General features: G+C 52.8%; 1 protein-coding gene and 2 long non-coding RNA genes across 4 annotated transcripts; all 3 read right to left on the bottom strand.

Annotated features, from left to right (window-relative positions):
* Positions 1–24,690: 24,690 nt before the first annotated feature.
* Positions 24,691–40,110, bottom strand: VEGFA (vascular endothelial growth factor A; the record flags this gene model as incomplete). Of its 2 annotated transcripts, XM_012100430.4 has the most annotated exons (8): positions 24,691–26,662; positions 28,816–28,947; positions 30,035–30,106; positions 32,004–32,033; positions 32,357–32,433; positions 33,208–33,404; positions 36,561–36,609; positions 39,427–40,110. In XM_012100430.4, coding segments are annotated over 8 exons (1,263 nt in total), but the record flags the coding sequence as incomplete, so codon positions are not given.
* Positions 40,111–40,337: 227 nt separating this feature from the next.
* Positions 40,338–41,933, bottom strand: LOC121817412 (uncharacterized). Its single transcript, XR_006057304.2, has 2 exons — positions 41,681–41,933; positions 40,338–40,872 (listed from the first exon to the last, which is right to left on the bottom strand). It is a non-coding gene; the product is annotated as an uncharacterized LOC121817412 (long non-coding RNA).
* Positions 41,934–42,725: 792 nt separating this feature from the next.
* LOC121817411 (uncharacterized) lies at positions 42,726–70,237 on the bottom strand. Its single transcript, XR_006057303.2, has 4 exons — positions 70,054–70,237; positions 56,520–56,598; positions 52,295–52,380; positions 42,726–42,918 (listed from the first exon to the last, which is right to left on the bottom strand). It is a non-coding gene; the product is annotated as an uncharacterized LOC121817411 (long non-coding RNA).
* Between the last annotated feature and the right edge of the window lie 396 nt (positions 70,238–70,633).

The raw sequence follows: 70,633 nt of genomic DNA, 5'->3' as shown, positions 1-70,633 counted from the left end.
CGATGGGAACATCTGGGGTGTGAACCCGGGTTCCACACCCCTTCCACACCCCACATACCCAGTGCCCATGACCTGCCCTCTCTCCTCCTTGCTGCCTGAAAGTTGTGACTCATGGCTCTTACACACAGAGCCACCCATGCAGGGCCCATGCCAGCCTCCAAGCCTCCCCATCACCCACTGGCACCTGACCCACCAGCCACTCTGCCTACGAGCATCAGAGGAAAGACCAAAGTCTTCAGGAACAAGGTTCCTCCCGAGTGGGGAGGGGCGAGTCACAGGATCCGAGTGACGTCAGGGGACTCGGGACCTCAGGAGCCCAGGGAGTGCTGACCCCTGGGCAGAGGGCACAGCTGACTGCCCAGGTCCACGTGGGCCTGGCACCCTGGGGCTCAGCTGACTGTGGCAGCAGGGCCCAGTGAATGGAGGGCAGTGGGGCAGCCCGCAGAGAAGTCTGTCCCGCTGTCACCACACCTGGGGAAGCATCAAGGCTGTCCCTCCACCCTCACTCTAGGGCTTGGCTCCCAGCTGCCTCCGGAAGTAACAACAGTGCCAAGAGGATGATCCAAAGAATCATCCTGGGCTTCTCTGGTGGCTCAGTGGTGAAGAATCTGCCTGCCAGTGCAGGAGACATGGGCTGGATCCCAGATCTGGGAAGATCCTGGATCTTGCCGTGGAGCAGCTAAGTCCATGCACCACAACTACTGAGCCCGTGCTCTAGAGCCAGGGAGCCGCAACTACCAAGCCCACACATCCAGAGCCCAAGCTCTGCAGTAAGAGAGGAGCCCCTGCTCAGCGCAGCTACCGAGCCCACACACCCAGAGCCCAAGCTCCACAGTAAGAGAGGAGCCCCTGCTCGCCGAAACTATGGAGCCCACACACCCAGAGCCCAGGCTCCGCAATGAGAGAGGAGCCCCTGCTCAGCGCAGCTACCGAGCCCGCACACCCAGAGCCCAAGCTCCGCAATGAGAGAGGAGCCCCTGCTCGCCGAAACTATGGAGCCCACACACCCAGGGCCCAAGCTCCGCAGGAAGAGAGGAGCCCCTGCTCGCGGCAATTAGAGAAAAGCTGGCACAGCAACAAAGACCCAGTGCAGCCAAAAATAAACAAGTCCATAATATATTTAAAGAGTCACATCCTAGAACCTCTAGGAGGAGACAAGACGTCTTTCAGAACATCTCTTCTCTCTGATTCCCTAGTTCCAAGAGAGAAACAAGGCAGCTGGCAAGCCACACAGAGAACAGGCATGGAGTGGTTCAGGCCTCTCCATGGGGATAGAACAGCCCTGAGATTCTGTGACTCTAGGACCTGGGGCAGGGATACAGAGGACAAATGGAGAGAGGCGGCCCTCTGCCAGCCTCCATTCTCGTGACTGATCACCCAGCCCACCCGGCCCCAGGCTCCCTCCATGAAGGACTGAGAACCAGTTTTCCTTCCTAGAGGTCCTTTCCAGGGTGAAACAAGACCAAGACTAAGCTGAGCAGCAGGACCATGAATAACAGGACTAAGAGTGTCAGGAAGACAGCAGGAGAAACTAAGGTCGCAGTAAAGAAGGACTGCCTGGTGGACAAAAGACAGTTTAATTCAGTTAATAAATACACCGCGAGCACCAGCTTTGCGTCCGGCGCTGTTCGAGGTGCTGGGGCCACAGCGAGGTGGGGAGCGTGTTCTCTGCCCTCAAACTGCTGAGACTGTGGTGGAGTAATAATAACATCCAGCGCCTGTATAATGTTTATGATATGCTGAGCGCTATTCTCTGGGTTTTACAAGCCATTTGATTCTCATAACCAATCTTCTAAACTAGATACTATTTTTACTCCCATTTCAAAGACGGCCAAGAGATTGAGGCCTAGAAGGGTTAAGTTACTCACTCAAGGCTGTGCAACCAATAAGAGAGGATTCGAACTGGGCACTCAACTCCAAAGTCCGTGCTCCTCGCCGTCTTGCTCTCCTCCTTCTGTTGGCAGCAGCAGGCTGTCTCGTGCCTATTTCTTTTTTTTTTTTTTTTTTAATTTCTATTTATTTATTTATTTTTATTTTTGGCTGCGCTGGGCCTTCATGGCTTTAGGCCGACCTCCCTGCTCTGGGGCGAGCTGAGGCCACTCTTCCTTGTGGTATGCGGTTTCTCATCGCAGTGGCCGCTCCTGTTGTGGGGCACAGGCTCTAGGGACACGAGCCTCAGTCGTTGGAGGACACGGGCTCTGTAACTGTGTCTCACGGACTCTAGAGCAAGGGCTCAGTAGTTGTGGAGCACGGGCTCAGCGGCTCCACAGCATGCAGAATCTTCCCGGACCAGGGATTGAACCCGTGTCCCCTGCACTGGCAGGCGGATGCTCACCCACTGTGCCACCAGGGAAATCCTCTTGTACCCATCTCTCCATAATGCTGGGGCCCCTCATCTCTCCTGCCCGCCCCCCCCCCACCGCCAACCCCAGCCTGAGTGATCTGTCATCACACGTAGGTCATTTTCACCCATTCACCAAACATACACTGGGCATCTGTTCCGTGCCAGGCCCTGTGCTGATGCTTCAAATGCATACCTCAATCAGGTTGGAGCTCGGCCCCAGGGAGCTCCCTGTCCATGAGAGGTCAGCAGGTAAACAGGCCATCAACTCAGGGAGACAGGTCTAGGGGAAGCTTGGATATGGGCTACTCTGGAATGCCATATGAAGGAGCCCACCAACAGCACCAAGAACTACTGGAATTCATGGAGTTTTAAAATACTTTGTGTATCAAAAGATACTATCAACAGAGTAAAAGGGTAACCCATAGAATGAGAGAACATATCTGCAAGTTATATATCTGAGAAGCGATTAATATACAGAATATATATAGAGAAAAAACAGAGTATATATATATATACAGAACTCCCCAAACTCAACAACAACAACAAAATCAAACAACCCATTTCAAAAATGGGCAAGGAGGAACTTCCCTGGTGATCCAGTGGCTAAGACTCTTTGCTTCCTACTCCAGGGGGGTGCAGGTTTGATCCCTGGTTGGGGAACTAAGATCCTATATGCCATGTGGTGTGGCCAAAAAAGAAAAGGAGTTTTAATGGGCAAAGGACTTGAAGAGATATATCTCTAAAGAAGATGTACAAAGGGCCAATAAGCACACGAGAAAGAGCTCAATGTCACAGTTTGTTAGGGAAACACAAGTTAAAACTACAATAAGATACCACCTCACACCCGTGAGAATGGCTGCTATCCAAAACACCCCAAATGACATATTTTGGGAGGATGTAGAGAAATTGGAAATTTTGTGCTCCACTGGGAAGAATGTAAAATGGTGTAGCCACTATGGAAGATACTACATAGAGAATTGCCATATGATCTGGCAATCACATTTCTGGGTATATACCCAAAAGCATCGAAAGCAGGGTCTGCAAGAGATATTTGTACACCCATGCAACCCACAGCAACATTGTTCAGAACAGCTAAAATATGGAAGCAACCCAGGTGCACACGGATGGATGAACAGATAAACAAAGTATGGTCTATGCATACAAAGGAATATTATTCAGCCTTAAAAGGAAAGGGATTTCTAACATAGGTGACAACAGGGGAACACCTGGAGGATATTTTATTAAGTACTGTTCCATTCATGCAAGGTATTTAGAGTAGTAAAGATCAGAGAGACACAACGTGGAATGGTGTTTTCAGGGGCCAAGCAAGAGAGAACAGAAAGTTGTGTAGTGGGTCCTGAGTTTTAGTCAGAAAAGATAAAAGTTCCAGAGACTGTGTTGACCATCGCACAACGAGATGAACGTTCTTAATACCACTGAACTGGACTGTATCTTACATGGTAAAGACAGTAAAAGTTATGCTATGTGTGCCTTAGCACAGTAAAATAAGTCGAAGAGCCGGAGGCAAAACAGAACTGCTCAGCCAGCCAGAATGTGATGGGAAATTTCCCCGAGGCAGGGACACAACCGAGGCCACGATGGAAGCAGCAGGAGGGTCAGCTGAGCGGAGGTGAGGGCAGAGCTGACCTCTGCCACCAAACCGTGTGTGTCCAGTTACTTCCTCGTGCAAAGGTTCAGTTTCCTCTCTGTCTTGTGGGATTGAAAAAAACCCTGCTCTGCCAAACCCATAGGAAATTGCCTGTGCAAAGGGCTTGGGAAAGGATAAACCAGCAGCTTGTATTTGAGTCAGGTGTTCAGCTCAGTTCAGTTCAGTCGCTCAGTCGTGTCCGACTCTTTGTGACCCCATGGACTACAGCATGCCAGGCCTCCCTGTCCATCACCAGCTCCTGGAGTTTACTCAAACACAGGTGAGAACTGTTGAAGGCCACAACTGGGTGTGGAAGGCGTTAGGTTTACACACCTGGAGAAAGCTTTCCTGAAGAGCCTCCGTGAACCAGAGGTAGGACAGGAGTGCGAGTTTGAGGCCGCACCTTCCCAGAGGTAGGGACAGGCCTTTCCGCAGGGGGCTTTCCTGAGAGGGTCATCTTGTCCATCCCTCTGCCTCCTCCAGGCCTGTCCTACTTGACAAGCTCCTCAGAGCCTCTGTCCCTGGCGAGCCCCCAGAGCAGCAGGGAGGCCACAATCACTTGCAGCCATGGATCTCAAGGCAGTGATGAGCGGATCCAGCCCAGCTGAGCACAGAGCACCTAGGTTCTCACCCGGGGAGGACAAGGAGGAGAGACAGAGACTAGATGGATAAATCTCGAAAGCTCTCCAGAGGCCTGGTTGAGCCAGACCAGCAAGGAAACAGCAGGCCGCAGCCCATCACCCACAGTGGCGAAAAGCTCTGAACTTTGACACAACCCAGGCCAGGGGTCAAGTCCTGCGCTGCTCCTTGCTCTCTGTGTGATCCTGAGCAGTTACATAAGCTCTCCGGGCTTCATTCTTCACATGGGTAGAAATGAGGGTGATGTTTGTACCCTTCTTACAAACGGAGGGTTGTTTTAAGGAGTACAGGTGGCGCTATATAGTGTCCCCAGGGTCCCATGAAGTTATTATTATTACTTGCGCTCTGCTTCCCAAGGCTGGGGTGGTAGTGTCTGGGGCACCTTCCAGTGTCTGAGGGTGAGGGGCCTTCCCAGCCAAGTTCTGACCCCCTGAAGTCCCAGACGTGCCCCTTCTTTCACTGTGGCTAGGAGCCCCTCCCACCTATGGGAATCCCAAGCCTGAAATGTTTTTTCCTCTCCCCGAAAATTGCTCTCCTGTCAGTGTGGGGTGGGGGGGCAGCACCCTGGACTTTACCCTCCCTTTGGGGCTCACAAGTTCCATGGGCTGTTTGCCCTTAAAGACCCAGGTCCCCCTTACGGCCCATGCATGGAGAGGAGCCAGGCCCAAGAGGAGGCATTCAAATGAGCCATCGTCCTCCTTTTTGGGCTGCCCTGCCCTGTCCTGGGCCACCCCTCCATTCCCACCTTCCAGCTATTCTTACACACATTGACATCTGGGGCTGTTGGTGACCCAATAGGTAATCATTAGCCCCAGGGAAGCGCTGGCCCTTTAAGGCTGCCCTGGGAAGAGATGACAAAATCACCCCACTGGACTTTGTGCCCCGAGGCAGCTATGGAAAACAAGGTCTGGGAGCTACGTGCAGCCTGCCCAGGCAGGCCCACAGCCGGAGTCCAGCCTGGAGTACGGCTTCTCCTGGCCCCTTTCCCTTTCCCTCTCTCTCCCTCTGATAAACTTGCTCTGCCCATGAAAAACGGAGCCAGGCTGAGCACTCAGGTCTCCAGGAGTTGTATTCTCGAAGATGGGCATCCTACCTTAATTGTGAGGCTCGGCTCATACCCGCCTCCTTCCAACAGGTGTCTCAGCCTGGACCACACTTTTGGTGTCCATCTTTCTCTGTGCAAGAAGGGGAGCCCTGGAGGGTCCGCCCATCTGTGCCCAGCACCCAGCCCAGAGCTCAAGGGGCTGACTGAGCGAAAGCACTGGCCTAGTGAAGACAAGGGCAGGTGGGCATCTAGCGGGTGGGAGTCAGGACACTTGGGTTCTGAACCCAGCTCGACCTGGAGTCATCCGGGGCCTCAGGAGTGTCTCTGCCCATCTCTGAACCCAGCGTGTCTGACTGTTGGCAATGGGTCTTCTCTTTGCCAGCCAGTGTCTGTGGCTCTCATCCCTCAGCCTGCAGTGATTGGGTAGGGGGTGCTGATGCGGGGCATGGCCTCCCCCTTCCTCCTCTTCCCTGTGAACCAGGATCACAGATGGGTTACAAGCATCTCTTGGGCTGACCAAGATAGGCAAAAGCTTTCTTAAACTGCTTACACCAGGTGAATGGCTGAGTAAGAGTCTTTGAGACGTCCTCAGGGAAGACTTCGCTGACAGCCCCAGCATTCGGCCGCAAAGCTGAGGCACTGTGCTGGTAAATATCTCTCACCTCTCTGAATGCTTTGTACTCCTGGGGACTGGGAACTGAATCACCTCCGACTCAGTCAGAGCAAGCCCAGTGCCTGGCACATGCAAGGCCCCAGGCAAATGTTTTTTGAGTGAATAAATGTCAATGGTTTTAAAACAGCACTGTACATAGAAGGGAATCCCAGATCTGAGTGATGATGTGCAGGTTGGGCCAGGACAAGACCAGGTTCTTTCATCAAAAAGATAGATGAGAACTTCCATAGTAGACCAGTGGTTAAGAACCCGCCTGCCAATGCAGGGGACACGAATTCAATCCCTAATCCAGGAAAATTCCACATGCCACAGAGCAACCGAGCCCGCCTGCCACAACTACCCATGTGCTCTAGAGCCTGTGCTATGCAACAAGGGAAACCACACAGCGAGAAACCCAAGTGCCACAATTAGAGAGTAGCCCCCACTCACTGCAGCTACAGAAAGCCCACACAGCAGCATCAGAGACCAAGCACAGTCCAAAAAAAAGGATAGGTGAACTTGATTAATCTGACCTTTCTGGTCCCACTTTGGCCCATACCCCACAGGCCAGTTAGTTGGTGAGCATCCATTAGGGGCAAGATGGGAGAATCAGAAGACATAGTCTCTGCCTTTGCAGAGCTCACCGGCAGTCAAACGCCCTCTGAAATAATATGAGAGCAACTGCAAGGAGAAATCAGGATGGGGTAGACAGACCAAAGTTAGGAATGGGAGGGTAATAGACCAGGATGGAAGTAATCCCAGGAGGCTGCCCAGAGGAGGTGAGGTTTACACTACTGTGTAGACCCATAACATTAGTCTCATTCATCCAACTGTTGAGAAAGATATTGTTAAAAGCCAGGCTCTGGGGGTACAGTGGCAAATGAGCACGGTCCTTACCTCAAGGATCTTACAGCCTTACTGAGAAGCCAGCATCTAAACCCAGATAACCACATGGTCTGAGATGTGACCTGAGATATATACACTATGTACCAGAAACTGGAGAAATGGGGAGCCTCTTGGGAAGATCAGTTATGAAGAAATCCCCACCAAAATCTGCCCAGTGGATCTGAACTTCTAAAGGAGCAGGAGACACGGGTAATGAGAAGGGGCAGGAAGAACCTTGTAAGGCCACAGGTACCTGGCAGGTAAACAAGGTTAATGAGGACCTGCTGTTTCTCTAGGTCCTTGGTGACCTCACCTTTGACCAACAATTTCCTGGCACTGGCTCAGGCTGCCAAGGGGGACAGAGGGGGAGGAAGAGGATGGTAAACAGCAGGTAAGGCCAAAGGTGGCTCTGGAAGGCAAGGGGCACATTCCTAAAAGTCTCCCCAGCCTGAGGCCTACAGGAGAGCCCGAAGTCCGAGAGCAAACCCACACCTGCATTCCGACCAGCCGAAGAGGTCATAAATACCTAAGAACCCACCAAAAGGGGTGCTTTTGGCTGCCTTGGCATTCCTCCCCTTCCCCACTCCACAGCTCAGTTCCTCCTCCAGGAGGCCTTCTGGGTTCAATTCAGGTCCGAAGGTTCCCACCAGGCCTGACCACCTCCACCTCTTCTCCCTTCTCTTCACTCTCCTCACCTGGACTGGCCAGTGGGAACCCCAGAGGTCTTAATGTGTGCAACCCTTGTAAAATGTGAGACCATCTGTACAAACCTCTTTATCTTTCCAGGTGAGGAATGGAGACAACAAAACATACTGACTCCCTTGAAATCACCCAGATAATCAGTACAGGGGCCAGGCATTAACCAACTCAATCCCACAAGCAGGCGCCAAGGACCTACTGTGGGTTCTGTGTCCTGCTGGCATGGGTGGGGCCGCCAAGAATTGATGAGCTGTAATTTGATTGGCCAAGCAGGCCTAAAATCCTTGGAATGAGAGTGCAAACAGGTTACCAACTTTCTGATTGTGTAAGAGAGCTTGCAAAATCACTAGAAGTTCAGCAAAGGCAGAATTGGAGCCTTCATCCATTCGACAAATATGTGTTGAACCCCAAACACTGGACATGGCATACAGTGATAACTCACTGGACAAGTTCCCTGCTTTCCTGGACTCCGAGAGAGAGAGAGAGAGAGAGAGAGAGAGAGAGAGAGAGAAAGACAATAAACAAGTAAACATATCAGATTAATTAAACTAGGGATAAATGCTATAAAGAAAGTCAGTAGGGTAATCATTGAACAGCTCAGTGATCTAATTTACATTGTGGTGGGGGATGGTCTTCAAGGAAGGCCTCTTGGAGGAGGTGACATTGATCTGAGTCCTGAAAGGTGAGGAGAAGACATCCATGCAAAGGTGTGGAGCCAGAGTGTTCCTTCCAGGAGGAAGGAGAGCAAAGTCCCTAAGGCAGACATGAAACTGATATGTCCAGGAATGGGGAGGTCAGTGTGTGCAGGGGGTGAGGGCCCCCCTCGGGGAGATAGAAGGGGTTGCCAGGAGGCAGATGAGGAAGGCCGGCTTTACAGTACACAGGGAGGGTTTAAGCAGACGGCAGGATGCTGTGTGTGTGCTGTCAAAGCTCATTCTGGCTGCTGGGAGGGGCAAGAATTGGCGGGGCTGGAGGGGACAACCAAGAAAGCCACAGAGCCCAGGCCAGAGAGTGGGAAAGGGGGAGCAAGGGATGGAAATATTTTTGAGACAGAACAGGCCCCAGGGTTGCTGATAGAGTTGGATGTGGGAGATAAAGCAAAGCGCTGATCAAATATGAACGCCAGGCTTCAGGCCCGAGCCACGGTGGTGATGGAGACACCATTCACAGGCTGAGGAGAGTAAGCGGTTCCTAGGGAACCAAGGGTTACGAGTTGTAGATCAGGGGAAAAGCTCAACGTTCTTTGCTCACAAAACCTGTCCCGTTTGAATGTGCTATATAATAGTGCATCCATATGACAACAAAAGATAGAGCCTTTTAAAGAATTCAAAGGAGGTTGTGACAGATGGGGGAAGCAGAGGCCAGGCTCTGACAATGGCCAAAAATGTCCAGAAAGGTATCAGTCATGAGTAGAATTTCAAAACCGCTTTCCTTCTGGGTTTTCCACACCGTAAGGCAGGCAGCCAGGCCTCTACCCTGGGTCCAAAGGAGAGCGGTCAGGGACAGTGGGCTGGCAGGGAGACCTCGTGCCTACTGTGTGTGGTTCTTTAACTCTTGCTCACTCTCTCATTCCATCTCTGTGTTATGGGAATGGTAATTATTAGATTTTGATTTTTTAAAAATAAGAGTTCCTTCCTACTGGAAAAAAAAAAAAAATATATATATATATATATATAGGAAAAGGAAATGGCAACACACTCCAGTACTCTTGCCTAGAAAATTCTATGGATGGAGGAGTCTGGTGGGCTACAGTCACAAAGAGTCAGACACAACTGAGCGACTTCACTTACTCATATCAGCTGGAATCAAATACGAAACCAGCACTCTGGGACTTCCCTGGTGGTCCACTGGTTAATAATCCACCTTACAATGCAGGGGATGTGGGTTTGATCCCTAGTCAGGGAACTAAGATCCCACATGCCTCAGGGCAACTAGGCCCACATGCCCCAACTAAAGAATCCATGCCCCAAAACAAAAGATTCCGCATGATGCAACGAACATCCCAGGTGCTGCAACTAAGACCTAACACAGCCAAATAAATAAATATATGTATTTTTTTAAACTTAAAAAATCACACTCTAGGTGCCATGTTCTGCAGGAAATATGGGCATGGATCCTGCAGCAAGAGCTCCCACTGGAAGCCTTCTGGATTACAGGGTGACACCACCCCTGTGCCTGTCACTGCAAACCCCAAAGGAAGACCCAGCAAATTCCTTCCTCCAGGGATTCTAGTTGAGAAACTCAGCCTCCTCCTCCAAATGTGTATCCTGCAAGGCCCCTGTGCCTCAAACCCACAATCTTAACCAGCCACGGCCTCAGGCCCAGGCTCAGCCTGGTGTCTCTCCTGGGCTTCTGCTGACTTAAGCCACATCCTTCCTCTTTCTCCCCCATGCCAGCACCCCGCCGACACGTGGTCTTTTCCTTCTGACTGGAAGCATCAGATGTTTTCCCTCCAGGCTGGTCTATAACCAGGCCACCTCCTCCAGAAAGCCCCAGGGGTTAAGTCTGATACCACCAACATCCAGCTAGATGTAGGGCCCAGCTCCCGTGAAACTGGCATTCTGGGTGGGGAGTCAGATTATTAAAAAGGAGGTGGATAGGGGAGTGGAGAGAAGGTAAGAGTAGAGACGGAGAGAGTCAAGATCTCTCTAACAGGGATGCAGTCCGTTCACTCACTCGACACAGTGAATACCTATGATGTGTTGGGTGCTGTTCCAGGGACTTAAGATACAGCAGCAATCAGACAAAGAGAGGGATCTCACTGGTGGTCCAGTGGTTAAGATTCAATTCTTTTGTTGCAGGGGGACAGGCATTTGATCCCTGGTTGTAGATCCTACATATTGTGTGGTATAGCCACAAAACAAAACAAAGAGAGAATTCCTTGGCAGCCCAGTGGTTAGGATTCCATACTCTAACTGCCAAGGGCCCAGGTTCAACCCCTGGTCAGAGAACTAAAATCCCACAGGCCGCAAGGCACAGCCAGACAAAACAAAGATACCTGGCCTTATGGAACTTAAGTCCTAGCTGGGCAGAGAGACAGTGCACAACACACGTAACAAATAACTGCATTTTATAATACAAGACTGTTAGCGGTCAGTGCTTAGAAAAAACAGTCAAGTAAGAGAGACAGGGTGTGGGAAGCACGTTGCCATTTTGAACAGGACACTCAGGGGAGGGGCTTCCCTGGTGGCTCAGATGGTAAAGCGTCTGCCTGCAATGCGGGAGACCTGGGTTCAATTCCTGGGTCGGGAATTTCCCCTGGAGAAGGAAATGGCAATCCACTCCAGCACTCTTGCCTGGAAAATCCCATGGACAGAGAAGCCTGATAGGCTACAGTCTATGGGGTGATGTCAGGAAGGTTTCTCCGAGGAGGCACGTCTTAGCTAGGGACTGAGGGATAGAGTAGGGACACACCCACCCTTGCATCCCTCCTCTTCCTCAGGCTGTCAACCAGGGAAAAGCCTTCTGCTGTCCAGCTCCCCTCTCTTTCCTTCCCACCCCCTCATCCTCTTTCCCTCCCTCCCTCTCCTCTCCCACCCCTTTGCTGACCCTCCCTCTCTCCCCATCTCCCTCCTCCCCCTCACCTATTTTTCTTTTTAGCTTCACCCCATAGAGATAAGGGCCTCTCCCTTCCCAGGATTCTTAGAAAACAGTTGTAAAAAGCAGAAAGAAACCCTGCAGCAGGCCCTTGGCAGGAGGGAGGGCAGCAGATTACAGTGTCTGGTGCTGGTCGCTCACCCTGTAATCATCAGTGTGTCTTGGGTGGACAGAGACCCTGGGGCACGGGCCTGCTGGGCCAGGACTCCCCTGCCACAGCCAGCCCTTCCCCAAGCCCCCACCTCAAGCACAGGGGAGGTGGGAGGGGGCATCTTTTGAGTCCTGGCCTCAGCCCAGCCTTCAAGCCCTGACAAGGGATAAGCTAAGATGAACAGCCAAGCTTTCAAACACAGCCCCTCATAGTACAGAGGGTGGGGCAGAAGCCTCAAGAAAAAAACTGTGCAGCTCCAGGTCACGTGATCAGAGTCGACCCCAGGATGCTGTCCACAGCCCAGACTGTCTCATCCTGTGGCCCAGGCTTTGGTCTCAAGGAGCCGGTCGAGGCTTTGGCATTCCTAGTCTCAGACAAAGAAGGCAGGCCTATCGTGGGCAGACAGTGGGCTCTAAGGGAGGGGAAGGGGGGCGCGCTGCAGGACACCAGTTCCACACGGCCAGGAAAACTCTTTCCCTTGGTGACTGGCCCTAACCCCACAGCTCTGGGAGGTCAGCAAAGGCCCGTCCCAGCCTGCTTTCACCCCATCAGCCAGCCAGTGGGTTCAAGGCTGGGGAGGATGGGGAAACCAACGGCCCTCTTGTCAGCCCCACCCCAAGGGCCCAGGCTCGAGGCCCAAATGAGAGGCCCTTGTTCTCCCAGGAAGGAGACTCCCAAGGTCAGCCTCCTGGGTCATCTGTCTCTCCGAGAACAGGTCCGGCTCTTCTTGGCTGTCACGTGCCACGCGTGGCGGCAGCCTCCAGCACCTGAGTCATCTGTGACTCATTGCCCTCTGCCCTTGATCTCGAGAGGGCTGGGCCAGGTGGACTTGGCATAGGGATGGTGAGACCTGTCTGGTATCCCTGGTCCAGCCTGTCCCTCCCCTTGCCTCCACCCTGTACAGACACAGGAAGAACCAGACCACGCGCAGAGGATATTGTGTGAACACACGTCTGCTCACAGAGGACCCAGAGTGGCTCATTTCTCTCTTTCACACACACACACGCACACACACACACTCGCATGCAGGTTGGCCCCACATCCTCCAGAGTCTCCCTCAGACTCAGAGCTGGGGCATAGAAGTTGGGCTCTGCTGTTACTCCCTGCGTGACCACAGGAAGGATTCATCCCCTTGCTGGGCCTCAGTTGCCTCCTCTGATTCTGGGACTGTCCGATCTGTAAGACCCCTTCTAGGCCATAATCTAGGAGGCAAATTTCATGAAGTTATTTCAGACCTGTGGTCAGTCAGCAAAGTGGGAGCCAGGAGGGTGACGGGGGCCGCAGCAAAGGTGGGGACTCCTTCCTGGTACCTTCCTGAACCCACCTAAGGCTACAGGCTAGCAGCAGAAGCGGTGATAATGCCCTGGACTACTCTTCCCACACCAGCTGAGTGAGAACCTCCAGGGCTCCTCTGCAGCCACCATCCCTAGGGGAAAGGCCCAGATAGTGGACTTCCATAGGGCTCCCCTCAGACTTGGGCTCCCTGAGGCAGGGCTGTGTCCCCTCAGACTGGAGCTCCCTGAGGCAGGGCAGTGTCCCCTCAGACTGGGGCTCCCTGAGGCAGGGCAGTGTCCCCTCAGACTGGGGCTCCCTGAGGCAGGGCAGTGTCCCCTCAGACTGGGGCTCCCTGAGGCAGGGCTGTGTCCCCTCAGACTGGGGCTCCGTGAGGGCAGGGCTGTGTCTCCCCTCAGAATGGGGCTTCCTGAAGCAAGCAAAGCTGTGTAACCTTCAGTTTGAAAGCCCCACAGGTCAAGAGTTTTTAATTCCTCCTTTTTATTTCACATTAAATCTCCTCCTTTCTTGCATGCATCTGACCCCTCTCCCCTTTCTGCCTGTTTCATGAGAAGTGACTTGGATGCCAGGGTGCTGACACCCACAGGGACAGAGATGAACAGACCTGAGATGCTATTCGCATCTTCCACCTGTTTTACCTCAAATCATCCCAGGAATGTGGGTCACACCTAGATCGCATTCCCTAGAGGAGAGACAGGGCAGAGTTTCAGAAAGCCAGGTATTTGCCAGGTCACACAGCAGGGGGTCCCTAGCTCCTCACCCTCTATCTGTTGTGTGTATCCCCCCCAAGACCCCACCACTCCTGCTGAGGGCCAACTCCCCCACTCCCATGAAGGGTTAATGAGCACAAGGCCTCCTCGCAGGGTGGAAGGTGGTTGGGAAAGCTAGGGAGGGTCAGCGTTTCTCCACTTGGCGGGCACGTCGGTTTCCCAATCCAGTGTTACTGGGGGGCCAAAACCAGAGCCGGGCAGGCTGGGCACTACCAGTTACAGATCCCGGCACTCTCTCCTGTTTGGCCGTGGGACATGACTAGCCCCTGAAGGCGCTTGGCCTGGAGGGGTCTGCCCTCTGGGGATGTGGGCCCAGGCCCAGGTGAGGCTAGTACTTAGAGAGAAGAACCGATTCGTGTTGATGTAAGGCAGAAACGAACACAATAACGTCAAGGAATTATCCTCCAATTAAAAATAAATAAATAAATATAATTAAAAGGAAAAAAAAAGAGCCCTAGAGAGGAATTTGCCAGCATGGGGGCCTGGCACCCATGAAGTGGAGAAGGAACAAACACCCTCTTCTGGGTCTCTGACTGCCCCTACCACCCTTCTGTCTCAGCTTCTAAGATATCACCTTCCCGATATTTTTTTAAGAATAAACTTTTTTACAGACTTCTTGATTTATTTTTGGCTGTGTTGGGTCTTTGTTGCTGTGCACAAAGTTGCAGTGGGCAGGCGTCTCATTGCAGTGGCTCCTCTTGTTGCAGAGCTTGGGTTCTAGAGCGCTCAGGCTTCAGTAGTTGCAGTGCAAGGGCTCAGTAGTGGCTGCCCACTGGCTTAGTTGTCCTGAGGCATATATGGTATTTTCCCGCACCAGGGATCAAATCGGTGTCCCCCTGGATTGACAAGGGGATTCTTTACCACTGAACCACCGTGATAAGCCCTTCCTGACATTTATGCTTTACTATAACCCATGAGAAAAAACATACACTCTTCACAGGACTCCCTGAACATCCATGCACACACACATACCCCAAGAGTTTCAAGAAACAATACTTATCCTTACTATGTTTGAGCTTCTCTGAATATTTTCGACCCTGTTCTCCTTCATATGAAAAAGCATCTGGTTGGTGGCAAACCACTCATCTGACCTCATGACCCATTGATAAATGACAATTTGCAGTTTGGAAAACACTTCTGCAAGCTCACCAAGCTAGATCCATCACCATTGCACAGATGAGGATGCTGAGTCCCAGAAGGGGCACCGAAGCCTTCCCAAGGTCACTGGACTGATCAGTGACAGAGTTCCAGCCAGAGCTCAGGTGACTCCCAGGGAAATTTTTCCACTGTAAGTTTCCAGAGCCTGGGGGACTTCTTGAGATAGCTGCGTGCAAAAACAAGGCTGGGGATGAGGATTCCCACTGGCAGATGGTCAGAAGAGATGAGATGGAGGTTGTTAACAAGCAGGCTCTCCTAGGCCTCCCCCAGGTCACAATTCTTAAAGCCATATTGAACCTGTGGTGAGGTCAGCCATATTGAACCTGATGACTGTAGGGGGCGGGGTGGGGAGTGTTGCTCAGCCTCCAGAAAGCACCCAGTGATGAGAGAGAGGTGAAAGGGAGGCTCCTCTCCCTCAGGGAGCCCCCATCTGAGGAGGGAGACCCTATCTCTGCTGTGGGCAGAAATGGAAAACATATCCAGAATGAGGGCCCGAATTCCACACCTGCATTCGGAACCTCACTGGCAGAGCAATGAGGAGGGTGGAGGGGAGAGAAGCTTGAAGCACCTGAAGGAATCACCGGAGTGCAAGGACCAGCCATTCCCTTCAGGCAGAACTGCCTAACTAGAGGATACTCAGTCACTGTGAATTTCAGACTCACTATGAAAATGAAATTTTAACTGGGCGTCCTGGATTTCCATCTACTGTACCTGGCAAAATGCCTCCAGGACAGGCCCTTCTCAGAGCCAACAGGTCAGGCTGACAGGGACCATGGTGCCCACCTGAGACTAACAGCAGGAGAAAGGCAGGGATCCAGATATCCAGTCCTGAGTAGGGGACCCTGTCAGCCCTCAGGAGGCAGTCCTCAGACCCACAGCCACTCCCAGCTTGGGCGGCTGCCTCCACCCCACCCAACCCCACAAATGTAGCTGGGATGGGGGAGGCCAGGGACGGCCTCTGGAGGGCATGTGGTGGTAGGCAGGGGGGCCATCAGCTTCCTCTGACCCTTCTCGGCAGCCCCACCAGGCCAGTCGAGATAAGATGGTCTTCAGGGAAACTTCCTGTTAGGCAAACGCCAACGGCTGGGCCTGGCACACCACCGGCATCTGGAGGCCGTTTCTCTGAAACCATGGGGCCAGGGGTGGGGGGAGGGGTTTACCAGCATTGAGTCAAGCTTTCCCCCACCCTCACGTCTCTTCTGCCCTCCTTCCTCCCTGCAGCCCCCAACACACACACCCACAGTTTTGGCTTTTAGTGCGGCTGCTGCAATCGGGCAGTGCCAAGGGTGTGGCTACGGTGGCCACAGCCAGAAGGAAAGGGGGTGATCCCACTGGCCTGAGCTTTCATAGCCTTTGTGGCCAAAGATGTCCCCTTCCCCAGACCCAGGAGGGGAGCTCAGTGCTGGGTCCCAGGCCCTGCCTGGATCTCATGACTGAGAGGAAAAGAAAGTAGTTTCTATTTCCCTGTGTGTTTCTACACTGGCTGTTTCCACATTCCACACCAACCAAGGGAATAAACCACCTAAACTGCTCAGCCGTCTTTGAAGACTATAGATCAGCCTCGAAGAGGAAGCTCAGAGTTTACACCCTCATTCTCAGGGCGTACCCAGGCTGATGAGAGAGAATCCGTATTGGTCCTTGGGGACCCTGGCAAAGTGATGTGACTAATGCCCACTCGTTCGTTCATTCAACAAGTGCTCTCTTCATTGAGCACTCTTAAGTGGAAATCACTTTATATTCATCACCTAATTTAATCCATATTAACACCTGGGTGATAAGCGTCCTCAAGCCTATATGAAAGGTCATGATGATGAGGCCCAGACAGGCCAAGCAACTTGCCCAGGATCACAAAGCCAGAAAATACTAATGATATCAGAAGTACAGCCCCTAACTCTGTGTAATTCCAAATCGTCTTTTCCAGACTTCCCTAGTGGTCCAGTGGGTGGGGCTCTGCCTGTCAGTGAAGGTGACGTAAGTTCCATTCCTGGTCTGGGAAGATCCCACATGCCACAGAGCAACGAAACTCATGCCCCACAACTACTGAGCTCATGAGCCGCAAGTACTGAGCCCATGTGCCTACAGCCTGTGCTCCACACCAAGAGCAGCCGGGGCACCGCTGCAAAGAGTAGCCCCCGCTTGCCCCAACTAGAGAAAGCCCGTGCAGCAGTGAAGACCCAGCACAGCCAAAAATAATTTTTTTAAAAAATCCTCTTTTCCTACTACTCCATGCCCAGTCACAACAGCAACAATAGCTAACCCTTTGGGGCCCTTACTACATGCCAGTCACCACCCTCAGTCCATCCAGTTTTCCCCAGGTCTCGTGTCTCATGGTACCTGTTAAAGAGACAGCTGAGTTTCAAAAAGGTAGTTTTGTCCGAAGACACGTTTAGAAGCTGTCAGGGTTGGGCCTATGTTTAGGGCTTGGGTTTTGGACATAATGGGCCCAGAATTCTCCATCGGGATTTGAACCCAGGCTATCAGGCCAGGCTGGGCCAGAAGGGACCCAGTGCTAACATTTCTGCAGCTGCCAGATAGCAAGTTATTAATAGCTGCGAGGTGTTTATTATTGCTGAACAGCCAGCAGCTCCCAGAGGGGAGAGCAGGGTCATGGGACTCCAGCCAGGTCAGTCCCCCACCCCCAAGCCCCACGGGAGATCGTCCTGAGGAGCCAGATCCCTCAGCTGGGCCCCACAGCCCCCGCCCTGGGAACCCTTACCCAACCAGGCCATCGCCCTGTGACTGGGAGTGGTGACCCCTGTCACACTTGTGAGTGTGCAAGCTGTGACCCGACGTCTTGCTCCGGGTGAGAGGATGCAGCAAATGACAGGGGTCATCCGCCCCACGTTTCCCAGCAGCAGGGCCCAGCAGGCCCCAAATCCAGGCCCAGCCATCCTGTCTCTTTCTCCAGCCGGACAGAGAAGAGCAAGGATGGAGCAGCTGGGAAGAAAACCCTGGGGAATGAAGCAGAGAGACGTGGGGTGGGGTGGGGAGGTGGAGATTCTTCTATAAGGCAAAAGCAAACAGGTATGCCAATGCCCTCTCTGAATTATTTCCCCAGAAGTCATCTTCCTGCTGCTGCCCCAGGAGATGCCAGCTCCCAACTCACCACCTCTCCAGGAAAGCATACTTCTCCCCACCATACCGAGCCCCACTCCCACCAGTATCACACACCTTTCCCCCAAAGATCCTGGAGTCTTCCTGGGAGGGCTTCTGAGATGTACACTCCTGTGGGCCTGGCTTGCCTCACTCCTCAGCAGGGGAGAAGGGATGAACACTTGCAAAAATGGGTATAAAACCCAGCCATGGTATTTTGGTTTAAAAATTAAAAAACAAGGCGGGAAAAAACAACCAAAGTATACTGAAGTAGGAGAAGAAAAAGGCATTGACGTGAGTACTAGAAACAACAGCATAATTATAAAGACCGTTGTGAGCACACCCTGCATACTGGGCACTATACGGGTATTTTTGCACGTCAACATCACTTCTTCCCCTCAAGTTAAGTGCAGGCATGATTGTTCCCATTTTGGAGATGAGAAAGTTGAGGCCCAGGGAGGTAATTCAGCCAGTGGCCAACCAGGATTCCAATCTAGATCCGTCAGAAGTCCTGGTGGGGCTTCGGGCAGCCGGCATCGGGCTCTGCCGAGGCAGCAGGCAGGGCATGTGAGGAAAAGCCGCTTCGGGCTGGCCTCAAAGGCCATCACTGCACCTCCGGAGGACTTCCAGCCTCAGGATGACTGCATCAGCTGCAAATGGGGTGAAAAGTGGGGCCATGGTCTCCCTGCACGGAGTCCTAGGAGGTAACAAAATGGGGTTTTCAGAGGGGTCAGGCAGGGCCCTAGGAGGGAGGTATATGTTGGCATCTGCCCGACTTGGAGCCAGACCTAGGGAGCATCAGGAGATGTGTGGGGAAACATCAGGGCCCAGCCATTGTTGGCTCAAAAATGGTACAGAGAGAAGTCCTGTGGGGACTGTACACACATGCTGGGAGGCGGGGAAGGTTGCAGGCCCTGAAAGGACACCAGTATCCCATGATTCCGAATATCGATAGCAGCCAAATGAAGGTCGGGGGGTGCCTTCCTAAGAATGCTTTCCGTCTTTATCAATAAAGAAATGTCTGGACTTCCCTGGTGGTCCAGTGGTTGAGAATCAGCCTGCCAGTGTGGGGGACACGTATTCAATCCCTAGTTTGGGAAGATTCCACATGCATGGGGGCAACAATGCCTGCGTGCCACAACTGCTTAAGCTCGCTCATTCTAGAGCCTGTGCTCTGCAACAAGAGGAGCCGCTGCAGTGAGAAGTCCACGCATCGCAACTAGAGAGTAGCCTCAGCTTGCTGCAAGCAGAGGAAACCTGCCCCCATCAACGAAGACCCAGCACAGTCAAAAATAAATAAATAAATAATTTTGTAAATGAAATAAATAAATGTCTGACAGCAGGGATTTTGTCTTCTTCCCAAGACTAGAAACTCTAGGAGGGCAGGGAGCAACCTGAAGGCAAGGACCATGTCACCCCACCTCAGACTGGGAGCTCCCTGGGGAGTACTTATACTTTCTTTACTAACAGACTGACCACCCAAAGGCAAATGCAACCTTTTAACACCTGTTTCAGATCTCATGATCCTGAATAGACCAGGCCCAGTATTCCTCCCATAGGCACCTATGCCCAACGGGGCCTTTTCCTTTGACTCCCTGCTCCCCTTGGTTTTAGCTCATCCCCCTTCTGAATGACTCCCATCCCCTCCTCTGCAGATGCTCAGTAGGGCCCTATCTTTCCCTTGCATTTTCCCTTTCCAGGCAGATTATACATATTTACTGATTCCTTCCTTGCCCTCCCCCTGTTCCCCATGTCCTGATGGATAATGTCCTGTGCATGTAGCTGAATTATCTTCCTCCCAAGAACCCTGAAGCCAGTGTGGTGGAGGCTCCCAAAGGTCATCTCATCTGGCCCCATCTTTAGGCTGGTACACGCTAAAACTGGTACTAGTAAGTGTGAGTCCATTCTGCAACAGGGCATAAAATATATGGTTGGTAGTCCAGAAATGGCAACCCACTCCAGGGTTCTTGCCTGGAGAATCTCAGGGACAGGGGAGCCTCATGGGCTGCCGTCTACGGGGTCGCACAGAGTCAGACACGACTGAAGCGACGCAGCAGCAGCAGCAGCAGCAGTCCATATGGATAAAAGGAAGGAAAGGAAAGAGAAGACCCCATAGCCTTTTCCCCCAAATCTCTTGCACTTCTCTCTCTGCCAGTTCTTCTCAGCCTCTAGCCTCTCTCTCTCATGCTGTAAGTGAGGCCCACTTTCTCTTAGTGAGACTTCAATAAAACTGAGTCACTCCTCATTCTAGAGATCTGGACGATACTTTGTCCTGCCTGGGTCAGCCTTTGCCCTGAGTCTTCCCACCAGGGCAGACTGCTGCTGGACTCTGATTCATTTATAAATATCCTTCCTGGGACTTCCCTGGTGGTCCAGTGGTTAAGAATCCACCTTGCAATGCAGAAGATGTGGATTGGATCCCTGGTTGGGGAACTAAGATCCCACATGTTGTAGAGCAACTACTGAGCCAGCATGTTCCGGAGCCCATGAGCCACAGCTACTAAAGCCAGCACACCACAACTGGAGAGTTCATGTGAAACTAAAAGATCCTGCATGACACAGAAAGACCCAACGCAGCCAAAGAAATATTATAAATAAATAAATATCCTTCCTTCCTTGAACCTCCTTTTATACCCTGAGACCATCATGCATATACTAAAGCCTTATGGATGGGAAGGGACTACAGTCCTAGACCCAAAGAAATGGCCCTTTTGGTGGTTCAGATATGATCAGTGGGTAGCAATTACACCAACACTTCACAGTTTGCGACAATGGCTATATGTTTACTCACAACATTGTACATTTGGGAAGATGGCTTCTCTCCTTTATGTGTCATTGCAAAAGTGGCTCACCTGGGGCTAGAGAATCCAAAATGATCTCTCTCACATGTCTGGGGCTTCAGCTTGGGGTGGTTGGAACAGCTGGGGGCTGCCTGAGTCCCTCTCTTCCTCTCTACATGGCCTCTCTCTCCAGCAGGGTAGTTGAACTTCCTTACAGCATGGCAGCTGCCTTCTAAGGCTGGGGGAGGGATGGAAACTGCAATGCCCCTTAAGGCTGAGGCCTAAAAGTCCAGCACATCTTATTCTGCCCCATCCTCTTAGTCACAGCCAGTCCCAGGTACAACAGAGGAGAAGTAGATGCTTCTTCTTGCAGCATGCAAGCCTAGGAGTGGGAAGAGCTGCTGGCAGCCATATTTGGATCCAGGCCACCACAGCAGTCCTAATACATGAAACCAATCCAGAATCACCAAGTTCTGTGTGGATCTATCCAGCTTCCTTGCAGGAGGGAAAGAGTAGGCTGGTGGGTTCCTGAGAAAAGCAAGTGTTCCTGAGGCCTTTTGGGGCTGTGAGCTGGGTAGGTTGCCCCTTAGGGAAAAAGGGTGAAGGGCTCAGGGTGGGCAGAGCAGAGATGAGAAGGAGCTCTGGATCTCCAGGGAGACAGTACCACACCAAAGGGGAGAGTGTGAGCCCCACAGTGGGGAGAAAAGCTGGGACAGCTTGGAGCTGGGCCTTGGAAGGTCCTTGGGGAAGGCTGCTGGGGGTGCATGAGCAGTTCTGCTACAATTGGGGGGTGCAGTGTGTACATTTTATCCTTCTTTCCTTGCAAGTCTATTTAAAGACTGTTTCTCTTTTCCGAGGCCGTGTGTTGCAATCCCTTTCGTGCTTAGATTTCGGATCTTCTACTGATGAGCTCCAGCCCCTAGAGAAATCTCTTGCCTTGCCTTACCACACTTGGGGGAATTTGGCTTTCAGCCGTGGGGTTGGCCACTACCACATCCTCCCCCTGTCCCACTTTTCTTGTGCCTGTTTGTATTCGGTCTAGACAATTCATTTTTATTTGTGGATGCTCTGCCCTAGCCTGGGGCAGCTGTGGTGAGGTGGGAAGAGCACTGGAATTGGAGTCAGAAAAGCTGGTTTAAATTCTGGTTTGGCCATTTACTGGCTGGGCGTCAATTCAGGCAAGTTATTTAGTCTCTCTGAGCCTCATCTGCCAAGGAAAAATAATGAGCCCCATCTCCAGGGTGGCTAAAAGGAGGAACCAGGGCCTGGCACAGAGAAGAAGCCTTCTAATCCCCTCACCCAGCCCTGCTCAAGTCTCCGCCTGTTACAAGCCCCTCTACCCACCACCCCAGCCAGAGCCAGCCATCACCTACCATCCACGGTCCTGGGATGAAATAAACCCTCTGTCACCTGGCCTCAGTGTCAACAATGTCAGTCAGATTACAAATGTTTATTGAGCATGTTCTACATCCCAGGCCCGTTCTAGGAGCTGGAGATACAACACTGAACAAAACAGATAAAAATCTTGGTGCTCACGTTGCTTGCATTCTAGTAGTTGGGGAGATGGGGGGAGGGTAAATTTTAAAGCTACACTGTCCAAAATGGTAGTCACAGCCTCACGTGTATATTGAGCACTTGAAATTGTAGCTACACCCAACTGAGATATTTGATGAAAGCAAAATACATATTAGATTCAAAGACGCAGTAGTGAAAAATGTAAACCCTCTGATTAATCATTCTTACATTGATTCGATGTTAGGATGATACTTTAGATATGTGGGGATTAAGTTAAATGTATGATTAAATGAAATGTCATCTGTTTCTTCTTACCTTTTAAAATCTGGCTCAAAGAACATTTTAAATTACGTATGTGGTTCACATCATAGTTTGTTGAACAGTCCTGTTCTAGAGTACGTTAGTGGTCACATGTGCCATGGAAAAAAAAGAGGGATGATGAAAAGAGGACCCCAAGCGTAGAGGGAAGAAAGGATGTTGACTATAAGTGTGTTGGTTAAGATGGCCCTGCTGAGAAGGTAACGAAACTTGAGAAGTGAGAGAGCCCCACATGTCATGTCTGGGGGAAGGGAACTCCAGGAAGAGGGAACAGCATGTGCAAAGGCCCTGAGGTGGGAGCGCTCCCACAGTCCCAGGAACAGAGAAACCAGTGTGGCCAAAGTGGGGTTGGAGGTCATTGAGTCAGGGAGATGGAGGCAACACGGATGATGCAGGGCCTTTTAAGGCCATTGCATGGACTTTGGCTTTTTCCTCCAAATAAAACAGAGTCTGCAGGGTTTCGAGCCAAAAGGTGATATGATTCAGCTCACAGTTTAACAGGCTCACTCTGGCTAACTAGAGTGCAGGCGAGAGAAGAACCTGGGAGGCCAGGTGGAGGCTCAGGCAAGTATCCACTTGGGGTGACAAGAACCTGACCTCACAGGGCCGTTGTGTGGATTGTTAACCAGCAGAAGAGCTGCCGGTAGCAAGTGCTTGGAAAATGAGCACTTAACTAGATCCAGAGCTGCCTGAGGGCAGGGACTTCACCTCCTGTTCCCCCGCCCCCTCCACCCCCAGCGTGGCCAGAGGAGGCAGGGGGTGCCCTCCCTGATCAGCCACTGAAGCCACTTCTACCTCTCTCAGGGAATATCCCCTGGGAGGATTACAACAGCCTCCTGTGGCCTCCCTGCTGGTATGCTCCCTCTTTAAAACCCCTCAACTGCTGCTCATCCCCAGGTCTAGGCTCCTGGCACCATGGGCACTACAGGAGGGGCTATTCCTACCTCTCTCTCCCACCTTTGACCCCTTACCCACTCCCTTTCTGAGCCCCTACTCCGTGCCTTTGCTCACACCCCCTCATCTGCCTGGGATGTCCGCTTCAACCCTTCCGCCCTCCCCTCCCTGTTCTGTCATCTCCTTCCCACTCACCATTACCTAAGGGTAGTATCATAAGCAGACCCCCTAGAATCCACCACCTGCAGTCCTTTCCTACTCCAAGCTGGATCAAATGTCCCCCAGACCCTAAATGTTCCCTAGAGGTCCAGTGATTAGGACTCCATGCTTCCACTACAGGGGGCTAAGGTTTGATCCCTGGTCTAGTCAGGAAACTAAGATCCCACCTGCCACATGGCCAAAAAAAAATGACCCCATCATCTTTTACGTATTTTTCTATTTGTGAATTTATAATTCTGTGTCTCTTCACCCACCCTCACCAAACGTATGATGGTTGGAATTGTGTCTCATTCATAACAGCATCTCAAGCTCTGGCACCATGGCTGGTGGCCCAATAAACAAAAGAAGCTAGAGAAGTGGACTTGGAAGCATTGCTCATAAATGCCAAAGACCCAGACAGCTTCCACCTTCCCCAGGACTGCACGCAAGACAGGCCTGAGCAGCAAGGCAAGGCAGGGAGTCCACTTAGGGGCAAGCAGAACTTGGGCCCACCTTCCAGAGGTTCAAGGAACTGGAGAGCCACCATGTAAAACTCAATTACACCCTGGGGTTACAGGCCCCACATGAGTACTTCTTCCCACTCCCAGCCTGTTGCAGCCAAGGCTCCAGCACCAAACCCAGACCCTTAGTGGCCTGTGGGAAGCAAGCCCACATAGCTAGCTTCTTCCCTGACACGGGACACCACCTGGATCACACAGTACCTGAAGGCAGCACTACTCACTGCAGGGACCTTGGCTCCAAAGGAGCTGTCTCTCTCGCCCCAGTTTCCATCGATGGCAAAGAATGGATGAGCTCCCCCAGGACTGGCCCAGCCAGAATGGAAGGACTCTGGCCCCAGCACAGTGAAGTGGGTCACCCCATAGCCTATACACCTGGAACCCCTTTCCCAGACCTCAGGCAAAAACCATGTTTCCCATGGGAGGAGGGAAGGGGGGTGCAGGAGAAAGTCTGGAACAAAGATTCAATGGAGAAGGAGAAACCAGGAGGAGCTTTGAGATCAGAATTAAATTCTTTAATACAAAATGTTTTTTTCTTTAAGATATATCTGTATTCCTTCGTTGTTGTTTAAAAATAAATATGTACTACGGAATATCTCGAAAAACTGCACTAGAGACAAAGATGTGATGTTAATATCTTTTTCCCCACAATTATTATGGATAAACAGTAGCACCAATAAATAAATGATAACAAATATTAAAATTAAAAAAGGAGAGAGATTTAGTATGTAGAATTCTCTATTTTTTCCTGTTTTGTTTTTACATATAAAAAACAGAATAGCAATGTCTATTTTATCAGAATCACATATATACATAAACATATATATATATATATATATATATACAAACACAAGTTGCCAAATATATATATAGTATGTAGATGTATATTGAAACCTTATTTCAAAGGAATGTGTGGTGGGGAGCCAGGGGAAAGGGGAGGGCAGAGTTGAGTGTTAGCAAAATTAAATATCTGTTCAGGACAAGCTAGTGACTGTCACCGATCAGAGAGAGAGATTGGAAACAGGAGTTTTCTACACAAAGACCAGTACAAACAAGAGAGAGCGAGAGAGCAAGAAATACATCTCATAAATAGTTGAAATTAAATATTAACCAAGAATACTGAAAAAAACCCTACTCTTTAATTAAATTAACTGTTTTAATTTCTAATTAAAAAGGGATATTAAATAAGTACCGTATATAAAACACTTCTCTTTTCTCTGCCTCCAGGGTGGGCACGGGGATCCTGCCCTGTCTCTCTACGCCGCGGGAAGGGTTGGGTCAGGTGGGGTAGGGTGGGGTGGGGGGATAGAGGTGGGTTAACCACTCACACACACACAGCCAGGTCTCCTGGAGGGGACAGAACTAGTGGTTTCAATGGTCTGAGGACATCGGGCCCTCCTGGGCTGCACCCAGGGAGCGAAGCTGGGAGAGGGCCAAGGCAGAGGCCCTTCCCTCGGAGGACCAGCTGTCACTGGGGTGGCCCTTCTTCCACCAACATCTCTTCTCTTCGCTGAGACATGTCGGTGGCCTCCTGGGCGTCTTGGAAGCAGGTGAGAGGAGGTGAAGGCTGCCCAGGCTCCTGAGTCTTCCAGGCAGTGCCCCGGGGTGGCACGGCAAGATGCTCACGGAGGGGGTCTCCAAAGCACAGCAGTGTCCCGAGTCTCCCCCAGACTCCTGGTCAGAGCCAGCGTCCTTGTCCCCTGTACCTGTCAGCTGTCTTTCTGTCCATTTGACTCGGGGGAGAGGCTCGGGGCCAGGGCTGGGTTTGTCAGTCTTCCCAAAAGCAGGCCAAATTTGCCCCCGTGCCCTGGCCTTGCGCATTCCCAGACAGGGGAGGGGACCCTGGCTGCCGTAAGAGGGACAAAAAGACGGTGCCAGACTCTCTCCTTCCGTCCTCCTCCCCGTCGGGATCTGGGCGGGGTCATTCTCCTCCCAAATCAAGTCCACAGCAGTCAAATACATCCAGTGAAGACACCAATAACATTAGCAATGTTAATTTTTAAAAAAGAATATATATATTTTATATATATATAAAATATATATATTTATTTTTATATATATAATATATATATATATATATATAAATGTATGTATGTGGGTGGGTGTGTCTACAGGAATCCCAGAAATAAAACTCTCTAATCTTCCGGGCTCGGTGATTTAGCAGCAAGAGAAATAAAATGGCGATCCAATTCCAAGAGGAACTGTGCTGGGTCACCCGCCCATGAATGCTTCTGCCGGAGCCTCATGCTCCGGACCCAAAGTGCTCTGCGCACAGCCTCCCTCTTCCTTCATGTCAGGTTTCTGGATTCAGGATTGTTCTGTCGATGGTGGTGGTGGTGGTGGTAGTGTGGTGGCGGCGGCTATGGGTCGTTCTGTGTCAGTCTTTCCTGGTGAGACATCTGGTTCCCGAAACCCTGAGGGAGGCTCCTTCCTCCAGCCCGGCTCACCGCCTCGGCTTGTCACATCTGCGGGGACAGGGGAGACAAAGGCTGGGGGTCAGGGCCAGGGAAGGGGCTCTGGTGGGGAGGCTGCAGCCCCCCCTCCCTTTCTGCAGCCCGAGGCGGCAGTGGAGAAGAGAAAGCACAGTTCTAGCCTCCGGGAGCCCCTGCCCAAGGGCCCCCTCCACCACCACCTAAGCAGGAGCTAAGCCCGGGGCTCCCAGGCTGCCCTCTGGACTCTACAGCCCAGCTGCGACAAGACAAAGACAGGATGACATCTCATCACAAGCAACAAATGAGCACGTCCCCGAGAACAGTCCCCGCTTGACATTTAAGAGCTGACGAGTGAGTAAAGTTGGACCGAGTTAATCAGCAAAGCGTCCCTGCCGGAGATGGTTCAGAGCGGTCCCTATGGGGCTGGTCTGGGGGAGCGCGTCGGGGAGAGCAAATGATGGGCCTGTGCAGGGGCCAAGTAGGCCAGCGGGCTGGCGAAGGGAGGCTCCCGAGGGACGGGGACCCAGCAGGGCTTGAGACCCCCGGGAAGGTGAGGGACACACCTCCCCTCTCTGTCTGTGCCCACTGTCTGGGCCTCCGCGTCAGGCCCCGGGCAGCAGACTGCCTTTCCTTCTCAATGCGCTATTTAACTTAGGGTGGGGGAAGCAAAGAGGACTCCTGGAACTCTCCCATCATGCTTCAGGCCAGGGGCGGTTTACCTTTTACTCTCCCCATGTGAGGAAGGACCAGAGCAGACCCTCCCTTCTGAGAACCTAGAAATGGGGATCTAAGCTTCCAATCTGAGGATGGACATTCCCTCATACAGCCAGATCAGAGGAGGACTTCAGATAACTTCACTTGGCCTCAGGTCACTGTAGACATCCCCCAGTCCATCTCTCCAGAATCATCACCATGGTAACCCTAAGATGGTGAGTCCCTTATCTTCTCTGAGGCCCCTGGGAGATGCAGAGACCCCCTCATCCAGCCCCAGGGTGAGCCAGAGCCCCCACCGCTCCAGCAGAGTGTACACTTTTGGTCTTCACGTACTGCCAAGACAGAACCCACAGCAATACCCCGGGGCCTGGTCCCCAGCCTCCCCCGACACTCACAAACCACAGGAACATGGGGGATGGGGAAGACAGCCACATTCGAAGGACCTTGTTAATTAATGAGGCATTTGGACTAGATGGGGGTGGGGGGCGGGGCGGGGGCTGGCCCTGGCCCTGCCTGGGAATCCCCATTAAAGCCTCTCATCCCAGGGTGAAGCTTGCGCTGGCCCAGAGGGCTCCCTGCCTTTGAGCACAGGCCAGACGGTCGAAACGCCATCAAAGGCATCAAAAGACTGCCAGCCACCAGTCATGGGCTCCTGTTCCTGTCCTCACCCCTGAAATCGCTCATGTACTCACTCACCAGCCTGACACTTCCCTGGCCCCCGGTGTGCACAAGGGACAGAGGTACACACACCCGGGGGGTCACACAGATGAATAAAACCCAGGCGTGAGGGATTCACAATCTAGTGTCAGGAGAATGTGTGTGGTTCCTTCCATTCACCCATCCTGAGGAAATAACAGGTGGGCTGTTCTGGGTTGCTGCCGTGATGACCGGAGTATTATGGTATCAGCTGTGCCCTGACGGTAATCTCCTATCTGCCCTAAACCAACAGCCAGGGCCCATGCCTTCCAGGCCCCCAGTCTGAGGATGCACTCAACCCCTGTCCCCACAGAGAGACACTGAGGGGATGAGAAACCCAGCGGTCTGCACGTTGTAGAGGCAGCATGCCCCCCATGCCCGGACGGGCCCTCCCTATTAGCAGCAAAGGTAGTCATCATCAGGAACAACAGCCACCAGGAGCAGGGCCACAGGACACAACACTCAGCTGGCGTCCACACCACCACAGGAAGCCACGCGGGCCTGCCCACTCAGGCAACCAGGGCAAGCTCTGAACGGGCCCTGCCAGGCTGGCCAACGCCTGCTGCCCAGCACAGGAGGTCCCCACGAGCAGAGAAGGCAGCAGTCACCAGGCAGGCAGCTAGAAGCAGAGCAAGCAGCTGGCAACTCTCAAGTGCGCGCTTGCTCACTCTCTCTCTCTCTCTTACTCTCTCTCTCTCTCTCTCTCTCTCTCTCTCTCTCTCTCCCCATCTCTGAGCAAAGCCCCTCTCTGACCTGCTCGCCCTCTGGGAACCAACCTGCAAGTACGTTCGTTTAACTCAAGCTGCCTCGCCTTGCAACGCGAGTCTGTGTTTTTGCAGGAACATTTACACGTCTGCGGATCTTGTACAAACAAATGCTTTCTCCGCTCTGAGCAAGGCCCACAGGGACTGCAAAAGGCAAAAGGAAAGACATCTAAGCTAGAGCGTCAGCAGAGAGAGAGAAACAATCCGTGCAACACCCCCACCACGCCCGCAGCTGTGCCCCACCCGGCTCGCGGGCCCCCACGCCTGTCCACGCCCTGGAAGGCTCCGATGCCACAGCGGAAGACAAGAGAGAGCGGCGGAAAAAGAGGCAGCAATAACTAGAAGCCGGCCCGCAGGAAGCGGCGACGTGGCCGGGCAGAGTGCGAGGAGCGGGCTGGGCTATCCCACGGGCACAAGTGCAAGTCTCAGGCCACGGGGCCCAATGGCTACCACCCCCGAGAAAGCACACGTTGACTCTCCAACCTGCTGGGGATGCCCATCAGGGCCAGCTTCTCCCTGTGTGAGGGCTCACACCCCGGCCCCTCCACCAAAGGGCTGAGGCAGGGAGTGATGGCAGGCCAGGCCACTGGTGGCCAGAGGGTCCCCTATTGCCTCAAACCCAGAGGAAGAGGCCACCCTTGGGGAAGGCTTCTGGGAGTGCCAAGGGTTGGGCTGGAATACGGGGCTCCCCTCTGGAGGCCCCAAGTCCGCGAGGAGGGGCCGCAGGGGTGTTTGACCCCACGTCCTCCTTCAGCCAACAACAAGCTGCCTCCTGTCATCTGCGCCCCTTCCTCACACCACATCTACCCTCCCCACCCCGCCCCCCAGCTTCCAGAGAAGTGCGGAAGCCTAGAGCAGTGGAAACCAGTTGGGTGAGCAGGCATCCGTGCCTGGCACCCGTGCCAACATGGGCCCGCCACCAGTGCCCAGTGGGTGAGGGAAAAGGCGGTGCCCCAGCCAAGCCAGAGCCCCCCTCCCTGAATCCTGCAGGCCCACTCTGCCCACCCTCCCGCCTCCAGCCCTGGACCGGTAATGCCACCACCATGCCTACCCCCTCGGTGCCAATTAGTGGAGTGAGAGTGAGAGAGAGACACTGGGAGGAAGGAGGCTGAGAACTGGAGAAGGGGACGGGGGAGGAGGGGGGCAGCTCTGGGGTCCTGCAGGTGGGAGTTTGACTGGGGGCCGAGGAGGCTCCGGTGGGGGGGAATGAGACGGCAGCGGCACCACGTACGCGCTCCAGGATTTATACCGGGATTTCTTGCGCTTTCTTTTTTGCCCTTTGCCCTTTCCTCGAACTGATTTTCTGGAAAATAAAAAAACAGAGACAGACAGAGAGAAAGCGAGGGGGAAGGGGAGAGGAAAGGAAGCAGTGAGGGGCGCAGGACATGTTCCGGGGCACACGGGAGAGCTTGCACACAGGCACACAGGCGGGATGGGGACAGGGTGGCAGGCACTTTGAAGGCACTTTAGACACCCTTGTGGGGGGGAGCACAGTGGCTTCACCCACTTTAGCCACACCCTAGCAAGGCTGTGAGTGGGAACCAGAGGCTGGGTGGAGGACACCGGACCTGCAGGCCTCCACACTCGTGGTGTCTCCTGGTACCGGGGGGGGGGGGGGGGGGGGGGGGGGGGGGGCAAAGCTTAGAGGCCCGGCTCTGTGCCCAACAGCCTTGAACAGGTCTGACCCTGAAGGTCAGGGGCTCTGGAAGGCAGGCCAGGATTTGGGGAGGAAGTCAGAGGCCTGACTGGATGAGGGGCAAGGGAGGGCGTGTGCAGGCGTGTGCCGCAGGCACCTTCTGCCTTCACGTCCAAGTACAACGGTGAGGGGTCCCTCCAAGGGCCCTGCCTCTGTGAACCCCAGTTGTGGGGGAGCAGCTATCTTGGAGCTGGCACAAAACCAAGGGCAGCACATGAAAGGCGCCAGCTAGCCCAGCCATAACCTGGGCCGAGAGGCGGGGCTGGGTGCCCTGGGAGCCCCAGGCAGGGAGCAGGGCGGGGTGGGAGTTAGGGAGGCGTGGGGAGGAGAGGCCTGGGCGGCACTCAGCAGCAGGTCCTCTCCCCAGCCTGTCAGAGCCTGCTACACCATCTCACCAGACTCTCTTCCGAGCCCAGGCGAGCCCCCACTCTCCCTGTGGGCAAGGCAGGGATTTGGGGAACGGGCAGGCGGCGGTTGGGGGGGGGGCAGGCTGAAGCCTGTCCCCCTCAAGGGAACCAGCACTCTCTACACCTGCCCACACCCCCCCCCCAACACCCTCACCAAGAATACCCCTCAGGAGGACAGCCACAGGGGACCACAGGGGAGAAGTAAGGGGGGAAGGGATGGAGGAGAGGGAGAAAATACTGGAAGAGGAGGGTCTGCACTCACTCACACATTCTTTCTGTGCCTACTCTCCCCACTCACTGCTCTATAGCCACAGCAATACTGGAAGCTGGGGGCTTAGGGCAGAGGCAAGGGGTCGAGGCCACTGGGGCTTCAGTGTCACCAGAGTGTTGGGGGGCAGATGGGATGGTGGGTGGGAGCAGGGTGGAGGTACTCTCTCTCAGTCTCTTCCCCTGCAGGCTCTCTCCCATGCCAGCTGCTCACCCCATCCTGAAGGCTCATGGCTCCCAGACCTCTCCCCACCTGCTCTATCCTAACCTGACCCTCCACACTGAGCAACTGGATGCCTCAGAAAATGGCCAACATTCACCTCTGTCTCCCTGGCCAAGGGGGCTGAGCAGCTCTGGCCTGTCTCACTCCCACAGGAGGGCACACATCAAGAAAACACCCAGCTGGTCCCCCAGTCCAACTGCACCACCACTGTAGCCACTGAAAGAGGCCACTTCCTCTAACACACAAAAACTGGCCTCTCTGCCACCCACTCCCTCTCCTTGCCGTGGGTGATGGGAGGCCAGAGCAGGCCCAGGAGCCAGCGTCCACGCTGGCCCCACACGCAAATCCCGGCCAGGAATGGCCCAGAGACGCATCATCTCTTCCAAAGGAAGCTCCAGGCACCAGGCCGGGTTTTGTCAGTCATTCTAGAGCTGTCATCCTAGGGCATACTCCATCTTGCTGCTGCTACCACGAGTCCCCATGAAACCAACTCTCAGACCCAACTGACCCCCCATCAGACCCCCACCCCCGAGAGAGGAAGCCAAGAGCCCCAAACCAAGACAAATAGTCAAGGAGAGGGAGAAGGGCGAAAATCGTGGCCACTTACTTTTCTTGCCTTGCTTTATCTTTCTTTGGTCTGCAGTGGGTAGAGAAAGAAAAGAACAAAACAGAGAGGAGTTCAGCTGGTGATAGTAACAGTAATAGTATTTATGATACATCAGTACAGTTTTAATCTCTTGACATATAACAACTCACTTAATCCTTATAACAATGCTAGGCAGTACGTAATACTATCATTGTACCCGCTTCACAGATGTCGAAACTGAGGCACATTAAAATAAAACTGGAATGCCCACAGTTATACAGCTGGAGGGTGAAAATGGGCTAACATGCTTAACTCTGGTCCAGAACAAGCCCCCTGCAGCTGTTCACTGAATGACTCCCAGACTCCATTCTCACCTGCATTCACATTTGTTATGCTGTAGGAAACTCATCTCTCCTATGTGCTGGCTTTGGTGAGGTTTGATCCGCATAATCTAAAGGGAAAGGAAGCAGATCACAGAGGTTAGTGACCCAGCCAGCCATACCCGGGTGGGAAACCCCATGGCTCCTGCCACTCAGCACCCAGGGGTTCTACAGAGCAGAAAAGGGTGGTAGAAGTGTGGGGGGACCAAGGGCTCTATCAGAAAGAGCCTCAGGCCCACCCCAACTCCTCCCACCCTGCTGACCTCAAGGAGCCCCTGCTTCTCTTGAGGGCAGACAAGTCTGCAGGGTTGGCCAGGCTGGGAATTCAGGTCCTGGGTTCTTGCCTCTCCCCCTCCCTCCCCTCCTGTTATTCCCTCCAGGCCTCACCCTACCCCCAGGAGCCATCCAAGAGCCACCCACTCCTCCCTGGGGTCTCAGAGTTCCCTCCAGCCCCATCCAGGCTGAGACACAACCCGTCACCAGGCTTCCCCACAAACCAGACTCATCCAGCTTCCCAAACAGAGCCCCCAGGGAGATAGGGCTGTCTTCCTCCAAGAGGGGAAGGGAGGGGCTCCTGTCACAGGTGTCAGCCCTCTCCTGAGCCCAGGGGGCAGAGGTTAGGAAGGAGGAGGAGGTGATCAGGGGTTGCTGGAAACCTGGGCTCAGAAACGCAAGCATCTTTTTCTCCAAACAGGGTCAGACGCCCACATCTCCCCTTGACTGACTCCGCGGCAGGAGCTGGGCAAGGCAAGCTTAGCTCCTCCCTTTAAGAGCTGCCCAGGAAAGGGCTGGGGAACACCTGTAGCCAAAGCCCGCCCCCACCCCAGCTCCCTGCCAGTGCCCACCTGCATGGTGATGTTGAACTCCTCAGTGGGCACACACTCCAGACTTTCGTCATTACAGCAGCCCCCGCACCGCATCAGGGGCACACAGGACGGCTTGAAAATGAACTCAATCTCATCTGGGTACTCCTGGAAGATGTCCACCAGGGTCTCAATGGGACGGCAGAAGCTGCGCTGGTAGACATCCATGAACTTCATCACTGTGTGGGAAGGGGGTGACATGTGAGCCCAGCAGGTCACAGAAGAGATGGCCGGCCCCGCTCTCCACCCAGCTCTGCAAGGCCTCTCCTTTCTGTGAGAGGTAACCACCATGGGAAAGGCCTTCCAAACATCTAACTTAAGTGTCTTGGGCCGCGGTTGAAGTCCTTCCCTAACTTTCCACCGCCAACACTGATGAAGACCTGTGTTTCCTCTAAAGATGACATGGTGTTGTCAGGTCCCAAGGGAGTCACCCTGCCATATCTGGTCCCCTTGCCTCACCATGACAGCCAAGCTGATTCCTAGGTCAACTGTGAGGCCAGAGGGCAGTTGGGGTATGTGTATACCTGCTGGGGGTCTCTAAGCCTCCCATTAAAGGAGGAACAGCCAACTCGGCAAACCTGCTCTCCATTTCCCTCCCACCTACACAGCAGCCGCTGCACCATTAGCTGACAGCCACTTAAAGAGCGCTTCTTCTGTGCTCTGGCGCTGTGTACAGGAGTCCGTGATGTTATCCCAGACAATTCTCCCCCCATGGTACTGCAAGGATCTAGTAGGACCCACCCTCCCCCTGGCTTTACAAATGGGGAACTAGAGGCTTAGAGAGGCTGAGTAACTGGTTCCAAGGCCACACTGTCATTAAGTCACACAGTTAAAGTTAGCTCTGAACATCAAAGCTTCCCCAAGCCAATGTCCTGTGAAACAGAAGGGGAGCCTTGGGGGGCACTTTGCCACCTGCCAGACCCCCTCCCCAGATATGGGTTGAGGAGGCAGTGGGCATCGGCCCAGGGGCTGGGTCCGCCTGGAATCAGCAGGTGGCTGTGGGCAGGCACACTGCACTGGCCCTGCCAGCCACCGATAACCCCACCCAGGAGGGCAAACTGCTTGCATCATGGAAAAAAATGGTGCTGCCACTGCAGTCACAGAGAGCTTCTAGAAGCTGATCTGGAGGGAGACCAGGGTAAAGACAACTTCCCAGGCTGGCCGTGGAGCCTGGGGTGCACCGGAGCATGAAGGGGTGATTCTGGGCCACAGGGGTGGGGCCCTTGAGAACACATGAAGTCAGGACTCCGAATGGCTGCTTCAAATTGCAGCCTGGCCTGCTGCTCCCGGTCACCCCTACATCACCACCACCACGGAGCAATCCTATCCCTGAAATGAATTTCCCCTATACAGAAGGGAAAAAGCAGCACCCAGCTAGTGAGGAAGCCTGGGCCCTGGCCAGGACTCTGTGTGACCTTGGGCCAGTTCCTCCCTCTCTGGGCCTGAGGCTCTGCATATCTGTGTAAGTGAGTTGGGTGGATCGCTAAAGACACCGAAACAAGAGGCTGAAATAGAGGGTTTTGTCTTCCAACTCCAGCCCCAAGAACAAGCGCCCTTTTCTCAGCCCAGGAGACACAAGGTTGGAACCCCATCACGGCATCTCAAGTCCATCTCAAGTCTCCCCTCACTCCTCTCGCCAGAGGTGTGAAGGAACATGAGCCTGGGGGTGGCGGGAGTATACAGTGGATTAAGGATAATGGGAGGAGCTGAGGGGAAGAAGGAGAGGCTACAAGTGTGAAAACAGGAAGAGAACAAAAGAGGCTCCTAGACTTGTCTGAGGTTTCTGCTTTCCCCATCCAGACAATGGGCACAGAACTCTCCACTGCTAAAAGGCTTAGGATCAAGTGTCATCAGAAAGAGTATAAACCAGAGCAGGGACCTGAAGAAGTCCTTTTGTAAGCCAAGTCTATATTGAAGAAGATGACTAATCAAGAATTCTTGACCTGACACTTCACCCTGGTTGGGAACAGAGGTGGCCAAAACTTTGGGGCCACAAGAACAGGACAGCAGAATGGTCTGGCCTGGGTCATGAGTTGGTAGCTGGGGATAAAAAGATCCAAGGTGGAAATTTCTTGGACAAGCTCCCTGGGATCCCTGAGGCCCCCCAGGAGGTGGAAGGGGAAACCTCATCGCACCCATCACACCCCAGCTACTGTCTCCAAGGAAAGCTGTCCTGCTTTTTTCTCAGGCAGGGGCACACATACGCTCCAACTTCAGACCCATGGCTTTCCTTATTTCTTGAAGACAACCTTTTTTCCCCAGCAGACAAAGACCATCTGTCTCGCCTCTCCCAGACCACAGAGAGGGACCACTGGAAGCTGAGGGGGCTGGGTGCACCCTGGAAGGGGCACTGTCAGTGGCACAGCAGGGAAGCCAGGCCCTGGGTCCAGGAAAGGACCCCTTCCCCCCAGGTGAGGAAGGAGGCAAAACCAAGCCGGCACCACCAGCGGCCTGGGGAGTGTAAACACTGGCTCTGGCCACCACCTGGGCTACCTGATTCGGGTCTGGGAAACTCGCCTGGAGGAAGACCCCAGGGCCTTTCCTTCTCAGAGGCAGAGCACAGGAGTAGAGGCTACATTCAGTACTGGGGAGAGTCAAGGCGTCCCTAGAGAAATGGGAGGATCCGTACTCCAAACCACAGTGAACAAAAGGCAGGCAGACTCGGGCTGGGCAGAGGGGCGGGGCTCCCGGGAGCTACCGCCAGCCCTCTGCTGGACCGAGAGGGAAGTTCACAAGCACCCAAACCTGCTCCTCAGGAGGGCATGAGGAGGCTGTCGGGCTTTCTCTCTCTACCCCCAGAGGAATGCACACCGGCGCGGAGGGGGTTCCTCGAGGCTGCATCCTCTGCACCTCCAGCTCATGCACAGCCAGCAATCGAGACAGCAAGGGTCACAGCCCCCACCACACAGACCCCACAGGTGGGACCCGGCCGGGTTGGAAGGGACATGGACTATTCATCCTCCCCTGGGAGCAGAGGGGAACGAGGAACACTGCCCTTGACATCTGGGATCCTTGGATACTATTTATCTTCCTGGCTGTGCTCATGGCTCCCTCTCCAAATAAAATTTTACTGGAAAGAGCAGAGGAAAAAGACCACGAGTTCTATTTCTAGCAGCGGTCTGAGTAGGTCAGAGTCCCCCGGAACTGAAGGGTTAACCTCTCAGCACTCACCCTTTTCCTTTCTAGATCTCCTTTCTAGATCACCAGCCCCAGTTTCCTATGCCCCTGTACCCCCACAACCCCGCCCCAACAGACCTTCCCACCCATCTGCTGGGGGATCAGGGAACCCCATCCATGTGCAGGAGGGGTGGGGGCCAGGGTGGGGGGCCACTTACCTTCATGGGGTTTCTGCCCTCCTTCTGCCATGGGTGCAGCCTGGGACCACTGAGGACAAAACAAAGAGCGAAGAATGGGCAGGGGCAGGGGCAAGGGTGCACAGGCCCAGCCAACCTGCCCCTGCTCCCTCCTGGAATCCCTCCCAGCCTGGAGCCTCTGGCTTCTCCCGGACTTCTGAACCGAGCAGGGCACCTCCAGGGGCTCCCTACAGCACAAAGCACCCCCTCTCTGAGCTGCTCCAATTCTGAAGTCAGGGAAGATAATGACTGACCAGATATTGGGGGTGAGGGGCTCTTAGAACAGAGGAGGAAAACATCAGAAAGCAACGATGTTCAGGTCCCCGCCCCTCCCCGACATTTCCCTTCCCCAGCTCTCAGCGGCCCCTTGCTGAACTAGGACAAGTGAAGTCCCTCAGCCCCCCCTGACTCCCGGGTCCAAAGCCATGGGCAAGTCTTAAGGTCAAACAGGAGGACAAACGTGGACTGGGGCAGGAAGGAAGGACTAGGGGTGAGAAAAGCAACATGGTGACCTTCCCCTGCTGACATGACAAATACCAGGGTGAGCTGGTGCTGGGGCGGGGGGTGGTGCAGAGGGCCGCAGGGCGCCAAGCACCCTCCCCCCCTCAAACACTTCTGTTCTCAGGAATACGTAGTAAAGCCACAGGTTGCCTAAAGAGTAAAACCTGGGAGGAAACCCTGGGGGAAACCTGGGGGAGGGGAGGGCCCCGTTTTTCCCTAAGAACCAGTCTCCCCAGAACCTGAATGTATCTCCAAAGCCCCAAGGCTCACACTCCCATCTCATTCTCTGGCTTCTTCTCCGTCCCAGACTGAGGGGGTCCCCAAAGTCCCTCTCACCTGCTGGGCACCTTCCTCCAAAGGCAACCAGGGAAGCCTTTAATGCCTTAGCACTGCCCAACCCCTAGTCGTGGCCACCTGCCCACCCCACCTGCCCCTCTTTGGGGCAGATCCAGAGCAGCAGAGCGGCACTCTAGCACACAGAACTGCAGACTCTGCAGAGAGAGAGTCTGCCTGTCTCTCTACCCACACCCTGCTGCAATACACCCCAGACCCCCAGCCTTGCCTCCAGGGCCAAGGTTAGATAACAGTTTCCAGGATCCCAGATGGACAGCCTGCCACTGCAGCTCCCTCAGGGACCTCCATGCCCAGGGGTCTCTGCCTGAGCCCCTTACCCATCTCCATGGCACCACTGTTACTCTCTGCCAACATTCCTCCTATGCCCTCCACTGCTCCTGGGCCCCAAAGAGCAAAGGGGTCAGAAATTTCATACCCCCTCCAAGGCTAGGGGGCACTGGGAGGGGCAGTTCTGGGCGGGGAGGGGCCAGGTGCCCTTCTCTGGGGGCCTCTGAAGGTCACACTGTGGCCAGGCAGCCTCTCCTCCCCCTCCCCCCCTCCCTTGGAGGCCTGGAGCCAAGGCCTTTGTGCCAGGGTCTGAGGAACTCCTGGTGGCAGCAGGGACCCCAGCCCGTTTCCTTCCTTCTGCCTCTCCAAGGGCGCTCTGAGCAGAAAAGGACCCCTCAGGTGGTTTGGGAAAGCAAGCTGGGTGGGCAAGTTTAGAGTTCCCAAAAACCACCTGCTCCTACTCCAACGCCCATTTCACCAGAACAAAGTGTGTTTGCAAGGCTGGCAGGAGCTCCCTCCAAAGGTTCGGGGAGGGCTAGTCCCACACTGCCCATGTCACAGCAAATTTCAAATCATTTTCCCAAAAAGTGCAAAGTGGAATAAGGACACCCTTTAAACCCTCCCTGCGGTCGCCCCCCAAAAAGCTAAAGCACAGCTCACTCGGAAGTATGGGGGAGGGGAGGGAAGCAGACTGTCACCGAGTCGGGACTTTCGGTAGAGTCTCGACAAAGCCCCGGGCTGGGCCGGGTAGCCCGACTCCTGACAGTGATCTTTCTTTCCTCGGAGTCTGGGGCTGAAGAGAGGTTATGTGGGTCTTCTCAGCAAAAGGGAGTTAAAAATAAAGGGGTGGCGGGGGCTTCTATTCGAGCAGGGGAGGAAACTGGGAAGGGGCGTGAGGAAATGCCTCCTAGGAGGGGTTTAAGGGCTGGGGACAGCGGGAAGGCACAGGGGTGGTTCTCCGGGTCCTCGGCGTGGGGCTACCTCGAGAGGTCACCTTCCCGCGGAGGGCCGGCGGGGGGAGGGGCGCGGCTCGCCGCCCCGGGTTCCCCGCTCGGGCCGCGGCGGCTCCGGGAACACGCGGCCGGCCAGGCCCGGGCTGATGTAATCGGCTCCGCGCCGCGCGCGCCCGGCCGGGCGGGGGAGGGCGGGCACCGAGCGGGACGCGAGCTGGGACGGGGGGGTTGGTGCGGCGCAGGTGGCCCGGCGGAGAGGGGGTCCCAAGCAGCAATCCACCCCAAAACTTTTCCCCAACTCGCGGCGAGGGCCGCAGAGATCAAGCGGCAGTGACAGCAAGCCGCATCTCTCGCCTGCCCCCTGCCCCCTCCACGCTCTCTGCCCTCCCCGGGTCCAAGGTCCGAGCACCCCCACCCCTGCCCGCCAGGGCTCCAGCTCCCGCCCCAGCTGCCCAGACTTCCAGTTCGTCGGGAACCAGCGGCCGGGAGCAAACTTCAGCCGCCGGCGGCAGCGCAAGCCCAGCCCCCTCAGCCGCCTCCTCCGGCTCCCGCCCTCCGCTGGTCGGCCCAGATCGTACGTGCGGTGACTCCGGTGGGTGGGCAGGGCCCGCGTGGGCGGTGAGACTCTATCCCGGTGCCCTCCCACCTAGCGCGCGCCCCCTCCCCCTACACCTACGAAGATAGAGGGGAAGCCGCGAGCCCGGTGCCCAAGGACCCGCGTGGGGCACGGAGTCCCCCACGCGCGCGCTCTCACGCACGTCCCCAGCCCTTACCTTGGCATGGTGAAGGTAGAGCAGCAAGGCAAGGCTCCAATGCACCCAAGAGAGCAAAAAGTTCATGGTTTCGGAGGCCCGGCCGGGGCCGGCGCGGCTCGCGCTCCCTCTCCGGCTCGGGCTGCGGGGCGGCCCGCTCTCCTCGGCGCCCAGGCGGGCTCCTCTTCCTCCCGGAGCCGAGGCCCGGGCCAGGGCCTGGGGCGCGCGCGCGGCTGGAGCACTGTCTGTGCACACAGCCGCCTCACCCGTCCATGAGCCCGGCTTCCGAGAGCCGAGTCGCCACCGCGGCCCCTTCTCCTCTTCCTTCTCTTCTTCCTCCTCCCCCTCCTCCGACTGCGGCTCCTCCCGGCCCGAGCGAGCACTTCTCCCGGTGCCGCTCGGCTCGGCTGCCCCGGCACGGACCACGGCTCCTCCGGAACGAGAACAGCCCAGAAGTTGGACGAAAAGTTTCAGGGCAACGTCGCGAGCCCCGACCCCCTCCACCCCGCCTCCGGGCGCGGGCTCCGGCTCCTGCCCGCGGCTCGCCGCCGCGTCCACCGTCGGCCGCCGGCCGGGGAGGAGGTGGGCGCTGGGGCAGGGGGCGGTGTCTGTCTGTCTGTCCGTCAGCGCTGCTGGTCCGACGCGGGATCCCGAGGGGGAGGGCTCACGCTGCGCTCTGGCGGTCACCCCCAAAAAACAGGTCACTCACTTTGCCCCTGTCCCTCTCGTGTCTCGCTCGTCAGCGCGCGCTCTCTGACCCGGTCTCTCTCTCTTCCTTCACTTCTCTTTGGAGCTCTTGCTACCCTCTTTCTTCTCTGCCCGTTTCCAGAATCCGAAGTGATTTTGGGGGGGAGTAAAAGAGCAATCTCCCCAAACGGTCGGCCCGATTTAGTGGGGAATGGGAAGCAAAAATAAATTAAAACGGAAAAGAATACGGTTAAAAAAAAATGTTTCAGAAAAAAAGGAGGAGGGTAAACCCTGGATAAATGAATATCAAATTCCAGTGCGGAGACCCCTGGCCGGTGACCCCGCCGGTCCGTCCGCCTCTTCGATGCGTCTCCCGACCGAGCGCCGCTGCCGCCGGCTCCACTCGCCCCCCAACGCCGCAGCCTCGTCGCAGCCCGGCTGCCCCAAGCCTCTGCGCTCCTCACCGCTACGAGCAGACTAAAAAGAAGGCAGGCCCCGCCCCCTGGGCGTGTCGGGGCGGGGCCAGACCCAGCCTCAGCTCCTGGGTCCGTCCCCTCTGTGCCTCTGGCTACTACCTTCCCTGGGGACACCGACCGAAGCCCGGGCCCCCACCCACCCCAGCAAAGGGAGTGCTCGATCCCCACCAAGGCGCACAGCCTGAACATTACCTATCGGCCCCCTCTGCCGGGAGACACACACGCCCGCGCGGTATTTGCGGGGCGGGTACAGGAAAGTGAGGTTATGTGCGGTCAGGGCTCCAGAGCTATTCCCTTCTCTATGCTGGGAATATTGGAGGGGGCAGGGGTTTGAGGGAGTCGGACAGGGACGGGTGGAAAGAGAGACACACAGATTCGTTGGAATCCTGGGGTGACCCCTGCCTTCTCCACCCCCCGCCAAACACTCTCAACTACCCGCCCCCCCCCCAACACACATAGTCACAGGCGTCCTCACTCACGCAGACGCTGCATCCCAAGTTCACCCAGCTTCCCTGTGGTGGCTGAGCGCCCCCTAGTGACTATCGGATGCACACCCCATCTCAAGTTCAAGAGGCCTCAAGAAGAGGGTTGAGGGAGATTACCCCTGACACATCCCCCTCCACCCCCCGTTTCTGACCTCTCAAACAGTGGCACGTCTGGGACTCGAGTGGTCCCACGTGCACAAAGCCCAGTGCTGGGCACAGAGGGCATGATGTATCCATCCGGACTCTGTGCTCATCTCCCGGCCTCATCTGGCCGGCTGACATCAGAGTTAGCTGCAGCCAACAGGCTGGGGTGACTGGGGTCCTTTGGGAAGTGTTCAGGGAGGCTCCCCTGGGGGGAAGTATTTGGCACTATGTTTGTGGGGCTGAGAACAAGAAGCCATGTGGTTCTGGGGTTAGTCAATGGCCCAGAGAGAAGAGGACCTGTTGGAGCCCACGTATGCACTGTGGAGTCTGGCAGAGCCCAAAGGGAGAGGCAGCTGGGCAGACAGAGGCCCTTGTTTCTGCTTCTCCACCCCCCTCCCCCAGATGTTGCCAGGGAACTGAGGCCAGGGGGCTGGTGGGGGCGGTTGGAGGCCAGGGCTCGAGTGATGATTCAAACCTACTCACCAGCACTAAGGAACGTCGGTAGGCCAGCTGCCCGGAGCTCCCACCAGGCCGGAGGCCAAGGCTTCTATCAGTCCCAGTCCAGGCTCACAGCTCATCTTCTGAACAGAACTGGGGCATTCTCCTCAGCAGCCCCCAGACCTTCAGGAGTCATTGCCTACTTCTTGCAGCTAGCAGCCTCTCCTCCCTTTTCCCCAAGTCCCCTCTGTTTCTTCAAAGCTCACCTCTTCCCCAACTCCCCATGTCTTCCCTAAGTGCCCCCCAAGACCCCCCACCCCACCCTTGCATATAGGAACCAGCCGGGAAAAAGTCCTGGTTGGGCTTGGACCCAGCAGCTCCCAGTCTCCCCCAGGGAGGAGGAGGGTGCACGGGGGTGATACCTGTGAGAAGAGAGGGACTAACCAGTCTCATTATTCATCTAGATCTGGCCTGGGCCTGCCTGGGACTGATGCAGCCTCTGTGAAGGCCCAGGCTGAGAATGGGAACTAGGCTGAGACTAGAATGCACCACTTCCCTCAAGTTGACCCAAACAATACAAGGAGGTTACTCAGCCAGCCCCTGGTCTCAGCACATGGTGCTGTGCTTTGGTGGGGGTGCTAGGTTACCCACTTAGTGCCGCAGTTCCCCAGAGTGGTGTCCTGAGGCCCTTATGGGCAGAGGGGCTGGCTCAGCCTCTACCCCATCCTACCCTCTCCATCATTCATGCCTCCAGTCCCGTCTCCACCACCTGGCAGGCTCCCCAGCAGCAGGGACAAGGTCTTTTTACAGTTAGTAAATGTTTATTTGCTGGCTCAGGGCCCCTCCCAAGCAGGCTTCCTCACCAAAGCTCCACGCTGCAAGAAGCCACGTGGGTCACTGGAATCGAAGTCACTAAACTTCCTCCTTGCCCAACCTGGTCCATGTCTAGCAACTTCAGAGCACAAGATGTGGACACCTTACAGGGGATCTCCTGCCTTATTCCTGCCCTGGTGCCAGCAGAGCCCAGGACAGTGGCTCCCAGCTTTACCACCAGGGATTACCCTGCCCCCTTCCCCCCCCCCCCATCCCTTCTCATCCCAGAGCCCTTGGTCCCTGGAGAGGCCTAAAGAGGGCTTAATAAAGGACGCTGAAGTTGGGAGGAAGACGGAGGGGTTCTGAGGAGGGAGGGCCATCAGTTGTCATTTAATAGCCACAGGTCTCTGCCCTACCTGAGTCAACCATTCTTCATTCAGCAAAGTGTGTTACAGCAACCTCTGTAGGCTCTGCCAAGGAAAACAGAGGAATGAGGCAGCAGAACTGCAGCCTTGCCTGAAGGGTTCTGAGCACCCTTCTCTGGGGTGAAGAGGGGTCTCCTGTCTCCATCTTTCATTTCAGAGCCACAGCCTGGGGGTGACTCGGGGGAGGGGGATTGGTACCACCCCCAGTGTGGTGTCACCAGCTTTCACAATAATACACTGCCACGGACTCAGCCCATGGGTGAGAGTCCCATGCACCTGGATCTTCAAGAACGGGGACCAGAAACACACAGAACAAGAACACAAGTCAATGACCGTAAGACCAATCACATCTCTACAGCCTCTTCTCCCATGGACGTAACTCCCTCCAACAAACTTGATCCCACTGATCCTCCCTCGGCAGGCCGCTTCAACCCCGGGAATATCAGGGCAGACTGTGGCCCCAGAGGGACCCAAGGTCACCCAGAAGCATGGCAGGGAGGAGGGTGAGGGGGGCGCATGGAGCAGAGAGCAGCCCAGACAGAGGTGAGGCCTGACTCTCTCAAGGGGCTACCTCAGCCCCACTCAGAGGACCCCACCTCATGGCCAGGACAGCCTCGGCCTGTGGCTCTGAAGCAGTTCAGAAGAAGCCAAAGAGGAAGGGGAAGGTGTTCCAGGGGAGGGGAAAAGAAAGGCAGGGGTGGTTGGAGAAGAGTGTGAAAGGTGGCCAGGAGCCAGCAGTAGCCCCAGACAAAGGGAGTAGTGATCGGGCCCAAGGCACAATGGTTGTACTTTGTCCTGCTGATCCTGACACCTCTGAGGTTCAGGGTCACTCTCCCTGTGTGCGGTGGTGGGGGGGCGGGGGGAGCTTCCCTGCAGGGATGAAGAGGTAGAGCCCTTCCGAAACCCCTCCAAAGGGAGGTGGGGGAGAGAGCCAGTAAGCCTTGCTGTTGTCTAAACATTTCTCAGTGTGGTTCCTCTGTGTTGGAAGAAAGGTTTCTCCCTCGCTCCATCCCCCAAGCCCCAGGCGCCTAGCAGGACACAGAGCTGATCCACCACAAGGGCAGGAACAGAATATGTTGAATTGGAGAAAGAACTGGGTTGGTCTGCCTCAATTCTCTGTCTATCTGTCCTCTCTCTCTCTGTCTTTACGATAAAACAAGGAAGAGAGCTCTCTTTTCCCAGTGCCAATGTTGTATTTCCATCTGGATCTGGAGGTCTGGCTCAGGGTAATGATGCCACTTAGGAAACAAGATTAGAGCAGAGAAAGCCCAAAAAGAGGAGCCAGTCAGGACAAGGGGAGGCAAGAGGGAGAGGGAACTGGGACTTCTCTGGGGGTCCCATGGTTAAGAATTTGCCTTGTGATGCAGGGGGCATGGATTCAATCCCTGCTCTGGGAACTAAGATCCCACGTGCTGCAGGGCAAACAAACCCGTGTGCCCCGGCTACTGAGCCCCTGCGCCCTAGGTCCTGTGCTTCACGATGAGAGAAACCACCGCAATGAGACGCCCATGCACCACCATGAAGAGCCTCTCGCCTTAACTACAGAAAACCCGCACACAGCAACGGAGAGCCCCTGCGCCACAGCAAAGACCCAGCACAACCAAAAGTAGTAATACTAAAAATAAAATTTTTTAAAGATGGAGAGGGAGCAGAAGGGACAGGGTAGGGCCACACACTGGGGGAGCGCCCCCACCCACAGAGCCCCAGGCCCCATCTGCCTCTCCTTCACGGGCCTCAGTCGAATCCCCAAACACCAGGCTCTCTCCCTGGATTGCTGCTCCCCAACAATCCCAGGCATGTTCACTTCCTGACGCTCCAATCTTTGCTACCCCTCGGCATCTGACCCCCATCCTGCCCACTGCTGCCCCTTTTTCACACCCTCGCCCAGTCTTGGAGGGAGTCCCTCTGCTGGGAAGAAGGTGGTGGCAGAGGTGACAGCTAAGGTTCTAAAGCCGCATTCTCCCTCCCTACCTGGGGGGGTGCCTGGGAGCTGAGCTGGGTTCCAATCTGTGGGACTTTCCCAAAGCCTGGGGGGCACCAGGCTGTGCTGATATTATAGGAGACAGAGGGCCATCTAAGTAGGGCCGTGGAAAGGGCAGGGACTCTGGATCCAGATGCAGCCAAGTGATACTGCCCCTCTTTGACTGTGTTTCCTCAGGCAAGTTACTCAGCCTCTCTGATCCTCTTCTGCAAAACAAGAGTAAAACACCTCCGTTGGGGAGTTCCTGCACACCGACAGCTGCCCACAGCTACCCAAGAAGGTAGGATGGGAAAGAGGCCCTGAGAGAGACACAGAGAGCTAGGAAGATGCTGAAGCAGGGTGGTCAGAAGAGCCAAAATGGGCATCAAGAAGGGCTTTGGGCAGGAAGAAGCTCAGAATGTTTATTCCACAAGAATTATTGGGGCTTCCCTAGTGGCTCAGATAGTAAAGAATCCATCTGCAATGCAGGAGGCCTGGGTTCGATCCCTGGGTTGGGAAGATCCCCTGGAGGAGGGCATGGCAACCCACTCCAGTATTCTTGCTCAGAAAACCCTATGGACAGAGCCTGGTGGTCTCAAAGACTGAACAACTACCACTTTCACTTTCAAATATTAAATTCAGCCTATGAACCCTGTTTTGGTCCAGACCCTGGGGCTACAACAATGTAGAAGGGGCTTCCTGTGTGGAGTACACCGAAAATAGAAACTCCAAAGGGGCACTCTGGGAGTGGGGGAAGGCTTCCTGGAGGAGGTGACACTAGAAGAGCAGGAGTCTAGCCAGCTGAGTGGAGTGGGGATAGGGAGCAGGCAGGAAAGTGAGATCTGGAGGACGCTGCCAGCTCCCTCAGCTCTCCCAGCTCTCCCCTGGGTGACAGAGCTTTTGCAGAGCAGAGGATTAGGGCTTCTTCTGAAACATTCCCAGCCAAAGTGCATAGGGACAATGCCGCTCCCTGGAGGGGTGGGGAAGTGAGCCCCACACTGGTTTCCCCAGCCCTCTGGGACAGCGTGTCTCTGCCGCAGTATTTAACTAAACAAGCAGACACTAGAGGTAGGTCCAGCTTGCACATCAAGCGCTGCTGTTGTTTGCCCAGGGGTGACAGGAGGCGGGCAGAGGACACCAGCCAGTGACAAGCACAGGTCACTCAGCCGGGGTGGAGCTCAAAGCACAAAGACCTTTCCTCCAGTTCTGCCCCCCTCCTATCCCCACCTGGTGCCTAGAGCCTTCCCATCTGCCTGCCACAGACACGTGGAGACTGGAAACAGCACTGGGCAAAAAACTCAAATAGGCCGCCTGCAGTGTGACCTCTACCAAGTCAGCCCCCTCTTCGGGACCTCAGGCTTCTTCTGGGTGAAAGCCTCTCCCTAAGCTTTGACGTTCTGTAACAGCTCCATCAAACACTCCAACTGAGATCGCTGATATAAAACGTCGTATCTTGGACTTCCCCTGTGGTACAGGGGTTAAGAATCTGCCTGCCAATGCAGGGGACCTGGGTTCAATCCCTCCGGGAAGATTCCACCTGCTATGGAGCAACTTAGCCCATTCCCCACAGCTACTGAGCCTGCGCTGGAGGACCTGTGCTCTGCAACAAGAGAAGCCACTGCAATGAGAGGGTGGTCTAGGCACTGCGCCTAGAGAGTAGTCCCCACTTGTCGCAACTAGAAAAAAGCCCGCATGCAGCAACAGAGACCCAGCGCAGCCAAAAAAAAAAAAAAACCAAACGTCACATATCCCAGGGATTTGTGTGTTTCTAAAGTTTCCTGGGGAGGGCAAGGCTTAACTCCAAGAAATTTAGCACGAATGGTGACATCTGGAGCACAGCACCGGTGGTAGAGGGGAGATGTGATTCCAAGAAACCCCTGGAATCCCAGCAGATAGAGAACTGCTCCTGCTCTTACCTGGCAGGCCAAGACCTCTGTCATTTTTGAAATGACACATCAGCTTGGAGAACCTTCACTGTGAAACACCCCCGCCCTGGCTCCCTAACCACACCTTCCTCACGTCTAACATGCAGTGGAAAAAGCCAGAGAGACTGGGCTCAGTCTTCATTCTCCATGTCCAAGCCATGAGACTTAGGACAAGCAACTGCATCTGTCTGAGCCACAGTTTCCTCATCTGTAAAACGGGAGTCCTCGTGCTTCCCTTCCAGGGTTATGGGGAGATGTGCAGAGACAGTGAATATGAGCAAAGCTCTTGGCCTAGAGTAGGTCTCACGTAATGTTACTTCTCTTCCCTTTTTCCTGTCCCTACTGCCATGTGTGAGCAAACCCTCAGAGAATGCAAACATACTATCATTTGGCTAAAGTCAAACAGAAAGGAATAGGGAAATGGATTTATCCCATCCTTCTGTTGGAGGAGGGAGCAAAGAAAGGAAAGAAAGAAATGGAAGAAATCACACGATGCCTGCCAAAGATGACTAGGGCTTAGTTCCTGCTTTAGCCTCTCTTTGGAGCAACTGTGTCAGCAGGCAGTCACTGAGTTGGCTGTAATGTAGTTTCCTTCAGGGAAATCCTAGGGGGGAAGAAAAGAAGAAGAAGCAAGTGCCCCCCACCTCTTAGCAACAAGGGTCCCTTCTCTCCTCCTCTGGAGAGGAGGCCCATGACCGGAAGTCTGGCCCATGACCCAGGCCCCCTAGGACGGTTCACAAAGATAAAGCCAGTTAATGACTGGCCCCCTGAGAGGAGTCACCCCACCATCCTGCCTGCCTTCCCAGACCCAGAAGTGCAGGGCAGGCCATGGGGAGTGGAGGAGACTTCCCCTCAGCTTGCAGGAGCAGCCTGGCCTAACATCCTCGAGATAATTAGTGAAGCAGACAATTAGTCAAGGGGTATCTGTGTCAGGAGGACATGGGGCCGATTCCTGGAAGCCTAGGGGGTGGGGGGTGGGGGCTGGGGGCGGGTGTGGGAGTAGGCAGACAAAGCACACTCGGTTTCATCTGCCCCGTTGATTGGAATTTCACTTGGGATTTCGTTTGAAAAAGGCTCCACTGCTAAAGAAGTATGAAAATCCCTTCACTGGCCAGAGGACCCGAAAGAGGCCCAAGACCTTCTGAAGTCATCCACATCTCTTGACTCACAGCTCAGCCTTCCAGCCACCTCTCCACGGGCCACTTGAACACTTCATCAGGACCCAGCACTGAGCCAGGCACCTTTGGGGTGCGTGGGACTTCTGCCCTCTGGAGAGTCAGGCGATGCCCGGGAAGGGTGCTAGCCCTAGGTGTGCATCTAGGGCAGGTCAGTTTCTGGGCCCAGGGCTCATTGTCAGCTCCCCCTCCCCACAGAGAGGGGCTGAGCACGCCTTCATTCCAGGTAGTGCCCTCCAGAGGGCGCTGCTTGTGTGACCATGCCCCACTGGGGTCCCCTGGAGAGATGGCTCTTTGCACACATCCCCATCTGCCAGCCCCCTCATTCAGACTTAGCTCCTTCCAGAACACAGCTGGAAGCATCAGGAAAAGTGAAGGTGGGCACACTGCAGGCTGCTGTGCCCGCTCCAGCTTCCCCGAGTCCCAAGACCTGGCCCTGGTCAGCTCCAGCTTTGGGGCACCAGCCGCCCACTCTGTGCCCACCTCCCCGCCGAGAGTGACAGCCCAGGCAGAGCCTACATGGAGCTGGGGGCAGGTGCCGAGCCAAGTGAGATCCCTCAGTCTCTGGATGGCGGGGAGGCCCAGCGGACCAAGGAAGGGACTAGGGTGGCCAGAGAAGCGTACGGGGAACTCAGGGGCCGGGACAGCAGCTGTTTACCAATCAGGTGGCCGTGCCAGCCTGTACCAGCTGAGCGTCTGCCCTGCCCCAGTCCCCTCTCAACCCTAGGCTGGAATGCGAAGTTCCCAGCTGAGAAGGAGGCCTGTCTGGGGCCCTGGTCAGAATGCCCCCATATATCCTGCACTCCTGGGAAGACCAGGGCACGACTCCCCGCACGCTCCATCCACAAGTGTAGCCCACGTAGCAGAGACCCCACCGCTCACGGGTTCCAGGCATGGTTGAAAAATGGGCAGGTACCCCAGCAAGGATTCCCAAGTGCCCAGATCATGGACGGTTACAAGTAGTCAGAGCATTTTCCTTCCCTTCTGGTCTCTCTTCCCTTGACTATCTCATCTCACCTCATCTCTTTCTCTCCCACCCCTTTCTACTGCCTCCCATCACCCCAGGAGACTTCCTAACCAATTCTGTTGGCCGAGTGCTCCTCCAGCCTGTCAGAAACCTCAGCTTCTCTGAGACCGCCCCCTAGGGGGATGACCACTCCCCACTCACTGTTGGGGGTGGGGGGCAGGCAGGGCAGTAGGGGACTCGCTAGGGGAAAAGATGGTCTTCACATGTCCCCCCTGCCCTCCAGGGACTAGGGGACAACCTGTAGAAGGGACAGCTCTGAGGAGATGGGACGTGCCCTTGCCCACCAGGCACCGGGACGTTGGGGTGGCAATTCTAGAGAAAGGCACAAGCACAGAGAGGGCGGCCAGACCCCCTCCGCCAGGCGCTCAGCGTGACCTGTGCCTTCAGAGAGGACAGAGGTAGGCACTGTGAGTCTGCCCTGCCCCAGCCCCTCACCATTGCCCTGGGGGAGCTGACCCACCCCCCACTCCATGACCCTCTCCCCACCACGCGTCCGCCGGTCTCTTCCTCTCCATCGCTCCTCAGGTCTCCAGGCTGAAGGCTGCAGGGACTGAAAAACCACGTGTGCACTCCAACACACGCGCACACACACACACACACCACCGACACCACCGCCCATGACAGGGCCCCACAGAGAGGAGAGAGTGTTCCCAGAAATGCAGCTGCTCCAGAGCCAAGCCGATCTGGGTCACGGCGCCCTTCCCACAGGGGCTGCAGGGAGGCCGGGCATCCCCCGAGCGGCCCCTCAGTACCGCCGCCGCAGGAGTTACCTTGAAAGTCCCTCACACAGAGTGTCTCTGAGGCCCTGCCATTAGCACTGCTGCTTCCTGAGCAGACCTCCTCAGAGACGCCTGTGTGGGGCCGCGACTGGGGGTCCGGACCCCTGAGTTCACAGCCAGAAACTGTCACAGTCTGGCTGTGTGACCGGGAGCCCACCTCTGACTTCAACGTCTTCTGTGTAGAGTGAAGATGCAGACTGGTTTCTGAGCCCTGTTAAGGCTCCCAGTCCAGGTGTGTAGGGGAGAAGGAGGAAGGGGTCAGGGTAAGAGCTGTGGATACTCAGGCCTGTGGCCTGGCAGACTGGAAGAGATGCAGGGAGAACCAGGGAGCTCCACTCCGGCACCACCTCTCAGAGGTCAAAGGAGGGCTTCCCAGGTGGTGCAGTGGGAAAGTAACCCACCTGCCAACAAAGGAGACGCAAGAGACGCAGGTTCAATTCCTGGGTCAGGAAGATCCCCTGGAATAGGAAATGGCAACCCGCTCCAGTATTCGTGCCTGAGAAATCCCATGGACAGAGGATCCTGGTGGGCTACAGGTCCTGGGGTCACAAAGAGTCGGACACAACTGAGCATGCACGCATGCATGGAGATCACAAGGACATAATGTGTAGGAGACAGCAAAGGGCCAACTCTGTAGTCTGCGATCTGAACAACAGCCTGGGTTTGCCTGTTGCCATTGACCAGAACAGCTGGGACTGCAGCAAGAAGGATCTGAGTTAGACACACTGGGGCCTACCAAACTCATCTTCTCCACAGGGAATTATAGGATGAGAGCCGCGGGAGGTCTATCTTGAGACTTCTCACTGATTGGTAGCCTGGGTGAAATGCCAGGAAGTGGGAGAGAAGGGGAGAGACAAGAGGAGAGGAAGACAAGGTGTTAGCTCCCGTCCCCTCCCAACCTGTTAGGAGAGAAGCTGGGTGGGGTGCCCGTGCCTCCAGTCTTGGAGCTGAAGTGGAGGAAGGAATTTGTCAGGGGTGTGGTGGAGCCGAGCGCAGGGCAGCAGGGAATGGAATGACAAGGCTGTCAAGTGGCGAAGCAAGTGTTTGTGGGAAACAGAGAGAAAGCCCCTTCTCTGGTGGGAGGGGGTGAGAGGGAGTCTCAGCCCGGGTCTCCCTGCCCAGGCACCCCAGCCTCACTCCAGGCTCAACAGAACCTCACTGGGGCAGAGCCTGCCCCTCCGCTGTGACTGCGGCTTGGGCAGGGGAGCCCAGAGCCACTGTTTGAGAAGTAGAGTGACACCCGCGCAGCCTGGGCCCAGGTACTAGGGAGGGGAGGGCTGGGGGTGTCCCCAGGGCAGAGTGAGCACAAGGGGCCCACCTTCCCCCGAGACTACAGGACACTCAGGCCAGCTCTGCCTTTTCTCTGGGCGTCATGCCCACCCCTCCCCTGGGAGCAGCTGGGCAGGCTCTAGGGGAAGGTCTCCCCTCGCTCTCCTCCTGGCCCGGCCCTCGGGCAGGTGGGAAAATTCTGAGACTCATTCCAAAGTCCCTCCGCCTCTGTCCGAAACCTGGCATCTCTGGTCTCCTGAGGGGATGAAGGCTGAAAAACCACCCATGAAGTCCCTTTTTTTCCTCTATCCACCTTAATTTTTTGCTGCAATGAGGACCAGGTAAGGAGAAGTTTGAGCAAGGCTGTGTGGCCGGGCCCTGCAAATACCTCTGCCAAATAATGAACAATCTGAGGTGAGGCCGGGGTACGTGGATGGCGGCCAGGTGAGCAGATGAGCACAGAGGCAGTGCACATGTGTTTCAAGAAGGCTGCTGAGCCATCCAGCCCCCTCTGGAGGTCCAGATCCCCAGCACCCAATCTTCCAGCCTGGAAAGATTTATTAACGTAACTCTATGCCTCTGTCCAGCCCACCCCCACCCCCCAGGCTTTCTCCACATCACCGTCCTCCTTCTTCTCCATCTCTTCTACCCAAGCAGGAGGAGTTAAGATTCCCCCCGACCCACTACCACCTTCCCAGGTCTCTCCCTACAAAGTCACCTGGGAACACACCCCTCACCCCACCTCCCCTCCTGGCCTAAGGCTCTTCTGGAGATTCCTGGTTGCCAGAGGACAGGGACACAGATGTCCCCCATGCACCCCAGGGCTGGCAGAGGCAGCCTCCAGCATCACTGAAGCCGCCCACGGGGAAGGTGAGAAGTGGAGCAGGGCTATCCTGATAAGCTGGCTGGGTGCTGACTAGGGAGCCCCATCTCTGGCTGTCTCTGGCCCAGACAGAGGTGGGGGGCCCTGAACCCCTTCTACCTGAGCCAACAGCGCAGTCCCACTAGGCACTTCCAACAGCAGGCTTCAGATGAAGCTGTGGTCTGACTGCGGACACCTTCCAGACGTCCTTGGAAACCCAGGACCCCTCCTCAACCAGGACCCCTCCTGCGTGCCTCACCCATCCTGAGCCTCTAGAGGGCGAGGGAGAGCAGCGCTGAACTTCCCGCCCTTGGGGCATACCCCGGTGGCCCTCGGCACAGGCCCCTGGGACCAACCAGCTGTCCCCACCACCCTGCCCCTGGGGGAAAGGGGCCCACGCTAAAGGCTGGGCAGCCAAACTCACCATCTGGGGCAGGAGAGTGTGGGCCAGGTCTGGGAGGGGCGCTGCTCGGAGGATGCAGGCACAGGCAGGCTGTGGGGGGTGGGGTGCTGAAGAAGGATGAGTATAATCAGAGGAAAGATTATCTGGAACCAATCCGAGATTATTCTGCTATTCATCTGGGAACGGAAAGGAGAGCTGTGCCCTGGGCCCTGGGAATTTCTGGTTATTCCCTGATCTGGGAATAACGAGGGGCTTCTTGGCCCACAGAACAAAGCTGCAAAGCTCCCTCACCCTCCCCAGGATCAGAACTAGGGTGAGGCAACAAGGGCACAGTTTAAGGAGGGGCTCATTGTCAAGTGCAGGGTTGGCCCTACCCATGAGTGCAGAAGGGTCCCTTTTGCACACTGGATCCCTCGAAGGAAAGAGCTAACCCCCAGTTCAGCGAGGGGAGGGGATGAGGAGGGACACAACTGTTTAACTGAGCCTAGGTCCCTGTGTCTGTCTGTCTGTGTCACTGTCTGCATGCATATTTGTACACCCAGACTGTGGGTCTGCCAATTTTTAGCTGTGAGTCCCTGGGCAAGCTACCCAACCTCTCTAAAGTTCTGTTTCCTTGAAAACTTTGTAATAGTAATACCCATACCACAGGGTTATAGTAAGAATTGAGTGAGAAAATATATGAAAAGGATGAAGCATAAGCACCTGGCCTACACACAGTAGAAACTAAATTATTGGTGATTGCTGTTCCCATTGTCAATAATGTTATGGAGTATGTGGCTTCAGCTTACGTTGCAGCCTTATTTCCCACTATCGCCCTATGTATAGGTCCCATTCCAGCCAAACAAGTCTTCTGATAGCCCCAAATACACACATTGCTTGTTTCTTCCTCCTGGTCTATGCTCCATCAGTTGAAAATGCATCTCTTAAAACAAGACTTTCAGAGCACTTTTGTTCCGTGGTCTCCCCAAAGCTCTTACAGCATGAACTGTCTATACCTCTCATGCCAGCCTCAGTGTGCTGTTCAAAGCAGTTAGCTCTCTGGGGTGTGTGTGTAAGTGGACTCTCTCCAAGCACACTTATACAGAAGGGGCTGCACTTTCCAGTGGTCTGTATCTCCCCGACCCCAGCCCAAGGACTAATACAAGCCTGTAGGTGCAGGGAGCCACGTGTAGGCTCTTTGTGAGTAATGACGATGATAGTGGGAAATACTGCCTTTGACTGCATTCCTACTGCGTGCCTTACATGAGCTAATTAATCCCCGTAAATTATCACTGTAAAACTACAGTTTGGAGAGTTTAAGTAACTTGCCCAAGGTCAAACCGCAAATAAACAACAGGGCTGGGATTTAAACTGTCTGGCCCCAAAACCTGCACTCTTAAGAGTGCAAACCACTATGGTTTGAATAAAAAGAATGAACTGAAAACCAGAATTTCCTTTTCATACTCTAAGAAGGAAACAACAGGAAAGCAAAGTGATATCAGAACTTCAGTCAAATGCTTTCAGGGTTTCAAACCAGAGTCCAGTCGGGGGGGATCCTGATCCCACACCATTCAGAGTGAGGCCAGAGACCTCAGGTGTTGCCTTACTCACTATGGTTCTAGGAAAAAAAAAAAAAATAGCAAATGAAGTTGAAAAAATATTCACCCCAGAAAAATCACTTACCTTGATCACCAGAATGTTCAAGTATTTTGTCGTAGGAGAAACTTAACTTTCCCTTTGTTGATCATCAGTTTAGCAACTTTTTTATAATTAAATGGGTGACATTGGCCAGTCAGCAAATATTGCATGGAGTAATCACCAGAAAACCTTTCACTGACTGGTTTCCACACATACCCCCATGGATCCCCAGCTGTTATAATAAAATTTGGTCATGGCTGTGTTCTCTTTTGCCATCTTCCTTTTGTCATTCCGGGGCTGGGCCACCTTGGAATGTCTACACTACATTTCTCTCCTTCTGACTCAGTTTTCTTACCTAGAAAATGGGGATAGGGCTTTCCTGGTGGCAGAGTGGTGGACAGTCCACCTGGCAACGCGGGAGACATGGGTTCAACCCCTGATCAAGGAGGATTCCACGTGCCACAGAGCAGCTGAGCCCTGGCTCATGCGCCGCAATTACTGAGCCTGTGCTCCAGGGCCTGGGAGCTGCAGCTGCTGAAGCCCATGCAGCCTGGAGCCGGTGCCAGGCAGCAAGAGAAGCCCCCACAGTGAGAAGCCCCAGCCCGGCCACCTGCGAGTAGCCCCTGCTCTCCAAAACTAGAGAAAAGCCCTCGCAGCTATGAGGACCCAGCACAGCCAAAAATAAACAAAGAGAGAAATTATTTTTAAAAAGAAAATGGAGACAATAACACTGCCAATTCCACAGAACTATGGCAAGAACCTAATGAGGTGACATGTATCCATAAAGCACAGGGGTGACTTCTCTGGCGGTCCAGGGCTTAAGAATCCACCTGTCAATGCAGGAGGCTAAGATCCCACATGCCAGAGAGCAACTATGCCCTCGCTCCACAACTACTGAGCCTGTGCCACAACTAAGCCCTGATACAGCCAAATAAATAAATAAATATTTAAAAAAAATAAAGCACAGGAGTTGGCATGGAGTGAGTGCTTAGAAACATGTCAGGCTATGGTGGTGTCATTTTGAGCAGGGTAGAGCAGTGTTCCCGGTTGCCAACCCCACTCTAGCCACAGGGAAGCAGCTTCTCCCAGTGCCCCTTCCCTCCTGTTTACTAGGATGTGTGTTCCCAGAAAGCTGCCTTCTGTACTCTCTTACCCGGCCAGTCACACCTCAGCCACCCAAAGGCTTAGAATCCTCTTTGAACCCCGAGACCTCTTCCCGTCCAACTTTGTTTTTTTCTGACTTGGAGGGTAAAACCTTCTGCTATCTGTACAGCTTGCCCCAAATCGTATACCATTTGCTTCCAGACTACCTGCAAAATCCTATATATCCCCAAAATGGAGCTTTACACACCTTGGCCAACAAAATCAACTTTGCTCAAAACACTGTGGACTCTATTTCTTTTTGTGAATTGACCTCAGACTTCATTGTACACCAAACAAGGAAATCAATCTCATAATTTGGTGCCACACCTTGTCTTGAACCCAAAAAAAAAAAAAAGGTGTTGTTATTACCTGTTCAGTTTGCTCACTCTTCTGGGTCATACATCTTGGCATTAAATAACTTTTGGCTATTTCCACATACTATTCAGTTCCCAAAGATGAAATCCTGATATCACTGAGGAAATTTTTGAACGGAATAAAGGTTCTGAAGCCACTTCATTTGCTCATTTCCTGATTCATAAATTCAGTAAATATTTCTTGATGCTCTCTTACATACCAACCCCTGGATGAAATACTATGGTAAAACAGACCGACACAATTTCTGCCCTCTTGGAATGTACAAGTTAACTCCGGAGCAGAACATACATGGCCTATGATTATGTGGAACTGGTAATAATAATAAAAATCCTCTAATAATGGATTAAAGGAACTTCTAGGAAAAGATGCCAGCTTGAACACCTGCATCCACTTTTGCTCTTTCCTGAAATGCCACTAAATCAAAGTGAAAGGCTTTCCAAACTTTTCTTTCATGATTTTGCTTCTTAAGGCACATACCCACAAGGACAGGAAGAATGGGAGAGAACAGCAACAAAATTTTGGAAGCTAGAAAGCAGGTGGAAGAAGAATAAAGACTATGAAACAGGTGGTGATGAAAACCGTTACCACCTAACCTGTATCCCAGAATCCACCAAAGGCGCAGGAATTGGTGACACCAGTTACCCGGGGAAGTGAGCGTGAAGTGGATTGAGTAAATAAAGAGGACTGGGAAAAAAAAAAAGAAAAAAAAAAAAAAAGAGGACTGGGAATGTGTTTTGTAAAAGCAGTCGGGGGGACTTCCCTGGTGCTCTAGTGGTTAAGACTCCAAGCTCCCCATGCCGAGGACCTAGGTTTGATCCCTGGTGGGAACTACACCCAGAACGCCGAAACGAAGGAGTTTGCATGCCATAACTAAGACCCGACCCAGGACAGTCAAATAAATGTTTCTTAAAATAATAAATGAAATAATTAATTAATTAATTTAAAGCAATCAGATGTTTCCCATACCGAATATAGCCAGTTACAGGTTTGAAGCGGTTCCCTGGTGAGGGGAAAACAGGTCTCTAACAAGGAAATTCCAGGAAACACTGAAGGAAGGAGTATCTCACTGAAAATGTTCACATAGTGGATGCTGAGACCTGGGTCCTCTTACCTGCTGGAATTCCCAGAACACTGGCCATTGTCCTCCAGGATGGAAACTGGAGGGTGTACCTCTGGGAAATCTGATCAACCTGAAAGGAAGAAAAGACCAAGGATACTAACATCAGAGGCTTCAAAATGAACTATTCCAACCAGATCACCCTAGTGTGACGCTCACAGACTCTCAGACAACAGGCCACACACACTCACGCGCATATACACACAGAAGAACTTCCAACCAGCTTTTCAGACCCTTATATTTAAAAATTAGCAGACCACCAAGTCTTATGGCACATCCGAGGAAAGCTATGACTTGGAGGAAGCTGAGCCTATGTAGCAAGAAGAAAGCTTAAAAATAACATTATCATTATATCCTGAGCATGATAAGGAAAAAATATTGCAAAAATGAAACAAAAATAGAATAGTGTTTTCTAAAAAGAGAACATGAGAGAGGTTTTAAAAATCAAACATGTCATAGCAGAAATAAAAAACAAACAGTAGAAGTTTAGAAAACAAAGCTACGGAAATGTGTACAAGGTAGAGGGAATCTAACAAAAGGATGGAAATTTTTGAATGACTGTGCAATAAAATCGGGGGATAAGATCAGGCAATAATAACCAAATAACAGGAGAACATCCAAATAGCTGGAGACATCATTAATGACATGCTCTAAAATAGAACTGAAGAACTTCTGAGATCCCAGTGCAATGGATAATCATTTTTTTAAGTATTATTTTAAATTTCAATTTCCAATTGTCCGTTATTAATATATAGAAATACAATTGATTTTTGTATATCTAGCTCGTATCTTGCAACCTTACTAAATCCATTTATTAGTTCTAGTAGCTTCTTTGTATATTTCATCAGAGTTTCTACATGGATAATCATGTTGTCAGCAAATAATGACAATTTTACTTCTTCCTTTCCCATCTGAATGCCTTGTATTTATTTTTATTGGCTTACTGTACTGTTAGAACCTCTGGTACAATGTGGAATAGAAGCAGTAAGAGTAAACATACTTGTCTTATTCCTGATCTTAGAGGAAAAAACATTCAGTCTTTTACTGTCACAGGTTTTGTTTGTACAGGCTCTTTATCAGGTTGTGGAAGTTCTTTTCTATTCCTGGTTTGTTGAAATTCTTTTATCAGTAATGGTTATTGAATCTTGTCAAATGCTTCTTCTACATATATTAAGATGGTCATTTTTTTTAAATTAGGTAGTACAATGAATTACATTGATTTTTAAAAAATGTTACCAATCTTCATTCCTAGGATAAATCTCACTTGGCCATGATGTGTTAGCATATCTATAAAGATAGAGTTAAATTAGATTTACAAAAGTTTTGTTAATAATTTCTGCATCAACACTCATGAGGGATACTGGTCTATAACTTTGCATTCTTGTAATATGTTTGTCTGGTTTTGATATCAGAGTAATGTTGGCCTCATAAAATGAGTTGAGATTTCCCTCCTTAATAATTTTCTGGAAAACTTATGTAGAATTGATATTTTTTTCTTCCTTAAATGTTTGGCAAGTTCATCAGTAAAGTCATCTGGGCCTAGAGTTTTTTTTTTCTAGAAGAGGTTTCGACAACAAATCCAATTAAAAAAAAAAAAAATTAGGTCTATTTGGATTATCTGTTTCTTCTTGAGTAAACTTCTATAGTTTGTATCTTCAAGGAATTTGTTTACTTTATCTAAGTTATGGAAATTATTAGAGTAAAACTATTTATAATATTTTCTTATTATCTTTTAAGTGTCTGTAAAATCTATAGTGAAGTTACCCCTTTAATTCTTGATACTGGTAATCTGGTTCTTTTCTCTTTTTTTCTGCTCAATCTGATTAGATGTTTATTCATTTCATTGATCTTAAAAAGTGGTTTTTGGTTTCATTGATCTCCAATCTTCTATAATGTTTTCTGCTTCATTAATTTTTCTCTGATATTTATTATTTCCTTTCTTCTGCTATTTTGCGCTTAATTTGCTCTAGTTAAAATTTTTTAAGGTCGGGAATTCCCTGATCATCCAGAGGTTTAGACTTAGCGCTTTCATTGCCGTCACCCAGGTTCAGTCCCTGGTCAGGGAACTAAGATCCTGAAACTGTGAAGAACATGCAGAAAATAAGCAAAATAAAAGTGTTTAAAGTGATTAAAAATTTTAAACTGTAAAGCAAGGACTTCCTTGGTAATCCAGTGGCTAAGACTCCACACTCCCAATGCATGGAGCCCGGGTTGGATTCCCTGGTCAGGAAACTAGATCCCACACACCACAACTAAGAGTTTGCATACTGCAACTGAAAGGCCCCACAAGTTGCAATGCAGATGGAAGCGCCCATGTGTCGCAACTAGGAGCCAGCGCTGCCAAATTAATTTATTAATTAATTTAAAAAAATGTTTAAAACGAAAATAACACAAGAACAGGTTTTCATCTGTTTTGTGCTCTGGAATAAAATTTCCATTTCAAAAGCTCTCAAGAGGTAGGAAAACACATCCAATCATTCATACAACAAATATTGAGTCCCTGAAAGTGTTGAACACTATTCTAGGCTCTGGAGATAGAACAGCAAATAAAACAAAGTTAACGCCCTCAGTGAGCTGACTTCTAGGTGAAGGACACAAGGTGATGCATAACTAGGCAGATACGTGTATAAGATGCCAGGTAGTAACAAATGCTAAGCAGAAAAATAAAACAAGATGAGAGGGGATAGAAACTGAGCAGGCTGAATGGAGCTATTTCTATTTCAAACGGGCTCAGCAAACAGCCAGCTTTGAACAGAGACACGGAGGAAATATGGAAGGCCACAGAATGTCTGAGAGAGCAGCAAGCCTGAAGTACCCAAAGTTGGAACTTGCTTCTTTTAGAGGGAAAGTGAGAATGTCTAAATGGCTGGGGAGAGAGGAAGCTAGGAGGTCAGAGCATGTGACGTCTAATTGGTGCTGTAGAGACTTCGTATTTAATTCCGAGTGTGGTAGGGAAAACTCTGGGATAGCCTCCTAGGATTCCTCACCTGCTGTGCACACACTCTGCGCAACCCCAGGACAGTTCTCACTCCTGCGATTAGGTTCTATTACATGGCACGGCTGACTCTTGAAATGAGAGACTGTCCCATTGAGCTGGACCTAGTCACATGAATCTTTTTCTAAATTTAATTTTTATTGGAGTATAGTTGATTTACAATGTTGTGTTAGTTTCTGCTCTACAGCAAAGTGAATCAGGTATACATATACATATATATATGTATATATATATATATATATATATATATATATATATATATACACACACACTCATTTTTTAGATCCTTTCCCATACAGGTCATTACAGAGTATTGAGTAGAGTTCCATGTGCTATACAGTAGGTTCTTACTAGTTATCTATTTTATATATCAGTAGCATGTATATGCCTGGAGGAGGGCATGGCAACCCACTTCAGTATTCTTGCCTGGAGAATCCCCATGGACAGAGGAGCCTGGTGGGCTACAGTCCACGGGGTCGCAAAGAGTAGGATATGACTGAGCGACTAAGTACACACACACTGTGTATATAAGTCAGGCTTCCCCCAAGTGGCATTAGTGGTAAAGAACCCATCTGTCAATGCAGGAGGCATAAGAGATGCGGATTCGATCCCTGGGTCAGGATGATCCCCTGGAGGAGGGTACGGCAACCCACTCCTGTATTCTTGCCTGGAGAATCCCATGGACAGAGGAGCCTGGCAAGCTCCATAATGTTGCAGAGTCAGGCACAACTGCAGCAACTTAGCACACACATACGTTATATGTCAGTCCCTATCTCCCAATTTATGTCTCCCTCGCTCACCCCTTGGTAACCATAAGTATGTTTCCTACATCTGTGACTCCATTTCTGTTTTGTAAATAGGTTCATTTGCATCTATTTTTTTAAGATTCCATGTATAAGTGCTATCATATGATATTTGTCTTTTACTTCACTCAGTTTGAACACGAGCCTTTTAAAAGTAGTTTTCTCAACAATGAAAAACCAACAGCCAGATTCGAAAATGGGCAAAAACTTGAAGAGACATTTCTCCAGAGATATACAAATGGCCTATGAGCATATGAAAAGATGTTCAACATCACTATTCATTAGGGAAATATAAATCAAAACTACAGTGAGATACCACTATACATCCATTAGGATGGCTATTTCATAAAAAGGTGGGAGGGAGGTTTAAGAGGGAGGGGACATTCGTATATCTACAGCCGATTCATGTTGATGTTTGGCAGAAACCAACATAATTGTAAAGCAATTATCCTTCAATTAAAAAAATAACTATTTTTTATAAAAAACAGAAAATAATAAGGGTTCACGAGGACATAGAGAAATTGAAAGCGTATGCACGGTTGGGGGGAATGTAAAACGATAACAGCCACTGTGGAACACAGTATGGAGATTCCTCAAGAGATTAAAAACAGAATTATTATATGATCCAGAAATTCTATGTCTGGGCATATACCCAAAAGAATTGAAAGCAGGGTCTCAAAGAGATATTTGTATGCTGTGTTTATAGCAGCACTACTCACAATAGCTAAAACATGGAGGCAACCAATGCGTCCATCAGTAGATGAATGGATAAGCAAAATGCGGTATAAACATACAATGCACTATCATTCAGGATATCAGAATCCTTTAATATGCTACAACATGGATGGACCTTGAGGACATTATGCTTAGTAAAATAAGCCAGTCACAAAAAGTCAAGTACTATATGATTCCACGTATATGTAGTACTTAGAGCAGTCAAAATCATACTGGCAAGGGACTTCCCTGAGGGTCCAGGGGTTAAGACTCTGCCTTCCAATGCAGGGGGTGCAGGGTCAATCCCTGGTTGGGAACTAAGGTCCCACATGCCATGGGATGTGGCGAAAGAAAATTTTTTTAATCATAAAAGCAAAAAGTAGAATGGTAGTGGCCATTCCTCCCTGGGCCAGGGGGAGGGGGAGACGAGGAATTATTGTTTAACGGGGTTACACTTTCGGTTTTATAAGATGAAAGAATTCTGGAAGCATACAGTGAGGATGTTTACATGACATTATGAATGTATTTAAGACAGCTGAACTGTACAATTGTAAATGCTTAACATGATAAATTTTATGTGTAATCTACCACAATTAAAAAAAAAAGTGGGGGAAAAAAGCGGAGCTTTCTTTGGCTGGTCAAAGAAGTCAGAGATTTAAGGCATGAGGCTTTAATGTTCCATTGCTGGCTTCAATATGGAGGGGCCCACATGGCAAGGAATACAGGCAGCCTTTAGGAGCTCAAAGCACCATCCCTGGCTGACAGCCAGCAAGGAAACGGAATCACAGTCCTACAGTGACAAAGAACCAAATTCTGCCAACAATAAGAATGAGACAGAATGTGGATTTTCCCCCAAAGCCTCCAGATAAAATCTCAGTCCAGCCAACACCTTGATTTCAACCTTGCAATACCCTAAGCAAAGAACCCAGCCAGCCATGCCAGACTCCTAACTTACAGAGCTGTGAGCTAATAATTGGATGTTGTTTTAAGGTATTAACACTAAATCAGTGGTTGCTTATTAAAGAGCAATAGACAACTAATACAGTTAGTATGAGGAGAAGCCATAGGTACAGGTAGTCTTTTTATGAGTTTTATGTCACCCCAATTAGATAGTAAGCTCCCTGAAGGCATAAACCCAACAGTCTACGTAAACCCAACACCCCTCCACAAGATTGGGCCAGGTGCCATGTGGACACCCAGGCACTATTCCACAAATAGCTAAAACATTTTGGTCTAAGGCAGGTTTTGGGGGAAAATGTCTAGGTTCTTGTATTTACCGCGGGGAAGGACTGATATATGTGCAAATTCTTAAGAAGAAGCTGCACTTTATATGTGTATGTTTTGTCCTCTCCTATGGGAAACGACATCCTCAAATGCAACATGCTAAAACAGAACTCACCTTCCGTCCAAACACAGCTCCTCCAGACCTTCCTTTCCACTGCCAGTAATGCCACCATCACCCAGGTCCCCAGGCTCTGAACCTTAGACTCACACTCAATTCATGCCTCTCTCGTCTACCCCATAGCTGGAGTCCTGGAGATTCATTTTCCAAAATGCCCCTCTGTAAGTCCAAGACTTCATGTTCTCACCACTCTCTGCATAACTGAGGCCCCTTCTGCTCACACCTGCATAAGGGCGAGGGCTCCCTGAGAACTTAACCATTCCCTCTTCCCTGCTTCAAATCCTCCTTGGGCCAAAGGAGGTCCAGGTGGTTCAAATCCACCTGGCTAATACCCCCAAGATAACACTTGGCAATGTAAGCCCTTTCTATAAGACTTTCAGAGGCTCTTCATTGGTCACTCGGGTAAGCTGGGTGCCCCACACCAGGCTATGAGCATCTTGAGGGCAAGAGCCATGTGTTAAGTTTCTTTGTAGCATCATTGATATGCCATGTCTATATGAGACTATTGATGATAATGGTCATGACCGTGAGAATTTGGAGGCTTCCTTTTCTTCTAGGTCAGAGAAGACCAGTTTGGGTTATCATTCTCCCATGGTCTAAAGACTTAATCAGAAGCAGAGGAAAGTTATGAACTGTGTCTATCTTCTCTATAAACCTATTATCCCCAGCCCCTCCCTGCACCTTGGAAACCTGGCTAGCATGCAACTTCCACCCCAGTTCCTTTATCTATTATCAGCTGTCACATCTTTTGTTCACAGTAAAGGGGTTCCCTTCCCAAGGGTGTATGCAATTTGACATAGTGATAGCCTTAAAGGAAGCAAATGTTAATGGTGGGGGTTCAACTATCAGCTGGTGGGTGGAGTGAGACGTTTGGACTGGGATATAGAGCTTTGCTACCACATCCAAAAACACAGCCTCGCCTGTGCAGCAGGACTGATGTTAATAAAAGAATAGTATTGAACACACATACCCACCCCGCCACAGCTGGGAACAGAACTAGAGTCTAGGAAATGGGCAGGATCCAGAACAGGCTGCTGGGAGAAATTCCCGGTGAGAAGATGGAGAGGAAATCTGTGAGATGTCAAGTGTCCGGAGACCTTAACCGAATAAAAGATAAGCTCCTCCCATCCTCTTCACCTGAGACCCTTCTCCAACACCCCCCGAAGGTCACACTGGGTTGGAGGGGTGGTCACTCAGTCAAGAGGTGCAGGGAAGGCTGCACCTTGGTCATTTTCACGTCCCCAACCTCATTACCAACTCCAAAGACTGTTTAAGTCCATCGCACCCCAGGAGTGAGTGATGGAGAAGCCATCTTCTGATCCATCAGACTCTCCCTGCTCCATCTCTCCTGTTCCCGTTATTAAAACCCAGAGAAATGGTTCCCTGTGCAATCCTTGCCTCCCCATATTTGCAGTCCACAGCTTCCTGGACCTAGAGAGGGGAAGCCTCTATGTATGTGCGCATGTGCAGGGTGGGGGTGGGTGAGGGTGACCCAGGAGGATGAGGGACCGGGGAGGATGAGGGGTGTAATGGAAAAGGAGGAAGGGAGGAAGATGTGCGCAGCTTGGGGGGTGGGGTGGCCTCTGGCATCCTGGAGGAGTCTTCCTCCTTAATTGCCTGAGTTCTACAGCTGTCATTGCTAACGAGAAATTAAAAAGCACCCTGACCTCTGCCCCCACCCCTGCCCCCATCTTCACAAGTGCTTTCTCAGCATGTTGCTCTGGGAGAAGCACCCGGCTGGAGGATGCTACGGAGACCCAGGGACGCCTTGGGCTGATGGCTCTCTGGTCTCCGAGGCGGGGGAGGCAGGAGGGCACAGTGAGGAGGGGAGGTGAGAGTGGGCCCCCTGCTTCTCCGCTCAGGCTCTGGTTTCCTGGAGGTCCTGATTATTGTATCTCCTGCTTCATAATCCCCACAGCACTTCTGGGACTTGTCAGACCTCAGGTCCAGATTTGGGGATTGGGAATTAGGGTCCCTGGAACTGCAATTAGAAGATCTAGGCTCAGCTGCCCTGGGCTCAGTGAACAATTAAACTGGAGAGAAATGAAGAAAGGATGGGTCAGAAACCACTGCAAGAAGGATCTCAACTTGCACAAGGGAAGAGCCTCCCAGTTCTCTCTCACATCCCACCCAGAGATGCATTCTCCTCTCTAAAGATAAGAAGCTTCTGCCCATGGGAGTCTGCGTGCTCTGCCTGCTGCCTGCCTCCTCTCCCCACCACCCTCATGCAGATCTCAAGGCCAGACACTAACTTATTTGCTCTCAGAATGGAATTCCAGCACCTAGATACGAGACCATCAGTACGGCTCCTTCCTGCCACCTACCCTTCCCCCTCCTTCTGTCAAGGACCCCTGGATTTTCACAAGCGAACATTCTAATGTTCTAATGTCTTCCCTTCCCATTTTTCACCCACACTGCCCCCACTGTTCTGCACAGTGGAGTTAAATAGTGGTATCATCTACCCAGATTATAGACAACGTCCCCCAGTGGATCCTAGTTCTTTCACTTTAAACAGTAACACTGCAATGAACATCTCCACTCACTTAGTGAAGTGAATACAGTTCCCAAATACATTTGCTCTTGTTCTTTCCAATTTATGTAGATACTATGGAGATGGTGGTGGTGGTTTAGTCGCGAAGTTGTGTCTGACTCTCGCAACTCCATGGATTGTAGCCTGCTAGGCTCCTCTGTCCATGGCATTTCCCAGGCAAGAATACTGGAATGGGTTGTTATTTCCTTCTCCAAGGGATCTTCCTGACCCAGGGATCAAACCCAAGTCTCCTGCATTGGCAGACAGATTCTTTCCTGCTGAGCCACCAGGGAAGCCCACTATGGAGATTAGTGATAGGCGATTTCATTTCAAATTGTTCCTAACTTCATCATAGAGTGTCGCCTTCACTGCTGCTGCTGCTGCGTCGCTTCAATCGTGTCCGACTCTGTGCAACCCCAGAGATGGCAGCCTACCAGGCTCTTCTGTCCCTGGGATTCTCCAGGCAAGAATACCGGAGTAGGTTGCCATTTCCTTCTCCAACACATGAGTGAAAAGTGAAAGTGAAGATGCTCAGTCGTGTCCGACTTCGTGATCCCATGGACTACAGCCCACCAGGCTCTTCCATCCATGGGATTTTCCAAGCAAGAATACTGGAGTGGGGTGCCATGGCAAATACCCATCTTACAACTGTCCTCGAGAGTTCTGGGGTGTTTTGAAGGTTTTGGGGGGGTTAAATTTGAGTTTTCCAGCTCGGGATGGCTGGGGATCTGCACACAAAGCCAACCAACACATGCAATCCCCGATCACATTAGTATTCCATCCGTTCTGGCAAATCTTACATAAGTCCGTTTTTATGTAAGTCAGAATCCCGTCAAGTCAGGAGATAAACGAAGCAGGTATCTGCCTGGCAGCAATGTAAACACAGGGGAGCATGGAAACCTGCCCAGTGAGGGTGTCACAGCTCCCCTTGCCTGTGAACAAGGGTTATTTCAGAACGAAGGAGCAGAGAGCGTGACACATGCGTTTACACCCCATCAGCCAGCGCTCTCTTGCCAAACAAAGCTGCTGGAAAATCTTGACTCAGGCTGAGTTTACATAAGTCAGCCTTACGTAAGTTTTTACCTATAAAGACACTGGAAGGCACAGGGAGAAATGTAAATAGCCAGGATTATGGGTGTGAGTTTAACTGGGGGGACCCGATATTACGAGACCACTTTAAAAATCATGTAAGCATGATCAAGATGAAGCTTGGGCAGAATGCCTACTATGCGTCCAGCCCTGCGGAGGGGTTGTCAGATGATTAAGAGACGTTATGAGATGGTCCCTGCCTTAATGAAGCCTACAATCAAGTTATGGAAAGATCTAGAATCCACTAAAGCGGCTTCCATCTCCCACTTGGCTGGCCACTCTTAATACCCCTCCCCCGCATTACTCCCTAGCCAAGCCCTCCTCTCATCCTGTCCCCCAGCTTGTCCCCACAGAGGAGTAAACCTCTCCATGTATGGGACATTCCTTGGCATGTCACTGATATTCACAGCAATGACAATGTCAAAAGGCACCCCTCTCCACTTCCCCCTCCCTCAGCTGCCCTCCTTGCCTCCCCAGTATCTTTGGTGGGGGGGGCGGCAGTGTTCCTGACTCCACTCTGTCCCCAGTCACCTCTCCAAACACAGCTCAGGGGGACTCAGAATGGGAATGAGGGTGGGAGGGGAAGACAGGCCTCCACCATCTGCATGTTCTCAGCAATCAAATCAGTCCTCCCCCAACGCCTATCCCGGGCTGGGGGGGGGGGGGCGCGGGGGGGGGGGGAGGCAGACAAAGGGGGGCGAGTGCTGACTCAGGATATTCCTCACATTCCCTCCCTTCTGCCATGCCACAAACCCTGCCTCCAAGCGACCGGCCTCAGCTGAGCGGCTGCTCCTGACACTGATCCCAACTCAAGACCAGCCCTCCTCCCGCACACCCAAGCGGGAGGCCACAGGAAGGACGTTGTATGGCCTACTGTCCTCTGGGGCCCTGCTAGGAGGAGGGTGGAGGGAGAAGGAGTCCCCCCTTCACTCCGACTCCATCTCCCCCACCCGGCCCCACTCACAGAATCTGCTGCCCCTGGTCAGGGAAGGACAGCGAAGATGGTGGAGGATTAGAAGGAAGACCCCTCGCAAGGCACACACAACAGGGCATCTCGTGGGGCACGGTCCCTTCTTGAGGGCAATGTCTGGAGAGCCTCCGGGGTGCAGAAGCAAGCCTGAGGGAAGCCCCAGGAGAGGCTTCCAACTCTGGGGAGCCCCCCAGTCTGAAGGGAGGTCATGCTTGTCCTCAGAAAGCCCAGAGTTTGATGAGGGAGACTCCCCAGAAAGACTCTAGGGAGGAGGCTGTGCTCTCGCTAACATATACCAACAAATAAAGACTCGGAAGTTCAAGGGCAAAGCTCTGTGAGTGAGCCTTTTTGGGAAGGGTAAAAAGCACAGAAAAGATCAGCAGGTAAAAACTGGTCTAAATAGCAAAGGAAGGCTTCCTGGTGGAAGAGATCTAGGAGACAGAAAACATTTCCAGAGGCTCAGATACGAGCAAGGACGACAAGAGGAGCGGGAGGGCCCAGGACACAGAGAAGACTTTCCAAGGTCCTGAGAACGGGCTTTGGACAGGGAGCAGGGTCCCAGGCTCCTTTCCAGGGAGCGGCAGCCAAGGCTCTGCCCCTCTCAGGCCACGGACGCCTCCTCAGCACAAGGTGGGGCTCGGCCCCAGGACCCCGAGGGCACCTCCAGCAGGGTGTGCGTTGGGCCCTCCTGCTCAGCTCAGTGCTCTGATGTCTAACAAAGGACCTGTGTTTTCCTTTTCACTGGATCCACAGATAATATTTCTGGTCTTGCCCCTCAGCCTGGAAGGTCTATTTCCTTCCCTCCTCTGGTGAAGCCCTAGTGGGGGAGAGAAGCCCAGGATGGCTGCCTGGAGGCTTGCTTCCCAGCTCCTAGAGGCTTCAAGCAGGGAGGAGGCGGCCCCCCCCACCCCCCAAGGCTGCATGGCCTGAGTCCTGGCTCCCGGCACATGCAGGTCCCAGGCCTGACCCTTGGCAGCCAGCAACAGCCCGCTGAGCCCATAAATGGCCTCATCCCTTGGAGGGCCCAGCAGGATCATTTCACAACGTGTGCGTTCTACAGGGTCCGTTCTTGGAAAGCTGGGGACGGGACAGCTCAGTCCTGGGTGTGGGAAAGGCCTCAGCCCCTGGGGTCCGCACTTGCACGATAAACAACCAAGGGCCAGCTTGGGTAGGAGAGCGGGTGGGGAGAGAGGGTAGCCAGTGCTCTGTGGCTGGAGGGAGACAAGGGTCCCCCGCAAGAGCTCATCACACAGCCGTTCCTGCTCAAGGGGGAGACTGCAGTCAGATGCGGGGCACGGGAAGAGGCTGGAGCTGAGGATGTGGGAACATGTGGAAGGTGGCAGGGGAGGCTGTCATAGTTCAGTGGGCTGAATGGACCAGTGAGCACCCGCACGGGTTTGGGAGATGAGAACTTGGGCAGTAGCTGCCCTGCCCTTGCACAGCGGGCATCAAACCACCTGAGCTGGGAAACAGAAGCAAAAGAGAAGCCGGGACCCCAGGAGGGTTCGATTTGCAGGGTACAGACTCTGTCCTAAGTCTAGTAAGAAACAGGGCAAGGAAGCTGAGCCAGGGGTCAGGCATTCTCAGAGAAGGCTTCCCTGAGAAGGGGCTTGAAACAAACCTCTTTGTGACAAAGGAGAAAGAGTGGGCTTTACACAGAATAGGGCTGAGGCTGTCCTGGCAGAGAGAAGAGCCTTTACAAAGGCCTAGAAGTGCCTGGGAAATGAAGATTCCTCCACCCCACCCGCTTCGGGTGAGAGAGGGGCGGAGCTGGGCTGATCCATGGAAAAAAAGCCCCTGATGACGGATCAGGGCCAATCCGCCTTTGATGTGCCAGTTCGAATAACTGAGGCCTGGATGCTTCTAAGAGGCAGGGGCCAGGCCGGCCTCCTGGGGGCTGCTGGAGGAGGGGGACTTAGCAGTGTGACCGTCATTGCGCAGGTGCTCAATAAATGTCTTAATGAAGGCATTGATTCACAGATTGATTCACTGATTGATTGATAGGGGTAATGAGTCAGGGGTGGTGCTTTTCTGAGAGACTGGCAAGTGCCCCCTTCTAATGCCTCAGTGGAGATTATATAAATACACTGCAAATTCCACCCATGGGTTAGTGCCTCCTCCAGGCGGCCTCCTCAACTCTCCTGGCTCCTCTACTCAGAGGCATCAGCCTCTACAACAACACAAAATTAGCAAAAAGGATTTCCACGTACATATAAAATTCGAGTACATATAACAGCAATAATAATTAACATTTAGTGATCATTTACTGCGTGCCAGTTGCTTTATGTGTCTGACCTCGTAAACCTCAGAACAACCCTTGCAAGTAAACACAACTAGATGCAGGCAAAAATGTGCGTCCAAGAGAAATGTTTTTAAATTTCTTCTGGTTCTCTGACACACATTTTTCACATTTTAACATCTCTGAAATCAGGATGTGCCCTGCAGTCAATAACAAGAAGGCACTGTGTCAGAGTTTAATTAGCAGTGTTCTTTTCTTCCTAACGGTGCGTAATTTGTTTGTCTTGCTTTTGATGAAATATAGATGATTACGTCCATGGTCTACATAACTGACCACCTGCCCTTTTCAGTCAAGAGCGAATGAGAGTCAGCGCCTGTTTCTAGGTTTCCGAGTCTGCTTTCTGGGGTTCGTCTCAACTCATCAGCCTGGGGGCTGCCTGAGGACAGGCTGACTTCTCTCCCCAGAGCTCCCAGCAGACCTCAGCCCAGCACCCCCAGCTAGGGAGGCCCCTCAGACATGGCAGGGCAGAGCATGATGAGTGGGCACAGAGAATCCTGGACCTTCCAACCAAGCCCTTTTTAGGCAGCATAGAAAGAAGAGCCCCAGGAAGCTGATCTCAGCAGATCCCTGAAGGAATGGAGGTGAAAGGGAAGGAACAAGATTGCCCCACACATCTCCAGGAAGCTCTGGGCCGTTGGAAACCACTCAGCCCGGCACTAGGCCATTCAAACCAGGAGCCAATTATAAAGGCTGGCCCCGGCCTCCTCCAGCCCTTGCTCTGCTTACCTGCCAAAGTGTGTTCCTTGGCCTTCCCCTCTGCCCTGAGGCCGGATCGGAGGAAAAGCAAGAGAGGAAGGGACCAGCCCCACTGGAGAGCCGAGGAAACCGAGGCCCCGGGGACCCCAACCTGGCTCTACACCAGCAAAGGTGCTGACTGGGTGCCTGTGCCCACCCTCCAGGCTCTCCTCAGTGGGGGATCTCCGGGAGGCAAGGGGCGAGGGGAAGGGAGAAGTATCTCTTGCCAGGGACTCTCCCACTTGGTCAGAGCAGTGCCACCACCTCCTCCTCTTTCCCTCTCTTCCCAGGACTCCTCCCCGCAGAAGCCCATCTTCTCTGTTCTCCACTTCCCAGAAGCTCCATCCCCGGGATGCTGGTGGCCCTCAGATGCCCGTTGACCGCTGGGTCAGGTGCCCAAGCCCAGCCCAGTTGGTGGCGGTGGGTGAAGGGAGGAGAAATCACTGCTTGTCCCCTTCCCTCCAGACCTGGGGATGGAGGCCTCTGAATCTGCAGCAGGGCTGGAGGATTAGAGTCTTTAATGAGGACCAGGGGCTGCCAGGGTTAGGGAGGGGGGCTTTCATCCTGGCCT

Source organism: Ovis aries, chromosome 20 (assembly GCF_016772045.2).
Source record: "Ovis aries strain OAR_USU_Benz2616 breed Rambouillet chromosome 20, ARS-UI_Ramb_v3.0, whole genome shotgun sequence".
NCBI classification, from domain to species: domain Eukaryota; kingdom Metazoa; phylum Chordata; class Mammalia; order Artiodactyla; family Bovidae; genus Ovis; species Ovis aries.
This window is presented reverse-complemented; position numbering and strand designations above follow the sequence as displayed.